Genomic DNA, 61,439 nt, shown 5'->3' with positions numbered 1-61,439 from the left:
TACACGGAACCGCCGAGATCCGGATACGTATCCAAGAACCGTTCCCAAGAAACGTTTCTCAGATACGTATCTCCGTTTACACGGGTACTTAAGACCGGCCCGAACGGATCCGAAACAGTTTGAGCTAATCAATGCTCTAGCTCTGGGTATGCAAGGTCTAGTATTGAATGTTGACTTCAGATGAACGCGTTTAGCGTACGAATTTTTTTTTAAATTATTTATAACAGTTTTAACACATGTGTTAATATAACATATTTAACCAACTATACAATACAGGGTCATTTTTGGACCGTATGCCATATTGTGCGAGGTGATTAGGTAGGTCATACTGAACAACTTTTTGTATGGGACCAACTCCGAAATCACAAAATTTTTTTTGGCCGTTTCATACATTTTGGTCGAGTGGATGTCGACGTTTTCTATGGGAAGGCCAAATTTTTTTTGGGATTTCGAGGTTGGTCCCATAGAAAAAGTTGTTCAGTATGACCTACCTAATCACCTCGCACAATATGGCTAACGGTCCAAAAATGACTCTGTAACTCTGTATATGAATGGAAGTAGGTGTCCCTATTCTATATAGTCTACTATTTTTAATTTTGAACTTACTCGTCCCTAGTTTAGAACCTTAATTAGGGTTCCGTACCCAAAGGGTAAAACGGGACCCTATTACTAAGACTCTGCTGTCCGTCCGTCAGTCCGTCCGTCCGTCTGTCACCAGGCTGTATCTCGTGATCTGTGATAGCTAGACAGCTGAAATTTTCACAGATGATGTATTTCCGTTGCCGCTATAACAACAAATACTAAAAACAGAATAAAATAAAGACTTAAGTGGGGCTCTGGGACTTAAGTACTTGGATGGGTGACCGTTTTTATAGATAATGGTACGGAACCCTTCGTGAATTCACTTTGAACTCTTAATTTGATTTTTTGAATGAAATACATGGAAATGATGATAACTGAAGATGAATGTTCTAGAGAGGTGTTAACATCAATTATTTCAAGACCAAAATAACTATTACTTTAGACAAGACCATGTAAGGCCAAGCGCGCACCACGATTTTAATTTTTGCGACACGATTTTAGAATCGCGCTGTAATATATCGCAGAAAATTCACTGCGCGCACTGCGATGAAAAAGTCGACGATTTGTTCATTCTCAACATGGATTTCGTACCAGTCGTTTGTCATGAAACGTGTCTTTAATATGCGTTCGCCGTATAACTTTGAGTATTTATACCACAAAGGTGATCTCCTTCTATTTCCATAATTAAATGGTCAACATCTAGCGTCTCATCTTGAGACTCCATCGTAGAAGCAGTTTCCGACATGATGAGGCTTGGAGAGCGAAGTGCCGACTGAGGTCCGGGGTGCGATTTTATTATCGCAGTGCGCGCAGGGCCATACAACTCCGTATGCTGCAATTCACTTTGCGACAATCGCGTCGCGAGCAGTCGCGGAAAAATGTGACAAATCACAATTTTAAAATCGCTGCGATTTTTTTGTCGCATATGCGCGCACTGCCATATAAACACATACGTTACATTTTTGCGACTAAATTATCGCGCGACAAAAAGTCGTGGTGCGCGCTTGGCCTAAGTTGGAAATCGAGACCCTGGGGGCCTACTGCGAAAACCGAAATTCGCAAATTACCTACTCTTTTACTCCAATGCCAATGAATGATGCCCGCAATTTGCGAACTTCGAGTTTCGCGGTTGTAGCCCTGTGACCTGAGGATGTGCTGTGCCAGGCGTGGCTTACTCCGCGATTTCGTCGCTTTGCAACAGGTAGCTAAACGTACATCCGTTCCACACCAATTTTGGTGGCTAGAGTCAGTCCATGAAAAGTCTGCAGCGGATTTGTGCACGTGTTATTTTAAACGTCAAACTTCTATGAAATTATGACGTATAAATGACACTTGCACTGCGTGGGCTATCAAATCCGCTGCAGACTTTTTTTGGTCCGACTCTAGTCATAAGCCGCGCGTGGCGCTGTCGCCACCTAGCGGCCATATCTGTCCTGATCGTAACAAATGCGTCTGTTAGAGAGCGACGAGTCTTCTGTACCTAGTACTATTATTTATTCTGTGGCTGTGCTGACCAAGACTTAATACAAAACGAGGGTCAACAATGGACATAATTCGCCATCTTGAATTTCTTCATACTTGTTCAGACTGCAGTACCTTTTACGTTCCTAATCTACCTACCTATACAGGGACTACAGTCAGTACAGTGGCTACAGGGACGGCCACTTGTCTGCGAATATGTCTGCGTTTTGGACTGTAGCTATGAAGTTATTTAGTAATTCTATTGCTCGGTACGTGGGTGCGTTTGAACCGTGATAGGTGCGAACATTTGGATATGCGAAAAGGTTTCTGGCTCTACGTGCGCTACGCCCTACTGCAGCTATGTAGTTGTCTGGGGTAAAAATACGCATACGCTCCAGAACGGATGGGTTCTCAATACGATTTCTTAAAAGCAGACAATAGTGTAAGGCAAGCGTTTGCTTACGCCTTAGCTCGAGAGACTCTAACCCTACCATTCCCAATACAAAGGATGACGGAAATAAGTACGAGTAGTATCCGTAATACCTTTTGTAAAGAAATTTTAAATTTTTCAATGAATATTTAATACTTTTATAATTTTAATGTTACGTACTCGATTTTTCACGCCGCGCGCGTTTTCCGAAAATGAGGCGCGTAGGGATGTGTTCAGCGTTGAATAAAAAGTATAAATAATGGAGATACGGTTCTGCAAGTATTGAATGTTTTATTGGAAATATCCTCCTCTTTTATAATATTAATTTTGGTTACTTAAATATTAATACTTTTTGAGATATTGGGGAAATAAAAAAGATCTACTTTTTCCCCCTTTTTTGTTTATAACTCGTGATATTTTTTGTGTGCCAACAATACACGCTTCGAATACATTTTTCTAGGCATCATGACGAATCTAATGAGGTATCACACGTATTTTTAGGATTAGTATCTCTATTTTTCACCGTTTTCTGCAGTTTCGCGGAAGCAGTTATAAAGTTGACCCAAAATTTTTTTATTAAGCTATGAGCTTCATCACATATGTTTTGCTTTGAGTAATTCTAAGCATTTCAAGCCTGGGAGGCAATAAGAAATGTGCGTCTACTCGGATTTGTAATGGATTCAAACTTTCAACCCCTTTTTAACCCTGTTAGGGGATGAATTTTACAAAACGCTGAAATTACTTTTCCTGTCTTTTAATAATATCCCCAAATACATAGATTCAAGTCCCGCGTTCGAAATTTTTTTTCATATCCATACAAACTTTCGACCCCTTTTTCACCACCTTAGGGGATGAATTTTCAAAAACGCTGAAATTAGTTTTCTTGTATTTTAATAATATATCTTTTTACTAAGTTTCAAATTCCTATCTTAAAATAAAACTTGACCCCATACAAACTTTCATCTCCTTTTTAACCCCCTTAGGGGTTGAATTTCTCAAAATTGCTTCTTATCTCTTGTACAATTTATAAATGTAATCTAGAGTGCAAATTTCAACTTTCTATTTTTTGTAGTTTCGGCTCTGCGTTGATGAATCAGTCAGTCAGTCAGGACACTTGCATTGTACTCCACCCTCCCCGACTAGACGCACGCTTCTTTTTGCCTCCCAGGCTAGAAAGCTTAGAATTACTCAAATATCAGATGTGATGAAGCTCATAGCTTAATAAAAATTTTTTGGGTCATGTATGGCAGCGATACATAACTGATTCCAGTAATAGGAAAACAACTCAATATGTGACGTTCCACGGGAAAAGGTACCTTATGAGGGTTTCTAGTTTCGGAGATATTAAATGTTTTGTAAAGAGGTGAAAAAATGCTCAATTTTTTTTTATTGTGTGATCTGAAACCTTAATGCGTAACGTTTGTTTACCTGTTTTTATTTTTGTTATAAGTTAGTTATAAGCCTAGTAATGTCGTCTCAGAGTTTAGTAGAAAAGGTACCTTATGGAAAAAAGATTGAAAATTCCCAAAAAAACTAGTCAATACGGGAAAAGAAGTTTGGTAGAGAACTGTATTAGCATTCTGCAAAACTAATTTGATAATTTCAGTTCTGGTTGGGACGCCTCGCAAATATTATAACCGTACATAGACCGACATCACAAATCCAAGTAGACTGCTATTATACCAAAGTTACTCTCGTCAAGTCTTTCTTAACTAGAATAATCTTCATTTGGTTTGGTCGCATGCAGTAAATCAGCCATTGGTTTGCTGAAAAATGCCAATACCCGACGCATTACCTTATGGAATATCTGAGGTCATTGAACCTCAATGCCGCTTATCTTCAATAGCAACCGAAATATATTATTGATAAGAAATAGACGATTTATACCATCTTAACCCCAAAATATTATTAGTTTATCCTAACTGTTCCATCATCATCATGCCTCATCATGTAACTTGACCACAAGGTACCTTTTCATTACATACAAATTATTGGTCTTTTTTAAGATTATTATGACGAAGAACTAATTAAATTGGGGGCAGTTTAATGTAAATTAATATTTTCTATTCATAAAAGATAAACTATAATATGATTGATATTTTGTAGTGATGTATTATTAGATTTATTTCCATAAGGTACCTTTTCGTAAATGTATGGAGCAAATACTGTTATTGTTATGTAAGTTTAAAGTGGCATAAGGGGTTAAATATAGTATTTAGTTGGGGTTTTAGGATTTATTTCATTTGAATGACAGAATTTCTTTCATATGTGCTCAGAAAAATTGATTGTGTGTCACATTAAAAGTAAAAATATTCAATTTTGTGATTTTATATGAAAAAGTCAGAAAATACATTTTCACCTCTAAATCGGTATTGTTTTTTGCTTAAACTGTCTGTCAGTGTCGTTTTCTAATAGATAAAATTTAAATCTTGAGAGCTCATTGCAATCAATCGTGAAAATGAAATAAAACTTTATTTTCAAGAGATTGGTTAGTATACACATAAATCAGTCGATATCAAAAGTTTCTATTTGCATTACAGAACAAGTCGCAATATTTTTTTAATCTCAGATATATAAGGCATTATTATTTGTAGTCAACTATGTAACTTACTTCAGGAACATAGTTTTTTAGGCGGCTAAACTTAAAACTTCTCTATCGTAAAGTTGCTCATTTCACAACATTATTTTCAAAAAATCATATCTCTGTAACTACGCAACCTAGAAGGTTGATCTTTTGTGTTATCGATAGCTTATTTATTGTAGATTACTGGGGTATGCATAACTCCATACCCGCCATAAGGTACCTTTGACCGTGGGACGTCACATATATGCATGTGATTACTTTGCCTCACATGTGAATAAAATGCAACTTTGTTATCAGTTTTTGAAGTGAAAAGTAAGCCTTTCCGAGCTGGTGTGGTGAAAATGTCATTTTAGGACTTAGGTAGCTAGTACCAAACTAGTACCTAAGTAAAATGTAGGTATCTACTTTATGAACACACGCTTTTCATGTATAACGTTTTGGTCGTAAGGTACCTAATTAAAATTTTAAGCTAAGTATTGCATATTAAATATATTAAAATTATTTATTAGGTATGTTACTGTTGCCACGACTTCGTTCACGTCGATTTTCATGTGATTTTTACGAGTAAGTCAGGGGCGTATTTTGTAATTTGGCGCCCCGGGCCAATAAGTTTCGCCGCCCCAGAAGTTAAGGAAAAAAAACAATTTAAATAAAAAAATACATACAGATTAATAAAAAAGATTAAATTATTTGTGACGTGAAACGTTAGGTAGGTACCTAATAAACGTCTTTAAAAACCCGTAGTACGTCTTTAAAAACCGTTTAAAAACCCGTGTGGTCGGACCAAAAACCAGATGTAACGAAGTGTTACTGGCGTGGTGGCATATGTAATAAATCCTAATAATAATACCTTAAAGTATAGTTTTGATACCAGTGTATAGAAAAAAGTAGCCATTACTCGGAACTGCATGTGCAGCGGACATTATACATTAGATGGCGCTGAATCTGCGCTAGAAACGGTGCATTCGGAGCTAAAATGACCCCTATTTGAAGTGTTTATTTAGTAAGTAATTACTCATCAGTCCATTAACCGATTCTGGTGAAATTTATAAAATTAAAATACGAGAGATTATAATAAGCTGTAAAGAACAAAAATAGTGGCATTTTTTACAGAAATTTTACGACCGCCGTGTGCGAAAATTAATGCACAAAACTGACGTACCTCGTATAGAAGGATGAAGCAAAAACAGTTCTTTACGATCCTTATTAACCCTAGTAGAACATGTTCATCTCCTTAAATAATGCCTTAGCCCCCATTCGCACGACAGCTTTTTCCACGCGCGTTAAAAAAGCGCTTGAATCTGTCCGCACTCTAATTTCTACTTAACGTCCAAGGCTTAAAGTCGAAAATCCAACAACGCTTGATAAAAAGCGCCACCGCTGTCGTGTGAATAAATACACACGTATCCATTTGTGTCATTCAAACGCTTTTTTAACGCGCGTTGAAAAAGCTGTCGTGTGAATGGGGGCTTAGAATTTACGGCCGCGGCGGCACTATAGCGGGTACAGGGCGCCTGAGACTAAGCTTAGAACGCTCTTGCATACATGGCGCATGCGGCGCTCTTTAGCTCTTTACACTGTAAGGTCGGGCAAACCTCTGACATACCTACAGGGCGTCTGCGGGGCCTTTTACACTGTAAAGTCAGGCTTCTTATTCTTACATTCAGGGCGCCTGCGGCGCCCTTTACACTATAAGCTTTGCTCGCTCTGATTTACAGGGCGCCTGCGGCGCACTCTACACTGTAATGTAAGGTCGCCCGAAGCGCGCTCTTTCATACAGGGCGCCTGCGGTGCCTTTTAGAAGTTTACACTGTGGGGTCCCTATAAGCGTCCCTAAGCTGCGTTTGCAATATTTTTTTCACGTAAACCACTGTGGCTGTGTCCCTGATACAGCCTATCCCTATTTTTTATGTTAATTTTAATTTGAGATTAACAAGAAAAAAAATAATAAAAAATTAAGAAGTAAAAGTTGGTTGAATGGCGCCAAAACCAACACAAAATTGCAATCGGCCAGGGGCGGCGAACGCCGCACCTGCCGCCCCTAGCAGGTTGGCGCCCCGGGCCATGGCCCGGATGGCCCTAGGGTAAATACGCCCCTGGAGTAAGTATATAGATTGTTGTAATTCTACGTGAACATTGCGAAGCTATAAAAAAGCGGTTGAAAACACGAGGCATTTGTGTCACAATGTCTTCTTTCAAAGTTCCAAAGTTTTAACATGGTTTCAACACGTTCAACTCCTTCAATGAAAAAAATAACTGATTTGCAAGACCGAAGTGATCCCATAAAAGTGTACCGCGAACAAAGTTTTGTGCGGTACACTAAAAGTTGAAATATTAGAGTTTGGCACCATTTTTGACGATCCTAATACCGGGTGTGGCCTGTAATACGAGCAAAAAATAGCAACTTTTAAAAATAACTTGTGGTTTGATTTTTAATACAAGTTTATTCTAAGACGCAATGTATTGCGAATTTTGTTACGTTTAAGGCATGACAAGCAACGGCAATCACAAATTATATGCCATGGCGATGGCGTCCATTGAAGATAATATTTATTTTGTATGAAAAATAGGAAGTCTAAATACTTCATAATTTTTAAAATTTGTTGAACAAAAGTGTCACCGTTTGAAGAGTACAATCTATGTTTTAATTATTTGCTCGTGTTACAAGCCACATCCGGTATATTTACGTAAAAATATGAAATTAAAATATTAAGAAAAGTTATATTGTGTAAATTTCAACTTTCTAGCTCTTGTAGTTTCGGCGCTGCGTTGATCACTCAGTTACTCAGAACATAGGTATACCTATACTACCTATAAGTAGTTACATACCTAAGTTTGTAAAATATGGTTACGTACTACAATTCAATAGTAGGTACTTACAAATAGGTAATCACATAAAGTGTAACTAGTCAAACCCGTTCCTTGTCGCTTCTGGTGCAAAAGTGCCCAGCATTATGCTCGCGGCACTCTGGATGGCTTTTTTATATTTATTTGTATCATTTGTGAGCTTTTGCACCAGAAACATTCGGTGTGCCCCCGCTCCTCTCCTTTGCCTAAGGCAATATGATGAGTATTTTTTTCATAAATTGAGCCAAGCCTAAAAGTGCATGTAATGTACTAATGTATAATGGGCTAATGTATGTACGTTACGTTACGTTAGCGGTATAACGTTAACAATGTTGTGTATGTGTTCAGCGCTCCAGCAGCCTGCCGTTTTCACCGAAAAAGGGACGAAAATATACCGAGAGCCCAGGGGAGCATAATTTTGGCGCTTCACCGCCGCCTGAGGCTCAGCTGCCGTCCCGGCCTCGCGTGCCGTGGGACTGATGAGAGGCGGCGAAGGTGCTGACCTGCTGACGCACGTAGCGGCCCAAACCAAGCACCGTCCTCTCTCCCATGACACTAAAGCACAGAATAAATAGTACACTAAAGTTAGGCCGCATGCCGTCCGTGTGACTTTTAAAAATTGTTGTATGGAAATTTTTTTGTGATGAAATCCACCCCTTATTGCAGGCTGGGCACGTGCGCCGGTCACGCGATTCCCGAGCGTCACGTTAACAGGGTTTCCTCACATCTTCGAGGGAGCGGATTGGCCTTAGTTTTAATTTAAAAATGCTTTATTGGGATTCCGATTCGCTTGACAGGGTTTTAAATTCTGATGGCATTTCAATTTTAAAGTAAAACGTTTACCTATAGGTAGTTACTGTTCGGTTTTTTCTTTTTAGGTTTCTCTATGGAGACAAACGGAACTAAGCCTCAGAAGGCCTACCACGCACCTCGTTCAACTTGTTGCCTCATGTCACACTTACGTACGAATTTACAACGGCTAGAGAGAGCCTGCACGTCGTACGTGGTTCGCGGTAGGCCCTTCAGCTCTCTGTCCGTTTGTTAGCGGGCTGTTTTTCAAGTACCTACCGTAATTCAGTAAGTACCTATTCATTTATTTCTTGCAATCCATGGTAGGGATATACCTACGACACCTACGTCAATGATGGTAGGTATGAGGTACCTATTATACTCAACTGTTAAACAATTCTTAAGGTACTTATCACATAGACGCTGAACAGGGTACACCTAAGCAAATACAAGTATATTGTTATAGATAAGACAATTGAATGGTTGGAATGAGGTATTTAATGTAGGTATCTATCATCTATCTACAGAGTGGATTTTCATTTTGGGTCAGTGAGGGCAGTTACCAGATACGCGATAATGATCCTGGAAGGTTCCCTAGATATCAAATTAATGAAGATTGGCGTTTACAGATTTTGGAAAAAAATACAGGGTGCGAGAAAATGGTCATATTTGACAAACTGTTTTTGATGCCAATCGATCCCATTCCTATCGTCCCTATCGAGGATCAAAAGCTTGCTTGTATGGAATCAAAAAAAAAATCCGGCTAGGAAGGCCAGAAATCGTCGTTATGTTTACATTATGTAAGCTTTAAATACCATCTATAATACCTTTGATATAAACGAGCAAGTCTTGTTTTTTTTTGTCAGACAGTGGAAACTATATAACCTTATGATTTGTCATGTACGAGTATTACTTTATATGTATTATTAAGTTTTAGTTTTAAATACACGCTACATGTCTTTTGTAACTGTTTGTATGCCATATGGCGAAGCATAGTGATACATACTTACTATATGTACCTATATTTAACATGTACAACACGTACTGTGTTATGTGTTGTGTGTGTTATGGTGTTTAAGACCTACTGTTGTACCTACCCATGTTAAACAATTTGCTTGGTTGTACTTATAATGTTAGGTGATTGATAATCTGAAACATATGTAATACAATGACCTGTGTTCAATAACAGACCCCACTCGTATGTACCTAAGTCAAGATACATAAAAAAAAAGACTGCTGTATTAATATTTATAACACTAGTATACGATTACGAATATGGTGGAGGGTAGACTTAGTTTTTCTGCCAACAAACTGTTCTGCAGTTTGGCAGATAAGTGCAATAATTAGACTGTAATTTTGTTTGGATTAAATAAAAAAAAAAATATTTGGAATTTGGAATTTATATACAGGTACATATATTTCGGGGATCTCGGAAACGGCTCTAACGATTTCGATGAAATTTGCTATATGGGGGGTTTCGGGGGCGATAAATCGATCTAGCTAGGTCTTATCACTGGGAAAAGCTTTTCACTTCAGCAGTTCGAACTTAGGCGCAGTTAGGCCTTTTGCTACCTACATAGGTAAGTACTTTGCGCAATTCGTTATTGTCTCTTACTGTACTGTTGTATACCTACCAAAAACGAAAATCTTAATTATTAACTGTATTTGTTCATAATATGAATGGATCACCTACATTTTGATTTGAAAATTCTCACAAAGCCATAATACCATACCGTCTACATAATACCTATTCGAAAACAAGAAAAAACATTTTTCGCGTATTTTTTTATCGAACGAGCGAGAGAAGTTCTTACATTCAACTTGGAACACACGCCTGGCTAGGGGCACGTCCCGGCATTTCGATGCTTTTAGCTGAGCTATCAGAGGATCAGGGGTGTGTAATGCTTAATATAATTATAAAAAGACTATCATACATTTGTTATAACGCCACTTGATATAATATTGTTTGTTATAATGTAATTTTTATTATACGTTTCCTTTATTATATTGAGATTTCATCTAAACTGTCATTGGTATAATGCCTAATGTAATATAATTTTCAAATAGTATATAGACATATTTTATAATGACATTTGTTATATTATATTTTTGTATAACGTAATACTTCATATAATTTTATCAAGTATAAATACATATATTATGTATAAATGTATAACATTTTTTGTCATATTTTATTTACTGATAACGTAAAGTTTATATACTTTTTATAATAGTACGCAGACCTACTGCTTTTGCTAGCAATTTTATTCTAGGGAGGTCGGAGTTCTAACCTAACCTAACCAATTTTTTCACGGTTTTCGTTCTACGGGGGCCGCAGTTCAAACCTAACCTAAACCATTTTTTTTCCTAGAGTATTTTATTCTACGGAGGGTCAAAGTTCTAACCTAACCTAACCCTCCTTTTGTTCGGTAGTTATTCGTTTATGCGGAGTCGCAGTTCCAACCTAACCTAACCCATTTATGTTATGCAACTATTATGCCACATAAATAATTATGTGATGTCACTTGTTATAACAAATAATATGCTTTAGAGTATGTAATAATTATGGCAATGTATATTAGACGAAGTGTAAATATACCTTATGACCATTACATAACATTATGATGTATACCGTTAATTAGGTATTACGGTAGTATGCCATTTATTACGTTATTCAAAATAACGATATATCAAACTATAATATATGAAAAGTAATTATAACAAATGTAATGCACCCGAGGATCAGTGAGGGATGGACTCACGAGAACGAGAATTTATTTACGTAGTTTATACCATAAATATTCACGATAGTTTAGGTGTAGTCCTTATAATATAATTATTTTCTGAGCTGCACTCCAGTTTACTCCAGTTATCAATTATCATCTTATCAACGGACAGTAAAATGCATGTATATTGAAGTAATTATAGTAATTGACATTGTTATATAAATACGGTACTACGACAAAGTTTAAACAATAATTTCCATGTTGCAGGAATGTTCTGAGAACATTCTCGAGAACGTTTCCGCTTTTTGGGAATGTTCTGCAATTTATACATTGCTAGGATGGACCGACCAAATCAAAGCCAGTGTGTCGGCCACGGTAAGCAGCTCTACGGGAGGAATGGCGACGTGTCGTTAAACAAGTCGCTCAAAAGTCAACATAATGGCCACGACCACTCTGTCAAGAGTGTAATGAAGAAGAAGAAGAAGATCAGAGCATAGTTTGTTCGACAATAACTTAAGTAAATTTGTTCTAATTTAAATGAAATTCGATAAACGTGTAGATGAAGGCATTATATTTTAGTCATTAAATTATGAGCAGGCTCGATCAAGGGATTATGGAAATATGGAGCTAGAAGAGCCTAGAAGGACAAGAAGCTATTTGAGAGAGGTCTTGCTATTCTGGTCATCTTATTTGCAAGAAAGTATGGTCGAGTTTGGTATCAAATGAAAGTGCTCGGTTTACACATTTATAATATTGTTTTTTAATTTACGATATTAAAATAATTGGCAAAACTTATAAAATTTACAAGAAAGATATTCTGGCTTACCACAGATACAGTGTATGGTGTTGTGACTTAAATCTATCAAAGGGCTCCATAGACCTTGCAATAAATTGCATGCGTTTTCGATCTTTTGCCGACTAAGTAGGTGCATTCAATTGATCTAACTCTTTGGCGAACCGCGAGTTCTCAGTTTGGGGCGAACTACTCGTATTAATTCCTTAACCCAGAGTGCTCCCAGTGCTCCCGCTCGCGCTATGAGCATTTGCCAGTTGCCACCCCCCGCCCGCGGCGAAAAATCCGTGATAATTACTTGAAAACTTTGTCAAGGCCAAGAGTAGCTTCCCCCCGTTTCTCACTTCTGTATTTTCGCAATTTGGAGAAATTTAGTACGCGGTTGACCGCAGGAAGCAAAGGTTGTTCCCTCTGTGTCGCGTTTAGCGTAAAGCGTAAGTAATATTTGGTTTTTTCTTTAGTTAAAATATTAATAGGTTTTATTACATTTAATGTTGTTTTTATAAACACAATAAAAGTAATAGGCACTTATTGATATTTAATTTATTCTCAATTAATCATTTTTTTTCTAGAAAATACAAAGCATATTTATGATGATATGTTATTGTGACGAACCTTATTTAAAGATATTCCTTATAGACCTTAGGTTCTATTAGGGTAAGGGACAAAATACGACTTTTAAGGAGAGCTTCACAAAGTTTTTTGAACTAAATCGCTCATAACTTTTTTTGTAATAATTTTTTTGGAGTTGAAAAATCAACTCCATACGAAAACATATAAAAATTTGTTTTCATTTATTTTGAATTATTTTATGCTCCTTCTGCTTATGTTGTATTTATTTACGTAATTTTAATATTTAAATAAGTAGATGTTCCTTACTCTTAACGTAGGTATTAGGTAGGTATGTATTTAATTAATAATGTCGATTACACTCCAAGATTATTTGTAGTCTTGTCTTATGTCTCTTAGAGTAATTTGACTTCGACTATGGATCCCATACATATAATTTATTTTTCACTACACCAGCTCGGAAAGGCTTACTTTGCTCTTCAAAAACTGATAAGAAAGTTGCATTTTATTCACATTTAATAGGAAAAGTAATCAAATCAAATTTTGAGTTGTTTTCTTATGTTTGCTGGTTGAATTGACTTTTAAATTATGATTTTGAATGATAAATATTTAATAACATTCATTTGGATTTTATTTGGTTTGATTTTGTTTGATATTTTACATTTAATAATATATAATCTCGCGCTTCGTAGAATTACCCATTCATTACTTACGATAATTTAATAGCGATTGATAGATAGTTGATGGGTAAGTACCAGCAATAGCCATCCGTGCTCTCACCGGCTTAAACTCACAACATCTGGTAATCGTTATTGGATAAATTGGGACATTCACCGAAGGATAGTCTTCATTTTAACTTAGCGCAAACTTCATACAAATATTGCGAATGTGATCACATCGGGGTCACCAAAATATATTTAAGAACATACAAGTTTCGGGTTGGTGTGGTGAAAAATGATGTGTTTCAGTCGGGGGCAAATTTTGTTTAACCCTCGTGCTTTGAAACCCTCGCAACGCTCAAGATTCCATTTATTTTGGACTCTTTCGCTTGCTGGGGTATCAATATTTAGAACGAGCGGTTAAACAACAACTTTGCCCCCTTGTAAAACAAATAACTATTTCACCACACCAACTGGTAAAGGCTTTCTTGATTATTCAAAAACCGATAGCAAAGTTGCCTTTTATTCACAAGTGATAGGCAAAGTATTCAAATCAAATTTTGAGTTGTTTTCTTATGTTTGCTGGTTGAATTGACTTTTAAATTATGATTTTGAATGATAAATAGGTATTTAATAAAATAACGTTCATTTGGTTTTTATTTGGTTTGTTTTTGTTTGATACATATCTTACAGGTAGGTAGGAGATGTTAGCCCCCCTGTCTAACCCCACATAGTAGTTTGTATTCGTCTGAATACATACCTACACCCCATCCCATCTCATTTTAACAGATTTTTAAAGTTACCTACCAAGGTTCGTGCAGAAAATATCTACGCAATTTAGACACGTATAGATAATACTATCTAACCTACTATAAGTAGGTTTTTCTAGAACTCTTTCGACTCTCATCTAGATTTTTCTTGTTGCAGATAAAACATGGAGTGGGTTCTTAAGAGTACACAGATCCATAGCGTATTCAGCAATCTTGGCTTTATGCACGCTGGTGGATATCACGTAAATGACAACTGTAACGGTGAGTTTAATTCATTGGTCGATTAATTATTAAATAAAAACCGGCCAAGTGCGAGTCGCACTCGCGTTTCTAGGGCTCCGTACATAAGTCAGACTCACGCTTGACCGCACATTTCTAATAGGTTTTCCTGTCATCTATAGGTAAAGAAGTATTTTGTGTATTTTTTTAAAAATTTTAGACCCAGTAGTTTCGGAGATAAAGGGGGGGGGGGGGGGAATGGTTATTTTTTGGCTATTTTCTTAAATAACTTCGAACCTATGTATTTTAAAATTATAAAAAAACATGTCCATCTTTGGGTCACTAATTTACATATGTGTACCAAATTTCAACTTGGTCCAGTAGTTTCCGAGAAAATTGGCTGTGACAGACGGACAGACAGACAGACGCACGAGTGATCCTATAAGGGTTCCGTTTTTTCCTTTTGAGGTACGGAACCTTAAAAAAGGAACTTTATAAATTTATTTTACGTTTTATAATAACTACTTACAGTTAGTTTAGTTTTAATGATTAGCTAGTCTATTACATTTTGTTTTAAGCTTTATTAATTAAAAAAAATACAATAATGATACAATTAGTTAGTTTATGTTACAAGATAGTATTTTTTTAAATGTATTTTTACATTCAGAATTATTTATTTACATAAAAGATATGTTACATCGTGTTTTTATTGAATTCTGTTAACTTCGGGGGTATGGATAAGTACTACCTACGTTTAAGAAAACGAAATAGTTCATTAAAAAATATTTTCTTAAATATTATATTAATATTTTTTTCTATTTTCTATAAAAAGTAATTAAATGTTGCGTTGTTGTAACACGGACATTATATTTAACTCAGCCAAACAATTGGAAACTGTGACATATCAATGTCATTTCGAACATCGATCGTCCGAGATAGTGAGATAGTAGGTAGATAGTTTAGTAGCAAATGTATGAATTCATACTAAACACTAATCAATATGTAAACAGGCCCTAAGGCAAGTGTACACGCTCGTAGGGGTTCCACGCTCCGAAATAGAGTTAATTAAAATACCTACCGGTGTCTTTGAGAAAGTTACTTGATTTAAGTTCAGGAGTCGTCAGTCGCTATTCCGATTATTCCCAAACGCCTTGAATTTGTAGGTATGTTATTTGTACCTATACTATAAAATTAATAATTGTTCAAACAATAATAAGTGACTGTTTAATGTGATTGGGGAACATACTGTAATAGATACGTGTAGTCAATGTAATTCTTAGTAAACTAATATAAACAGAGTTTGATTAGAAAGGGGTGCGATATTAGGTCCGAAATAAGATAACAAGGAATTAATACATTAAAATATTGTTTCAGCTGCCCTAGAAACTATTTTACACAATATTTTAACTGAAGACAAGTATCTACGGACATACCGCAGGAGCATCAATTTCGGGCGATTCATAAAAAACGCCATAATACCTCTTTTGATACACGCCAAGGAAGATAAAACTATAGAATTACTAGTGAGAATACTAGTCAATTTGTCAATACCCATAGAGTGCTTGCTATCAGTTGAAATAACATCACAATCAGATTTTGGTTTGCATATAGTATTTGAATTAAACCAGTTACTGACCGCCGCGAAAGCGGCTTTTACTGGTCCGCAAGCAACAAAAGTAGTTGTAGACTTTTTAAAGAAAAATGTGGGTCCTGATCAACAAAAAGTGTCACTGGAACGATGTACAAATATAAGTAACAGTCTCTTGTTATTAAGAAACATACTGCATATACCAGAGGACTTTGAAAGTCCTATTTCAGGCAACAATGGATCCGGTCACGCCGTGCAAAATCAGATTCTCTGGAACATGTTTAGCCAAAACGTTGATAAAGTACTGATTAAGCTTATGATTATACCGGAAGTGGTAAGTGATCAGCTCTCCAATGTTTAAACATCTGCTTTCGAATCTCGCAAAATGCTGATCGTATGATTCGATTTATTGCAATAACAGTAGGTACTACAGTACCAGAATACAAAGTTTAAATCGAATTCGAATCGTGCTTATGGTAGGTGCTTCCAATGACAAAAAAGCAATATCCGATCGTAAGCTTTGATTTCTAGCAATGCAACAGTTAAACAAAGTTAAAAATACAGTTGAAGAGCTAAGTATTGTCAAAAGTAGTTTAAATTGAAACGAAACTAAACACCTTATAAAACAATTTGTGTGTATGTATGTTCGCGATAAACTCAAAACCACTGAACGGATTTTCATGCGGTTTACATCTTCTTGAGTTCTTGAGGAAGGTTTAGGTGTATAATTTGTTAAAGTTTTGTGTAACCCGTGCGAAGCCGGGGCGGGTCATTAGTTATTAATTAAAATTGAATTATTATTATTCATTATTATTCATTAAACACTTAAAGAGCTCTCACATTTTTAACCGATTTCCAAATCTCAAAGGAGGAGGTTATCAATTCGTGTTTTTTTAAAAAAAGTTTATGTTTGTTACTCCATATCTCCGTCATTAATGCACCGTATTTGAATTTTTTTGTGATTGTATGTGCCCCCCCCCCCCCCTTTGTTTTGTCAAAACCCAGTTCTAATGATGGGATCCATGAGGAATCGAGGGAACTCCTCAAATCTTAAAGGCATACATATAGTGATTTTTGTGATTTTATCAACAAATCAAGCATATACATTAAAAAAAGTGACATTTGAGGAAATGGAAACTGCTGATGATGACCAGAACGGAACTCTTTAACGACGCAAAATTCGCGTTTGGCGATTTGTCCTCTTCGTTATGTTTGTTAAGCAAGTTAGGTTTTTAAGCCACATTTATGTTAAGCTCAAGTTCTGAACATGGGATCCATGAGGAATCGAGGGATCTGCTCAAATCTTAATGGCATACGTATATGCATTTTTGTATTTTCATCAGAAAATCAAGCATTTACATTAAAAACTGTCGCATTTGATGAAGTGGAACTGCTGATGATGATCAGAACAGAACTCTTCAACAACGCATCGTACGTACGTTTGGTGATTTCGAATTTCGATTTTGACTTGGACTGGGAACCGGATTCGGACCCGCACACGGCTCGGACCCGGACCCGGCGCCAGCGGACCTGGACTCGGACCCGGAGCTGGCCCTGGACCCAGACCTGGACCTGGATCCGGGCTCTTATCCGGACCTGAACTCGGACCTGAACCTGAACTTGGACCTGGACCCGGACCTTGACCCGGAAACCCCCACTATGATACCTAAACTAAATAAACCACTATGATTACCCACTATTAAATGAACAGTATAAAGTATAATGATGCCAAACTTAACAGCCCCTCCCGCTCAAACCCCCGTACACCGCACCGCACGCACCGTTGGGTTAGGTTAGGGTTTAACAGTGATCCTCACAGAACCGAACAAAAATGGGTTAGGTTAGGTTATAACTGCGAGCCTTACAGAAACGAAATGATACTAGAAAAGTGGGTGGTTTTACCTCCTTTTCTACATAGTCACCAACTACAATAATCTTTCACCGGCCCCCATAGAAGTCGGTTTTTTTTCTTAAAAAATATGTACAATATGAACTACATATACATACTTATGTCTCAGTAGAGCTGTGATTTTTTTTCCTGTTGGTTGCTTTAAATTCTTAAAAATAAACGATTTTAAAAAACACAAAGCTAATATACAGTGTGTAAGTCTAATACGGGCGAATCTCTTAACGGTGGTTAGTATAGGACAAAGTAAAGGTAATTAGATAACATTTACTTAAAGTTGCAACAATAATTTTGTCCATACAAAATAATTCAGCCCGCAATGTAATGCAAACACGCTCACGTTAAACGCTCGTTGACAGTTACTTTCAAAAACTCCTATTGCGTATGTAATGTCATTAACTGTCATGAGTGGGTAAATAATAAATAAGTATGATGTTTTTTATCTGACGAAATGACTACCTAGTTTAAAATCAAATTACATCAAAAAATCTTATTAAAGCAATCATTTATTTTAATAACGACCCATTGAAATTACAACTGAAATGTACTGAAGTTGCTGAAATACTTCTAAAGAAAACCAACTAAAAAACACAATTTACAACAATACAAATTCTGAGAAACCTGAGTTTAGTTTTGCCGGTTTCGCCGCAAATACCTATTCTCGATGTGCCTTCCTTGTATTTCAGAACAGGTTTCGCAACGACGTTTGATTGACTCCATAAAATAACAACTCGTATTAAATCGTCTTCCTGCATCCCTTGTACTACTTTCAGGATTAAGTGCAAAATGGCGAAGGATTCGGTCTTGCAATGGAACTGGAAGCTCATCGTGAATAGCTGCTCCCTCCATACCCTTCCAGTTACGGGCAATCCTTCGCGAGCTCGCTGTATCGCGTTTACAATTACTCGAGCGGTTCTTGGTACAACCCGATGAGGGAATCGCTCTCTGTACACAGCTAGCGCTCGATGACCATTTTGTAGTGTTTCACCGTAAATTAAAATCATGTCCATTAATTCAGGAGCAGTAAAAGTTGTTAAACGAGGCATTTTTATAACATACGATTACTTTTGAATCGAAAGACTGACATTGTCAAATCAGAGTTGAAATAAAATAAGAAACTTGCAATTCCACCAAAGAGTTTGCCACGTTTTCACACAATGTACCAAGTTTGGTGGTGTTTAGACGGTTTAGTTAATTCTCGTAATAATTTTGGTAATAACTGTACAACTATTAGGCGGGCCGTATGCTTATTTTCCGCCATCCTGGTATAAAAAATCAGGCAAATTAAATACGAAATGAATACACAATAATCACTTATGAGATACTGATATTAAATTAATTTTCAAAAAAGGTGTGCTATCAAAGGTGCTTGTCTATTGCTCAGATTAGAAATAATCACGTCAAGTGCTGTTATCGTGACTGATTAAAATGAAGTCAGTTTCTTGTTGGTAAACATGATAAATAAATAAGATTTAATATCTTTTAACACGCCTAGTAGTACTTTAATCTACCAAAATAACTACAAAACATTAAACGCAGTGTAATGCTAACATGTATTGTGAATGTTCCTCCAGATAGGTAAGTTTGTAAATGCTATTGTTGTATTGCTAATGAACATTTGACATTTCGGTACCGCAACCATGTTTACAGTACATTGCTGCTGAGAAATTTAAAAAAAATTAATTATGGGCTCGTAATGAACTGCAACTTAAAAAAAACCTTTTACTTCATGATTACACTAATGAATACTATGTCCGATTTAATTTATCGCCCGTATTAGACTTACACACTGTATAATACAGTTTAACTCATGTGTTTTTCAGTCACTAGCGCGACGCGTTTCGGAAAATACAAGCCGTATTATTATTAGCTTAGTGTTGATATGACTCACGAAAGGTTAAATTCGATTTAAAAATAATCGCATCACATGTTAATAATAATAATGCGATGTTGAATGAGATCAAGGGTCAGATGCAGAAGGCGGTAATTTTGGACACTGCGCGTTTAGTACGTCGGTTCCTCACTCTGCGGCCCTGACCACCGGCAGCTTGGGCCCTGCCCTGCTGCCGGCGGCTCCCTAGGTTAGGTTTTTTATAATGTGTTTATTTATTTTTGTAATGTTTTGTAAGTGTTTTTATATTTTACTTTTATACTCACATTGTAAAACCCTAACCTAAGACCCTAATTGAATAAAGGAATAATGCGATGTTGAATGAGATTAGGTGTCTGGTTTGTACTTATTTTATATTCCAGACTAATTGGGGAGTGACAATGGTACAACTTGTAGCACTGATGTATAAAAATCAGCGTGTTGTTACATTGCACAAACTTCTCAATATGTGGCTGGAGTCTTGTAATTCTGAAAGTTCAGAAGACAATGAAAGTAACACTTCCCCACTGGATAGAGGTACTTAATAAATACCTATAGTCAAATTATATAGACCTTTTATGAGACATAATATATTAAATATAAGGTACGAACATTAAAAACATATCACGTGTTTTAGGCAGTGAAGATTCGTCACCTATGCTGACATCAGATTCGTCAGATCCGGTTGGTTTCGAAAAAAGTAACGATGGACCAAATTCGGAGACCAACGGGTGGGGAATTTCCGAAAACAATACAATGAAAGATCAGAATCAACAGTTTCAACATCCGTTACCTAATGACAATGACATTCACATGAGGGATCAAGACATTCGAGACGCATCGACTGGCGATGAAAATATGAAATCTGTTAATGTATGATACGTTCTTATTTTTATTTTTTTATTATTGAAATTAGGTGTTTATTACCTATTTATAAATGAAATCATGATTGGTGATATACCTAACTTAAATATTACAGGAAGAAAAAGTGGTGTCAGAATATGCACCAGCCGAAACAAGTAATAATCAACAACCAACAAAAGCTGAGAAGAAGGGAAAAGGGAAATTACATGAAATCGAAAATCAAGGGTCAATTTCTACTTCAAGCAACGATGACGAGATATCTTTAAAAAAACCAGTTCATCAAAAACCTCACAATCCTAAACAAAGAGTGAACACCAAGGCCCGGACTTCTAATGTAACAACATTAGAAGAGAGAAAGCGTAAAAAGATAACTAAAAGGAGTAAAGCGAACATGTAAGTAAATTATTGCATTTTTCTATTTTGGTACATTAAATAATAAAATAAATTCTTAATTCATTGCATTTCAGTGAAAATCAAATTCGTTATTTCAGCATAAACGTACAAGGGCTCACTCATAAGGCTCCAACAGATGATGACTTATCCTATGTACTTAAAGAATTTACTGTTGACTTTTTACTCAAAGGTTACAACTCTTTGGTACAAACACTACATAGTCAAATCCTCACAAACGTATTGTTAGAAATCGAGACGTCCCATTTTTTCTGGTTAGTGACTTATTTTCTGAAGTTTGCTATCCAAATCGAGGTGGACTTAGAAGCAATTTCCGGTGTATTATCATTTGATATAGTATCGTATTTGACCGCTGAGGGTGTCAATTTATGTGAACAATTTGAACTGGATGTTAAGCTAGACAGAAATGACTTGAAGCTAAGTAGCCGGCGTCTTCATCTGGTAAGTGTTAAGATGTATTGTATATAATATAATACTGCTTTTATAGTAGTCTTCTTGTATGATAAACCTTTGAATAACCTTGGCTTTTCAGGTTGTTACAGCCATCAGAGAGTTGGTACAAGCTATTGAAATGTACAAAAAGTTTCCGCATATTAGTACCGGTGATAAAGATGCCCTTATAACATTACAAAACAAAATGTGTGAAACCGATGAATTGAGGTCACTTTTATTGCTTCTGTTACGTCACAATAATCCGAAATACAACTCCAAGCAGTATTTACAGGTAAACATTAAGTGATTTTTATGTGAATAATATTTCTGCTTTAAACCAATTTTCCACCCACCGACAGTTCCGTACAAATTTATAACATTTTTTATTGTGCATTTTTTAATTATTTATTTTGACTACGGAACCCAGCACTGAGCATGGCCCGACATGCTCTTGGCTGATGTTTGACAATGGACAAGGACACAATATGTAAAACCTAATGATTTCCGGCATTTTATGTTCTTAAGGGTAACATTCCATTTCTGACCGCAGCTGCACTACTAGTACTAAACGCGTCGGCGTTATTGTCAATTTCCATAGTAAAATTAATGGTAGTGCTGCTGTCGTTGGAAATGGACTGTCACCTTAATTCTGTTTTATATGTTTTACAGGACCTCGTTGTAACAAACCACATACTGCTGACGTTTTTGGATGGCGCCATGAAAAACCCAAACTACACCGGTTCTACCGACATCGTAGAACACATTAGACAGTATGTACAGTCACCTGCAGTAATATGTTACTCTTCGAAGGCCGCAAAAATATGTGACACGCTCTTAAGGCTCTACAAATAAGATCGTGTCAGATATTTTTGCGGCCTTCGTAGTGTAATATTTTATTGCAGGTGACTGTACACGTAGTCCCTATCTCGTGCAGTAGGCACTTAATTATATCGATAGGTATCAGACACATTATGTACTTGTAGTGATACCTATATTATATTGATCATGTAGCATAATTTCTAAAATCAAATTTCCTAAGTAGGTACGCAATTCCTAAAGACAGAAAATCGAAAGTCAAAATGTCTAATTTACGAAATTCCTAAAGACTTTTAATCGAACGATCTCGTTTTTGAAAATCAATATTCCTTTGTACAAAATGCCTAAGGACAATACTTTGAAAGTCAATATGTCTAGTGCTCAAAATAGCTACGTTCAAAAAGCCTAATAACAATTGAAAATGGTCGTTAAAGCTGGACTAAGCTAAGTTGGCAGCGATTTTAATAGCCCAGGCTGTGCAAGTGTTATTAAAACGTCATAATTTCATAGAAGTTTGTATAATAATATATACTTACCGTCTAATAACTAGTGGCTCTGGGAGCTGTAGACCTCGCGAGCATATCTTATTGGGCACGACGACAGCGCCACACAGCGGTTGCAACTTGCAACTACCTATAGGCCCGTATTTTGTCACAACTATTAAGCGAGAAGTGAGTAAATCGTAATATTTAATTTCTGTTTTTATTGAAATTGAACCTGAACGGATTTTAATGCGATTTTTATCTAAAAAAAAGGGATTCTTGCGAAAGTTTATGAAATATTCTGGCTAAGAGCTTTAATCGATAACGCTGTCCAATCCACATACAACAAATATTAAAAACACTAAAATTAAAACATAATCTAAAAAACTACAAGTGAAAAAATTGCCCCAAACGCTGTCAGCCAATAACCCTTACTTCATCAAAAAAAAAATACCCTAACCTACCTATCTCTGGGAGCAGATTCGTTTTTAGGGTCACCAAAAAAAAAATAACCGTAACCGACCTATCTCTGGGAGCACTTTCGTATTTAGGGTCATCAAAAAAAAAATACCTTAACCTACCTATTTGAAAAAAAAAACCTGGTTATTTTTACCACTAGCATTAAAAAAAGACAAAATATGGAGATAGAGAATATTTAGTTAGTGAAAAAAAACCTACTGGTTATTTTAACTACTGGGATTAAAAGAAAAGGGAATAAATTGAGAAAGGGAAAATTTATTGTATGAAAAAAATATCCACAAAAATAAAATAAAGCGAAGAAATTCCACTGGGAAAAATTTGGAACGGTGTAATTGCCTCGAAGAAAAAATAATTTTCGGGAATTATGGGCCACACTCCAAGATTTTGAGAAACGGGCCCCAGATCATTAAAAAACAGACAGTATCATACAGTCTGTTATAGCGGCCAAACAAATTTTTTTTTGCATAATCGTAATATTTAATTTCCGTTTTCATTGAAATTGAACCTGAACGGATTTTAATGCGATTTTTATCTAAAAAAAGTGATTCTTGCGAAAGGTTACGAAATATTCTGGCTAAGAGCTTTAATCGATAACGCTGTCCAATCCACATACAACAAATATCAAAAACACTAAAATTAAAACATAATCTAAAAAACTACAAGTGAAAAAATTGCCCCAAACGCTGTCAGCCAATAACCCTTACTTCATCAAAAAAAAAACCCTAACCTACCTATCTCTGGGAGCAGATTCGTTTTTAGGGTCACCAAAAAAAAAAATAACCCTAACCGACCTATCTCTGGGAGCACTTTCGTATTTAGGGTCATCAAAAAAAAATACCTTAACCTACCTATTTGAAAAAAAAACCTGGTTATTTTTACCACTAGCATTAAAAAAAGACAAAATATGGAGATAGAGAATATTTAGTTAGTGAAAAAAAACCTACTGGTTATTTTAACTACTGGGATTAAAAGAAAAGGGAATAAATTGAGAAAGGGAAAATTTATTGTATGAAAAAAATATCCACAAAAATAAAATAAAGCGAAGAAATTCCACTGGGAAAAATTTGGAACGGTGTAATTGCCTCGAAGAAAAAATAATTTTCGGGAATTATGGGCCACACTCCAAGATTTTGAGAAACGGGCCCCAGATCATTAAAAAACAGACAGTATCATACAGTCTATTATAGCGGCCAAACAAATTTTTTTTTGCATAAAGGATGCCTCACGATAGACCGGGCCGGGGCCGGGCCGAAGCGTCCGGCGCTTCGTTTTCTAAGATACGCACCACGTGATCACCGATCAGCCATAATCCAAAATGATGTGTCGGACGCCACGGCCCGGGCACGGCTCGGTCTAGCGTGAGTCATCCTTAAGTTTTCTTGTATCACCGTAGTCTGGTAATGCGCGGATAGAATCCAGGGCGCTTGTAAATTCGTAGTTTGAATTACCCGATAAATTAATGTTTTATGGGGGCATGCAAGCAAAGCCGGGCGCAAAAGCTAACAATATGTATATATTTGAAGTGTATTAAAATCCCTTTCGATTGATATACAACACGTCATCATCACTTATTTGTATTTTTTTTTGGTTCGCGGCTTTATGACCGTGTTTGTTCTTATATAGTCATATCCAGCGGACGATTTGAATGACACATCGTTTGACAAATTATAATGAGTACTTTAGAAGTTATTAGGAAACAAATGAACATAATATATACATACATACACAAGTACATACCGGTCAAAATCATAACCCTCCTTTTGCGTTGCCGTAGTCGAGTATTATTTATTTTTATTTATTTAAATTATTTATTTAAAAAAAAACTAAAAATTAAACTTGCCCGCGCTTGATCAATCAACAATATGAAATTGTCAACTTATTCAAAATAAAAAATATAGTAAATTAAAAAAAAACAATACGAAATTTAAGTGTAAAAAAGTACAAAAAGTATACCAGCATATAATTCCTGAGGATCGAACCCAGACCCTCCGTGCCAACAAAAAAACCAAATGTTTACAAAATGCGCCATGATAGTTCTTAGATAAGCTGACGAAATTCAGCTACTCATTCTCAAATTAAAAATAAATATCTCAATACCTACGAAACCAGTGAAATAAATTTTCTGAATTTTTGGCCATATAATCTGTAAACATATCTCAAAAAGAAAACACTCGTATGATACCGATACGACTATTTGTTTAGGCGCGAGCTATCACAACTTTTCCATTTTGAAAAAATTCCATAAACTGGTTCGACAGAAATTTTTTATCGAATCATAGAATTCGGTTACAAAATTTCACGAGAATCGGTTAAGAGTTGCGACCTGTAGAGGAGAACATCCGGACATACAAACTAAATATCTTAATACCTCCAAAACCAACGAAATAAATTTTCTGAATTTTTGGCCATTTAATCTGTAAACATATGTCTCAAAAAGAATACACTCTTATGATACCGATACGACTATTTGTTTAAGCGCGAGCTATCACAACTTTTCCATTTTGAAAAATTTTCAAAAACCAGCTCGATAAAATTTTTATATCGAATCATAGAATTCGGTTACATAATTTCACGAGAATCGGTTAAGAATTGCGACCTGTAGAGGAGAACATCCGGACATACAAAAGCAAAACGCCCGAGTCAAAACGTAGACCTTCGCTTCGCTTCGGTCAACGTAGACCTCGCTTCGCTTCGGTTAATTACTTAATAATTAACAAAACAAAAAGCTAATTTTTAAGAGAAACATGTCCCTTTATGAAACTCGAGTCAACACCGACGTGCTATCGCGAAAATAAGTTTAAAGTGTTTAAACAATCAACTTTCGTTATCCAACACTATTGCTATGTGTTTAGTGTCTTGATTGATTCGCGCACTCAAAGGAGTTTTGAATGTTTTGACACAGGTTCGCGGCTCCTGAAATAATGTACCAATACGCGCTATTGCTAGAAGACTACGCGGTGAACGGGGAGTACGTGAACGACTGCGTGTTCACGATCATGCACCACGTGGGAGGGGAGTTGGACTGTTTGACCAGTTTATATCTACCCAAGATATTGAAGACGTTCACTTCTATTTGTCAGTCTGAATTTGAAGTTTGCGACGTAAGTGAAAGATATTAATTGATTTCGTCTAAACTTAATAGCCATCGCTTTATCATAGCGATTTTTTACACTTGGGCTAGGTTCACACGGCGTATTTTTTTCCCGTATAACGCCGTGTGAACCTAGCCTTAGGCATTAGGCACACCTGTTTTAATAACTGCATGTTCAAGTTAAACGAACAAAGCTTAATATTATTGACATTTATTAATTAATTTGATTGATTTTACAGGATTGGTCTGATTTAATACAATACGTGATAAACACATTCACAAGGAATTCGCTGTCAACGATAGTCAATTTTAGAATGGATACAAAGAAAGATCCCCAGCCTGCGGCCAAAGGGGGGAAGAAAAGGTCTCTACACAGCAGTGCGAGTCAGTCAACTAAAACAAGGTATCACATAACGTTAAAATTCGAGGTGTGATTCTATAGTTTATTTTATATTTTTTTTTAAATACCTAGGTACTCTCACATCTTGAAATAACAAGTAGGAAATTTAATCAACAATTATTTTATCTCCTTTCATTCTAAAATTCTATGTAAGTATTATGGATTTAAACTTTTTTGTCATCCGACGATGAGAACGATGGTTCCTGGGTCATTCATTGAAAAACCGGCCAAGTGCGAGTCGGACTCGCATTCCATCCATTTATGGGACACTGGTGCATGCAATGACAACCAGTGTCCCATAACTGGGCGAAATGACGTACCTAGTTAGATTATACATACTTACTGTATAATTTATTTGTTGACATTTTATATTCATTATTTGATATTGTTCTGTACCTATATAGTTTGCTATTGTGTCGTATAAGTACTTGTATTATGTATTGTGTGATTTGTCTCATCTCAGTGTTTTATGGGCTAAAAGACTGAAATAAATTATATTTTATTTTATTTTTATTTTTATTCCAAGGGTTCCGTACATTAAGTCCGACACACGCTTGACTGACTTATTTTTTAACTTTCTCATTTACCCCCCAAAAGTGGCCCCCATGTTTTAAATTTCAACTTAATTGGTCCAGTATAGTTTCCGAGAAAATAGGCTGTAATAGACGGACAGACAGACAGACGCACGAGTGATCCTATAAGGGTTCCGTTTTTTCCTTTTGAGGTACGGAACCCTAAAAATTATTCAATCACCAATTAAACTTGGTTTTATGGGATTTGTCAATCGGTGTGAAATTTACCAATTAAGTACGCATTTTCGAGGTAGTTACATTATAAGCTAACTCTACCTACATATGTAGGTATAGTGACTATACCTACAATGGGTCATCTACTGAGTAGGGATTGCAAACCGGATTGATTTTCAATCCGGCCGGATCCGGCCGGATTTTGGCCTCAATCCGGCCGGATCCGGCCGGACCGGACCCGGTTAGGTATAAGGATATTAAAGTTAATTAAATGACATATTTTTCAAGTTTTATGCGTTATATGAGAAACAAAGGGTATTTTTACAAATGTATTCATAAAACAACAATTTGAAGTTAATAAGAAATAACTTTTTAACAATAAAATAAAACTAAGTATGTATTAAAAAGTGTCACATAGTCAATATCAATTTAAAAATAAAATTTGAAATCTAAGTCATTTATTAATTTACAATAAAATACGTTACGTTACATACGTTTACAATAAAAATATAAATTTGATTTGATGGGATAATTATGGGATGGGAAATGGAACTCCTTGAAAGGACAAGTTTTCGTAACTGTTCTTTGATGGAATTATTTGTAACGCTGACATCCATTCTAGTAACAAGATATTTTACTTTTAACCAAAATTGTATGAAATGCGCTCCAATATTATCTTGCTTTAATTTTTTATCCGTGAAATAGTTATTTGTTTTACAAGGGGGCAAAGTTGTTGTTTAACCACTCGTGCTAATATTGATACCCGAGCAAGCGAAAGATTCCAAAATTGAACCACGAGCGTAGCGAGTGGTTCGAAAAATGGAATCTTGAGCGTTGCGAGGGTTTCAAAGCACGAGGGTTAAACAAAATTTGCCCCCTAGTGAAACACAAAATTTTTCACCACACCAACCCGAAGCAAATATTAAATGTAAAATATCAAACAAAATCAAACCAAATCTAATCCAAATGAATGTTATTTAATATTTATCATCCAAAATCGTCAATTCTACCAGCAAACATAAGAAAACAACTCAAAATTTGCATTTCATTACTTTGCCTCACATGTGAATAAGATGCAACTTTGCTATCAGTTTTTGAAGTGCAAAGTAAGCCTTTCCGAGCTGGTGTGGTGAAAATAGTTTTATAGCCTAAATCACAAATAAATAAATAATTCATGAATAAATATTTGAGGACAATTTTATACAGATCGACCTACTCGTAGCCCCAAACCAAGCAAAGCTTGTAATATGGGTACTAGCTAGCTCTAGGTAGTACTACTAGGCGACGATATATATACGTATAGTATATTGATAAATACATGCTTATATACGTACAAAACACCCATAACTCAGGAACAAATATCTGTGTTCATCACACAAATAAATGCCCTTACCGGTATTCAAACCCAGGACCATCGGCTTCATAGGCAGGGTCACTGAATGAATGGTCACTAAGTACTCACTAGGCCAGACCGGTCGTTATAAATGCCTTCCATGGCATCTCCATCCTTTAATTTTTACTTCTAATTATTTAAGTAATCGTCGTATCGTGCCGATTCGTGTCACCAACATGAAAGAAGAGGAAATCCTCTTCTGTTCTCAATCATAGTCATATTAAATATCATCTTATTTTACTAAATTTGGAATTTTTCATTCGTTCTTTATTCTGTTTAACTTCTTTCTTCTATCCGTCGCCTTTATCTCACCTAAAACGCGCAGTGGGTGCTGCGTGTGGTCTTATTTTCTATTTTCCCGGATCCGGTCCAGATCCGGTGATTTCAACCGGATCCGGTAGCTCCTAAAATGTGCCGGATCCGGCCGGATTACCGGATCCGCCGGACCGGATTGCAATCCCTACTACTGAGCCTGTTAGTACTAGGTAGGTATTAGTGGCATGTGCCGCATGTGTTATAATTACAGCATAATAGACTGATCATTAAATTAAATTCATAGTACTAGGGTTCCCATTTAACCTACTTTATTTAAACAAGCAATCCTCTATATATTATACTAGACGGGCCCGCAGCTCCGCTCGCGTAAATGAAATAAAGAGTTTGTCTTATGTTTAGTTAAATAAATAAATAAATAAATAAATAAATATTAGGGGACATCTTACACAGATCAAACCTAGCCCCAAACTAAGCAAAGCTTGTACTATGGGTACTAGGCGACGATATACATACTTGTATAGATAAATACATACTTATATACATAGAAAACAACCATGACTCAGGAACAAATATTAGTGTTCATCACACAAATAAATGCCCTTACTGGGATTCGAACCCAGGACCATCGGCTTAGCAGACAGGGTCACTATCCACTAGACCAGACCGGTCGTCAAACATTACCGACAACACAATACCGACATTATTATGTATTCAACCCTGCCAGGGATTATAACAATTATAACTATGATAGGGATTTCTTATTTGTAGCCGTTATTTGGATAACTGATTTCGCAAATTTCTCAAAAATTATGTGATTTGATAAAAGGCAATATTGTATTTTTTCAACTACGTAGGTTGTATGTTAAGTGTTAGTGTGTAAGTTCTCGGGGGAGCCTCACCCCTAGAGAACGCGTCCCCAGGTGGCGGATAGGGGAACGCTCGGTAGATATGCCGGGCAGGAGGGAAATAAAATACCTCCCGCGGACCAACAGGCCGGAGAAGGACACTCCGTATCAAACCCCTGTCACGAGCTGCTTCGAAATATTTGAAGAGAAGGTCATGATAGTGCTGTGGGCTTGGCCTGGCTTACAGAAGGGATGGCGGCGGATGAACTCAAACTGAGCGAACGGCGGCTCCCACGCTTTGTGAAGGCGATGGTCTTGGCGTCAGGTGGTAACCGGCCGTAAAACTTATAACCAAAAATTTCTTCTTGTGCAATGATAAAGACAACAAAAGGGAAAACGATAGAGGCTAGGGCGTCCCCCGCAAGCGACGTGAATGCAACGAATGCGAACATAAAATGTAAACATACTAGGGCGTCCGCCCGAAGCGACGGATATGACAAGAACAAATGTTCGCCTGACACTACCAAGAACTGCACTCGTTTAAGGCTAGGGACATGGAACCTAGGTTCTATGACCGGACGTAGTGCAGAACTAAGTCGAATACTTTATTTATTTATTTATTTATTTAAAATTTAAATCAGGCAACAAGGCCCATATTACAAATACCTTACAGACTAACATACATATATATATATATTATAAACTTAAAAACTAAACACTATTTATGCGACAAAACGGCGTGGCATGTGTGTGTGCGGTGTGGCGTGGTATGACAGAGACATAAACATATGTTGCATTCAGGAAACAAAGTGGCAGGGTTCCAAGTCCCGCGACATTGGACATGGATATCAACTTATTTACCATGGAACTGAAACAAAACGCAACGGAGTGGCAATAGCGCTCGATAAAAACCTCAAGCAAAGAATAATCAGTGTAGAGCGAAAAAGCGATCGCCTTATTGCAGTAAAATTAGCGATGGATAATCAGCCGGCCCTAAATGTAGTCTCGGCATATGCTCCACAGACCGGATGCACATCTAAGGAAAAGGAGGCCTTCTGGGAAGAGTTTGACGAGATTGTGCTCAATGTGCCAGTGGAAGAGCCTATTCATATCGGAGGAGATTTAAATGGGCATGTGGGAGCCAGAAGTGATGCACATCGGGACGCACATGGCGGGTACGGGTACGGAAAACAGAACCAAGAAGGAATAGATATTCTGAATTTTGCTACTAAATTTAACTATAAAATCATTAACACATGTTTTAAGAAAAAGGAGGAACATCTTATTACTTATAAGAGCGGAAGGGCAGCAACACAAATTGATTACATGATTTCCCCAAAATCGATGCTAAAATGGTACCGCGATTGCAAAGTCATTCCAGGGGAAGCTCTAACAGCGCAGCACAGACTATTAGTAGCAGTCATGCAACTTCCGAAACCGGTTAGGACCCACGTAGACAAAACGGAGCGAATAAAATGGAAGAACATACACAGTGCCAAGGGTAACCATTTCATCGACCGCATAAAAACCTATTTAAACCAAGATATTGATGACAAAGAAAAGCCGGCGCACGAAAAGTGGACAGATTTCGAAACGTATTGCCAGGAAAACGCAAGAAAGATACTGGGGGTATCTAAAGGCCGCCTTGCTATGGCAAAAGACACTACATGGTGGAATAGCGATATCAAAGAATTAATCAATGCTAAGCGCGACGCGTTTAAACTATGGCAAAAATCTGGACTAGAGGAAGACCGAGAGGGTTACAAAACGTTGAAAACCATAACAAAAGCTGCAGTCGCGCAAACAAGAGCAATGTCTAACCAAAAGTTCTATGAGAAATTGGAAAGCGCCCCGGATGAAACTACCATATTCAAAATTGCTAAACAACGTCACAAATCATCACTGGATATCAAGTGCAATAAATATATAAAAGACGATCAAGGTAGATTACTGACAGAAAACGCATCAATAAACCGTAGATGGAAACAATATTATGAAACACTCCTTAATGAAGAGTATGCTAGTGAGCCACTACCAGAGCTACCACCTTCTGAGGGACCTATAGACTGTATATCACCAACAGAAATAAAACTCGCGTTACGCCAAATGAAGTACCACAAATCCGTTGGACCTGATAACGTGCCGGCTGACATCTGGAAAATATTGGGAGAGGATTCACTACCCTGGCTCACAGATCTCTTCAATAGGATTTTAATACAGCGACAAATACCACACTCTTGGCGCAGGAGCTATCTTTGTCCCATATACAAAAATAAAGGCGACGTCGCTAATTGTAACAACTACAGGGGTATAAAGTTAACATCGCACACCCTAAAGCTGTGGGAACGAGTAATTGGAGCACGGATAACAGCGATTGCTAAAACCACAGAAAACCAGTTCGGCTTTACTGCAGGAAGATCTACCATAGAGGCTATACAGACTTTAAGAATACTTATGGACAAATATAAAATAAATAAGGAAAATCTGTATATGGTCTTCATAGACCTCGAAAAGGCATTCGATAGGGTACCGAGAAAGCTGGTATGGCAGTCGCTCCGATCGCAGAAAGTGCCTGAAGTTTACATTGACTTGATCCGAAACATGTATCAGGATGTCACCACCCAGATCCGTAGCACCGCTAGTATAACCCACCCGTTTAAAGTCGAAGTAGGAGTTCATCAGGGATCAGCTCTGAGCCCATTATTATTTAACCTGTGTATGGATTACATCACAAGAAACATCCAAAAAGAGATCTCATGGAGTTTATTGTATGCAGACGACATAGTGCTGGTGGAGAACAACGCATCAGAGCTCCAAAAAGTTTTAGACGGTTGGGTAGCTGAAATCGAAAAACACGGTCTATGAGTGAGCCGCACCAAAACGGAGTTTATGGAATGCGACTTCGGAGGAACTGAGGAGGTTGGCTGCAATCTTGTAGTGGACGGCAATAAAATCCCAAAGGTTTCGCGTTTTAAATACCTCGGCTCTATGCTAACAGATGACTCAAAAATCGATCGAGATGTGGACCATCGAGTTAATACGGCTTGGCTTAAATGGAGAACGCTGTCCGGCGTTCTGTGTGATAGAAAAGTGCCAATAAAAACTAAGGGAAAAGTATATAAGGCGGCCGTCAGACCTACCATGACATACGGTTCCGAATGCTGGGCAACTTTGAAGAAGCACGAACAAAAGCTACACACAGCAGAGATGAAAATTCTCCGTTGGGCAGGAGACGTGACGCGCTTGGATAAAGTACGTAACGAATATGTAAGAGGTTCCTTCAAAGTTGCACCAATAGCCGAGAAGGTCAAGGAGGGGCGACTAAGATGGTACGGGCACGTCATGAGGCGAGACGATAGCTACTCCGTAAAAACAGTGCTGAACATTAGCACGCAGCGATCAAGAGGCAGAGGCAGACCGCCCGCCACTTGGTGGTACACTGTCGAAAGGGACCTAAAAACTCAGAATATCCCATTGTTGACAACCCAGAACAGACCGGCCTGGCGCAAACGCACAAGAAGGCCCGACCCCAAATGAAGTTGGGATTAAGGGCAGGAAGAAGAGACGTAGGTTGTATATTTATTGTTTCAACATAAAAATATTATTTATTTTTATAAGCCTAGTTGCAAAAATGTTCAATAGATTAATTCCCGCCTTAAGACGAATATGGACGACCACCGCCCATAAATCGCCTTTTCATACAAACGTAGTGAGTCCCCATTTCCCTTTCTGGATATTAACACTACTTACTACGGCTACGGTGACGCAACGACCCAAAGGGAGTCCTGGCCTCCGACACCAGATCACGCCATGTTTCTCGGTCTTGCGGTAGCTCTCGCCAGTCGCCATGGCCGATGTTGAGCAGGTCTAGAGCAACTACGTCGTTTCAGCGGTACCTAGGACGTCCACTCGGGCGTCTCCCATTTTGTTGTCCCAAGTACGCTCTCTTCACGGCACGATCCTCTCCCATTCTCTCTAAAGAAGTGTCCGAGCCACATGAAGCTTAGCTGCTTTGGTCTCTCAGTATTTCGCCACTATTCCGGAACAGCTCCTTATTTCTATGGCAACAATGTTATATTACGATATTTGGCTGACTGCTGACTGTACATTTGCTTATTTTCATCAGGTTGCTCAAAAATATCTGAGCATGCACTTTATCTACCTACATTATAACTTACTATCAACTTACTCAAAAAGAAATTTAAAACAACAAAGTACAAATTATTAATAATATGATAATATGAATTGATAAGTCATATATGGCATAAGCAGGCATTTTAAGTCACTCGTATGGGCTATAGACTGAGGTCACAGTATAATAAAGAGTGTGCTGTGGTTGAGGTTGACAGCACTTTTTATTTTACTTCGTGTAAAAAAACGCCGAAATAACTGTATACCAACATGACAAACATAATTTAGGTTACTTTAACTTACGAATAATTTGGTCTAGTGTGCAACACAACCGAAACGAAATCAACCGAGAGTTGCCGAGAAATGGTCGATCGTCGTAAAATAAAGATTGATATGAAAATTTCTTTTGCTTATTGTTAATTAAATACGCATCGAAAGCAATAGTTTTTATGCTCTAGTTCTATTCCCATATTTAGATAATAGATTGGAACAGTTTTTTCTTATCATACGTGCGTCGTATTTGAGAAACGTGTCAAAAACTTTTTTAGAAATTTGTAAAGCGCCATCTCGCTTCTTCCCTCGTTTTTTATCCCGTTCTGGTTTTTCAATTTTATATATATGATGATGATATCGGGATCTCGGAAACGGCTCTAACGATTTCGATGAAATTTGCTACATGAGGATTTTCGGGGGCGAAAAATCGATCTAGCTAGGTCTCACCTCTGGGAAAACGCGTATTATTGAATTTTTATATGTTTTCTGAGCAAAGCTCTGTCTTCCAGATATTTTCTTATAATAGATTATGTTATGTTATCTAACTAACTGAAACAGACGATTCACCTCCTTTTACCATTACTGTTTTCTTATCTTTTTTTTATTAAAGTAAAATTTTTAATATGATTTTATTCTGCAGGTGGTCTGAACATGAACAGTCCGCTTTAAATTGGTATTATCTGCAATGCAACAATCATCCAGATGTCATCGGCAAAATATTAAGATGCCTTAAAGAACACGGCACAGTTAAGTCTAGATATTCTGTGATCAGAGAATTATACAAGCGAAATATAATAAACAAAGAGGAATACGAAAAACTGTCTAAGTCTGAAGTTAAGGCCGATAGGGGCGCTAAAATGAATAAAGAAATAAGGTATGTCGAGATTGGAAAGCTTTGTGAGCAACTGCGACAAGACGGGAAAACGAAATGTTTGGACTGGGTTCAACAAGTTTTACTTGAAACTTGTTACGCAAAATTGCAAATTGAGAAGAAGTACCGTAGCGAATGCGGCACGACCGCGGGTCACACGGGTATCGACCAGTTCAAGTTGTTTAATCAAGGGTACAATTCGCCAGTGATGTCTCCTGTGTCCTATCACGCTCTACGTAAGTATTTGTCACTCGTTTTTTTAGTTCTATCCTAAGGGGCTTTTACATTATAGACCGCGAGCCACGAACAGATTTCCATGACCAATCGCCTCCCAGGCGATAACCCGTATACCTAGTGGTTAACGGCTATGTATTATGAACCCTCGTGGACGTCAGCTGCCGCTCCATTGGTGGGTTGAGGAATGGCAGCCACCGAAACACGTAAAAAAATAAAAAAATATTTAGTCATCGCCTCCCGTTTATACTTTGTCATATGATAGTTTAGATGATATTAAATAAATAAAATAAATAAATAAATATTATAGGACATTTCTTACACAAATTGACTAAGCCCCACGGTAAGCTCAAGAAGGCTTGTGTTGTGGGTACTCAGACAACGATATATATAATATATAAATACTTAAATACATAGAAAACAACCATGACTCAGGAACAAATATCTTTATCATCATACAAATAAATGCCCTTACCAGGATTCGAACCCGGGACCATCGGCTTCATAGACAGGGTCACTACCCACTAGGCCAGACCGGTCGTCGGTCGTTATTATAAATACCTTTACCTTTTACCTTTTTATTTAGTAATAGCTAAATTATGAAACTTTGCATGTAGCATTTCATCAGGTGTTTTAATATATGCCTTACGGATTTGCGGGCATAAATGGCAGGCGCGTATTTTTTACATGTTTATGCAAGTAGCTGACGGTCTTTCCACCGCTATACAACCGGCTGACGATTTTTTTTTTATAATAACAACTAAACTATCATCTGACAAAGTATCAAACGGGAAGCGATGACTGAATTAAATTTTTTTGACGTGTTAACGTCTTAGAAATCGACGAACACCGGTAGCATGCACGAAAAAGTGTCACGTTGTGGACGGATCTCCATGGCAACGTTGTGGACAGATCTCCATGGTAACGTTACGGCCAAAGTATGCAATTTTTCATCAATGTTTTCTTATAACGTTATCACGCAAAATTATCATCCGTAAACCGACTTTACAGACAACCATTTTTTTTTTACATATTAATGTGATCAACTGACGGTCTTTCCACCGCGATACAACCGGCTGACTATTTTTTTATTTATAATAGCATCTAAACTATCATCTGACGAAGTATCAAGCGGGAGGCGATGACTGACGATATTTGCTCCTGGCCGGCGGTCTATTATTATATTTATTATGTATACAAATAAGCGAAATTATAAGTACTTATTACTTAAATTTCGTCAATAAGTAATTGACTATTTACCCTACATATGTACATAATTATGACTTACTTTTTTATACCTATCACTCGATGTTACATTCTTTAATGTTCTATTACCTACTAGTTCAATGTCCATGATCATTCTTATATATCCATTTCAGTTCTTAATCAGTCTGTGCCGCTGGTACCATGGAATTGTGAAAAAGCTACCATGTGCAAGGATTTAAAGTTTTTGCAACTGCTACATAAATTGGGGTTTCAAATGCCGGTTGACACCGGCAAAGTATTCATTAGGATACCGCACGTCTGGACAGCTGATATCTTGTACGAAATAGCTGGCAAAGTCGCTGTTATTGACGCAAGTAAGTTTACTTGTATTGTTACACTTGAGGTTGACCTACATCCCCAATAAAAATTTTAGAGATTTTACTTTTAGACATTTACAGGAATTGCCTACAAGCTGAAACGAAACCTTCGCTAACGCTCGGTCAATTATCCCCCAAACGTATATTCGAATATTAACGATAGTTTTCTCAATTGTTTTTTTACGCTAATTAGATATTTTGTACTTGTTTCAAGCAAAACTAAAATTCTCCATCACCGATATAACTAGTAGCGGATCTAAGAACGCTAAGCAGCGGTGCAACTCGCCGCTGTCGACGCCCACCAACGACGTCACATCGACGATCACCGCACCAGACAACTTCTATCAGATCCACAAACAGAAACACCTCGCTGCTATTATGAATTTTACGCCTAGGTAAGAGACTCTAGTATTCTTATCATCACTTTACTGCACTCGTATTTGCTAGCTATTGTGTAAAGGCCTCCACAGACCGATCGATCGATCAGATGCCGCAATGTGACACAAATTGGATGCAATTATCAGAGGGCTCTTACGAAGCTCAAGATAATTGTAAATATTTTTGAAAAATTGCATTAAATATAATGTCCCAAATTATTAAGTATCTTTAAAGTCAGCAAGGAAATAAGAGTTAGATTTAGATTGCATATAAATGACAATAATTATGATGGAATTAACTTACTTATTCTGCTTATTTAAGACGAAACAGGAGCTGAGTTTTAAATATTTTAGGTAAATATACCCGTCTCGCTAACGGAAGCGGCACCTAAAAGTAGTGCGATAAGGACAAGGCGAAAATTCCTGCGTAAAAATCTCAAAAATCGAGGTTTCGTACTCCTCTGTTTCCTCCTCCAAAACTTAACCAATCGTAACCAAATTTGGAAATCTAAATGATTATGAAATTATCTGTGTCGGACCGTTTTGCTTTATTGGCTAATTGATATCAGTTTTGAATGCCACGCCTCTCATTGCGGCATAGTCAATTAGGCCATTTTGGCCATTTTTGAAGGGCTCTAGCGCCTTAAAAAACAAAAATATCAAAAAAAGCAAAACGGTCCGACACAGATATTGACAATATTAATCTGTGTTGAAAAAATCATTGCTCTAGCTTCAAAAACCACGGAGGAAAACGAGGAGTACGTTTGTATGGAGAAATGACCACTCCCGTTGGCTCTTAAGGCGACGGTAGCGGTGGGTAAAATATCAGATTCTGTCAATTTACCCCATTTCACACACAAGCGCACTTCACGCACACTACCTCACTTTACTGGGACAGGTCAGTGACCCACCATGTTTTTTTAAGATTGGACTTTTAGTTTAGTATTGACCACTAGCCTCCTTTGAGGGTAAAAGCATTCCATTTAAAGATGAAAGAGAAACAATGCATTTAATCTTGCTTTCCTTGTCTGTTCATGTCACACGTGACGTACCTATTTAATTCATTTGATTGTTGACTGTTTTACTACCTACTATTGCTTTGTCAAGATACGCGTTTTGTACAATTAAAGCGAATAAAACAAGATGTCATTAAGTCAGATGTAAAATGTTATTTACTACTCTATACGGTTTTTCATAAGGTGCAAAATCCATTCAATAGGAATTTAAATAAATAAAGTTTCAGCAGGGTGGCAATTCCATTTTGGCGGATAAAGCGAAACAGAATAGTTCTATCGAACCTGCTTACAAATTTTCACGAGAATCAGTTGAGAAATGTGATCTGCAAAGGAGAACATACAAAAGCATTTTTGCCCAAGCTGAAACGGAGACCTTTGCTAACGCTCGGCCAATGATGGTTTAGGTACACCTATAAAAAATGATTGTCCCTGCTGTAATTTTAATATCTTTATATTTCAACCGGTATAGTTTTACCTTCAAAAATAATCGGTATCGCTAAACAATAGCGGTACCTTACTACTTATACGTTCACGAAATCGGTATCTGCATAACTTGATTGTTAGTAAACTAACCTGGAAAATAATCTCAAAATCACCGAAACATTTATGTACAGTCACCTGCAATAATATGTTACGTCATTAGCGCCAACTTTGCCTCCAGGGAAACTTTGCCCAAAACGACAATTTTAAACAAATTCGTTAATGTAGAAAAATTGATAATAGTTATGGCCACCCTGCTGTTTTTAGTAGAAAATTGGTTATATTTCTGACAAAGTATATGCCAAACTTGTGCATAACTTGACTTGGGAATTTTGAGTTTGAGCGAGTTGTCTAATATAGGGTATATTTCGGCGGGCAAAAAATTGATAAATAATGAATGCAAGTAGAAAAAATTGAGAACCCTTTGACAAATATTTCCGGGTTTCAGTTATAACATATGAAGCATAGATTATGTCTATTGAGATTTAAACTAATAAGGCCTAAATACACAAAAGTTTTAGCGGTGGGCAAAGTAATCCGGTAATTTGGCAGCTATACCAACATTGCCCACCACCAAAAACGGATTAGGGTTGTCACTTTCATCTAATTTACCCAACTACGCAAGTAAAAGAAGGTTATGTTTGTACACTAAAATAAGTTTATAAATATATACTGTATTAAATTTGTCTTATTATCCTTTATTTAGATGTTTTATCCCGTTAACGAATGAAAACACAACAAAAATCATATTTTTGGTCATTAAACTATTGTAACAGATTTTCTCAAAAGTGACAACCCTAGCCTTTGTAAAATGCTTAGGCGAGCCTTATTTGGAAATGGGCAAAAACGGGTAGGCAACATTGCCCAGCAAATTTATTTAAAAGTTTTTACACTTATCGCTAAGTTATTAACAGGGAATGGTAGGATTGCCCAAAACCTTTAAGTGATCCTTAGACATCATCATCATATATACGAGCTGTATTTGAATACCAAATTGACGTGGGCAATGTTGGCGAAAACCCCGGATATTTTTTTATTTGCCCGCCCTCTAAAACGCAAAAAAATGGGTAAAAACACGATAAAAAAAATGTTTTCTTCACATAAACTGATGCGTTTGATCACAATGGACGTGCTGAGCAAAAAAAAGTCATATGATGTGATTTTTTTTGAGAAATTCGTGTTTAAAAAAAAAAGCGGGCAAAGTTGATGATAATGAGTAATGACGGTACCTACTCTTCGAAGGTCGCAAAAATATGTGACATGCTCTTATGGTTCTACAAATAAGATCGTGTCAGATATTTTTGCGGCCTTCGTTGTGTAACATAAATTGCAGGTGACCAGGGTTGGGCAAAATACTGGCTTCCACGTATTTCAAATACAAATTACAAAATACATTTTTAAAAGTATTTGAAATACCAAATACAAATTACTTTGGTGACGGGTATTTGAAATACAAAATACAAATTACAGTGTTTAAAATAATGTATTTCAAATACAAAATACAAAATACCTTTCAATTTTTTTGTTTAATCATTTAGTTTTTTTTAACGAATATCCTTTCCTAAAAACTTATAGGGTCATTGCGCTAGTTTTCGTCCACTTGACGAAATTTGAATATAAACCTACATTGCTGCACAAATTTGGACTGATTTCAATCCTTAATGTCGAAACAAAATATATATCTGTCTACATATCAAAATTATGGACCAGACCAGGACTGGTCCATAAATTCAAAGTCGCTCAGCGAGCTATGGAAAGGGCTATGCTCGGAGTCTCTCTGAGGGATCGTATTCGAAATGAAGTTATCCGTCAGAGAACTAAAGTCGTCGACATAGCCCACCGGATTAGCAAGCTGAAGTGGCAGTGGGCCGGTCATATTAGCCGTAGAACCGATAACCGTTGGGGTAGACGAGTTCTCGAGTGGAGACCGCGCATCGGCAAACGTAGCGTAGGACGCCCTAAGACTAGATGGAGCGATGACCTTCGCAAGGCGGCTGGCAAGAGCTGGTTCAGAGTTGCCGCAAATCGTGCTCAATGGCGTGCAATAGGAGAGGCCTATGTCCAGCAGTGGACGAGACCAGGCTGATGATGATGATATCAAAATTATATTTCGCAAGTAGTAAATTAAAAATGAAATATATTATTTGCTAATCCGTCAAGTAGTCTAAAACTAGAGCATGGACGGAAACTAACTGCAATGACCCTGGCTGTGGGGTCATCCATTAATTACGTCACACGTTTAGGGGGAGGGAGGGGGTCAAGAAAATGTGACATATTCTGACATGGGGGAGGGGGGAGACACAATAAACTGTGTAACGTCACTTTAACTTCATCAGTAACCGAAATTTTTTACATTTAAATAACAAGTTTTTAAAACGATAATCGTTTTTATTCTTTTAATTTTCTTTCCTAAGCAGTTTTGGGTTATAAAATTACTAATATTTATATCGTCAAAAATATTTTGATAAAATATTAATAATACTTAGGTACTTAGTTAATTCGATTTGGCGATTTCGTAGAAAAAATGTGACGTCACACTAGGGGGGAGGGGTTTGCCAAATGTGACCAAATGTGACAAGTGGGGGGGAGGGGTCAAAAAACCTAGAAATTCGTGTGACGTAATTAATGGATGACCCCTGTTGACGAAAAGTTCCGCGCAGAATAGCTCGCGCATTGTATTTGCCCTTCTACAAGTCGTACATTATATTTAAATAAACGTTACATTTTAGGATTATAGAATTTAATTAAATGTATTTTGTAGAAATGTATTTTGATGCTTGAAGTATTTGAAATACAAAATACAAAATACATGTGAGTGCAGTATTTGAAATACCAAATACTAAATACTTTTCCAGGTAGTATTTGAAATACAAATACAAAATACAAAAATGTATTTCAAATACGTATTTCAAATACATGTAATTGAAATACTGCCCAACCCTGCAGGTGACTGTACATTTGGAATAATTATTTTATTTAGTTTCAACGAAAGTTTCAAGTTTAGTACGAAAATACTTCAGATATGCAATATGCACAAAATGTAGACCTAATCGAAATAAAACATTGCTTTTTATAGTAAATTTATAAAACATTCGATACATAGGTATACATAACAATAACCAGGCCACAACGCTATTGGCCTGTAAGCTTCATCTCGGTCTCCAAAGCCGCAAAAAATTGCTAGTACTTAGTGCTGGTCTAGCCTTTATTTTTTCTTGAAGATTTTCAAAGAACAGCACGTACACGCATTATACATATAGACGGAACGAACGGCATAATCATAATAATTTATTCGTCGCAATCCATGGTATTACAGATTTAGTTACAAGACTTTCAGGTATTACTTATACGAATTACATAACTCTTCCTGTTAATAGGCAATATTTTAATATAAAAGTTCTATAATATAATACAAGATTACAGTTGTCATCAAAATTCATTGACATACAGAAGTCAAATACGTTTTTAAAATGACGCAAAATGATACCAGCATAATAAAAATTGATCCCAATCAGTAAAGATGAGTCTTTAAACTTTTTTCATTTTAAGCGAGTTTTGAAGGAAGATAATACTTAAATTCGGCTGTAATCGTATTATTTTAAGATAGTTTACTGCGGTTTTCAACAATAATGACCCGTAAATAACAGCAAATGAAATTTAAATGAGACGCGAGCTGATATTTATGTACCCTATTTTTTGAAATACATTTTATCTACTGGTATGCTTTCTCGTGTGCGTATATGATTTAATGTCAATATAATTGTCAAAAGCAAGAAAATCAAGCTGTCATTTTCATTTGAAGAAGTACACGTGTGCTCCGGTGTAGCCCCAACGGGCATCTGACTTGAAGAAGAATTTTGAGTGATGTCGTCAATGTATGGAAATTGTTCGAAAGTTTACATTTGAGATTGAATTTCTGTGTTGTCTTTGTGAGTAAAAATATAAATCGATAATAAATTGGTAGCTGAATTATCTAGCTTCCAAAATCATACAATAATTCAATTACTGTCAAAGACAAAATTGTTTTGCTTCTGTCTCAAACGGAACTCCATATTTTGATTTTTTGATACTTTTAGTGTCGGTTTGTAGAGAATAACAGCAAATTAAAAATATAATGGCATAAAGAGTCGGTACACGGTTTCTTCGTGAATAAATTTACGTGTAATTTAATGCAATTATCAAACATTTATTGAACAAATTATGGTTACAAAGTGAGGTCTAAATCGAAAACGTCATATACCGGCCCCTTAATAGTTAATACGAAGATTTAAAAACATGACGCATTTTTTATGTTTTCATCAAAAATAGGGCCAATTTTATGTGACCATGCTATAGTGACATGATATCTATTGATATAAGTACCTACATATATGTAGATGCAATCTATAAAAATAATTACGGACAGAAGTCTACAATACATGGCTGCTTAACTCAAAAAATTGGTAGACTTTATTTTTATTTACCAAAGTATATAGTAGGTGCTATTGCTAATAAAATAATAAAGCACATAACATATAGATGGCGTCAAACAAGTCACGTTATTAACTAAACTCATTGAATTACAGGCCAGGGTCGTCGTTCAACACGGATGTTCAAAATGAAAGCAAACTTAGTTGGCTGGCAGTAGTGCAACAGGCTCAAGAGCTTAAATTGATTTGTAACGTGGGAAGGTAAGCGAGCTATAAAGTATACGGTGTTATTAAGTCCATAAACGTAAGGTAAATCGTCAATTACTGGCCACCGGCTGATAACTTGCCACGCTAAACTAAAAATGATTTCTATTCAATTATAAACAGAATTAATTTTTCGGTGGCTATAGTTATTGAGACCTGTTTATAGGTGAATAGAATTAATTTTTAGTTTAGGGTAGCCAGTTACTAACAGGTGGCCGTGAATTGACGAATTATCCTAATTCGGCTTTTTATTAGCATTCTGTAACTACTTTGTAAGTATTTTTATCTTGTATAGTACAGTCACCTGCAATAATTAGGTTACACAACGAAGATCGCAAACATATCTGACACGATATGTGTAAAGCCATAAGAGCCTGTCAAATATCTTATCGGCCTTAGAAGCGCGAAGCGAAGCAAGCTTACATATAACTTGGAACACACGGCTGACGAGGGGCACGTCCCGGTATTTCGGTGTTTTTAAGGATGACTCACGTTAGAACGGTCCGGGTCCGGGCTGAGGTATCCGACACTTCGTTTTCTATAGAAAGCATCACTTGATCATCGGTCACTCGTCATAGAAAATTAAGTGTCGGTTGCCACGGCCCGGACCCGGGCCGTTCTAACGTGAGTTATTCTTTAAGGTGAACTATCAGAGGATAGCAAGAGGATAGTTTGTTACGCAATAATTTAAGTAAATTTGTCCGTATTTAAATAATATTAGGCAATCGTGTAGTTGAGGACATTATATTTTATTCATTAAATTATGAGCGGGCTCGATCAAGGGGTTATGGAGCTAGAAGGGCCTCGACGGCCCAAAAGCTATTTGTAAGGGGTTCTACAATTCCGGGCGACTCCTTCGATAGAAGCACGATTTCAGCGGAAGGTTAACTTAAGGGGCCCACAGATTACCAGTTCGCCGGACGATACCAGCCTGTCAGTTGTTCGGAGCTCTAAAATTTTGCGTTTAAGGGTGGAATCACATCTATCAGCATCGAGCCGCATTTTATATATGAGCAATCGCTCGTTAGTATGAAGATGCGTACGCATCGAAAAGCTGAAAGCATGCGTACGCATCTTCATACTAACGAGCAATTTCTCATATATAAAATGCGGCTCGATGCTGATAGATGTGATTCCACCCTAACTGACAGGCCGATATCGTCCGGTGGACTGGTCCTCTCAGTGGGCCCCTTTAGATTATTCAATTTCAAATCTCGCCGCACCACGCCGCTTTTAATTTGTTTGTTTGTTTTCATTTTATTTTTATCACTAACATATAGGTAATTATAAGTTTTGTTGACCCTTGTACTAACGAATTTTTTTACTGGATATAAAAATATTGAACTGAATTGAATTGAAGAACTCTGTAGAGGACGCACCACTGTGTATCAAAACGAAAAGAGCTTTGTGTAATTTGTACAAACTTTTCCAAAGGGAAACATTTAAAACATCCAATAAATAAATATGTATAGCCGAAAATCACGCATTACAGCGCAGAATAACTAATAGTACTACCGTACAGAAAATTCACTCCTTCACAAAAGTCAGATTTAGGTATAAAATTATACCTATACTCGCCGCCTGCAACAAAATTGAAACTTATAACCGCGCACGAACGGTGAATCTTCTTTGCGCGAGCGCCACGTGACACGACTATCGTGCGCCCACTGCCATACACCTGCCGGCCCGGGCGGCGCTCCGGCCAAATGTACCTAAACTGCGTAGACTAGTGACACGCCCCTGATTACAGTTGACAAGTTTAAAAAAGTTCTTCTACCTACTTAATACATGCAAACATTGCAAGTTAAATAAAAGCTTGTAAAAATAAACGTCATACTATGTAAATTTTTAAGAGTTTTGGAAGACGTGGAGGAGCTAACGCAGGCGAAGGTGCCGCCGGCGGTGCAGCGCGCGGCGTCCGCGCCCGTCCTGCCAGTGGCGTCCGCGCCCGTCCTGCAAGAGGAGCGCTCGGAGTTGGAGAATAACAACAGGTAACGTGAACTAGTTCTGCCCGCTCCAACATAGAAAAGTACTCATCTATACATACAAACTTTGCAAGTTCAATAAAAGCGTTTAAAAAAACGTTATACTAGGTCAAATTTGTTAAGTGTCCTGGAAGGAAAAGCTAACGCAGTCGAAGGTGCCGGTGGCGGTGCAGCGAGCAGCGTCCGCACCCGTTCTGCCAGCGGCATCATAATTCATAATTCATAATTCGTTTATTGTCTGTAGAACATGGGTATATACAATGATGGAACATGATTTAATATGGAATCACCATGGTCTTGCCAAAAGGCGTACAAACAGTCACACTTATAACTACTTACTACTACTTAAAACATAAGTCATGCAAATGCAAATTACAATATTATTTACAAATTTATGATTTAACAGAAGCGGTCTCATATCTAATATTAATTACGGCGATAACGTTAAGATTTGTCACAGAGGTACTCTTGAATGGAGTAGTAGGCTTTTTTTGATAAAAAGTCATGCAAAATTTTCTTAAAATGTTGTAGATTATTACAGTTTAAGATGGGTTTTGGGAGGTTATTATATAATTTAGGTGCCATTCCGAATACACTTTTGGAAAGTAAGGCCGTTTTGAATGGTTTTGCGTATATTTCTCCTTGATGTCTAATGCTATTAAGTTTTGTAAATTGACCTATGTTTAGCCGCGCCCGTCCTCCAACTCCGAGAGCTGAGCGATGAAGTCTTGCCTCCCCGAGGACTTCATCGCTCAGCTCTCTGAGTTACAGGATAACAACAGGCAACATGAACTAGTTCTGCCCACTCCAACATAGAATCTGAAACAGTCCCGTTAACGGCTTTAGAAAAGTTTTTTTAAGTACCCATACATACACACTTTGCAAGTTCAATAAAAGCTTGTAAGGATAAACGTTATACTAGGTATGTAAATTTTTAAGTGTCCTGGAAGACGTAGAGGAGCTAACACAGGCGAAGGTGCCGGCGGCGGTGCAGCGCGCGGCGTCCGCGCCCGTCCTGCCAGCGGCGTCCGCGCCCGTCCTGCAAGAGGAGCGCTCGGAGTTGGAGGACAACAACAGGTAATATATGAACTGGTTCTGCCCACTTCAACATAGAATCGGAAACTTTTTTTATCTCGGAAGTTTTTTTACCTATACATTGCCTATATATACAAACATTGCAAGTTCAATAAAAGCTTTTAAAAATAAACATTGTACATATACTAGGTATGTAAATTTTTAAATGTCCTGGAAAACGTAGAGGAGCTTGGTAACGCTGTCGAAGGTGCCGGCGGCGGTGCAGCGAGCGGCGTCCGCGCCCTTCCTACCCGTGAACATGCCTATGTTCACGGGTAGGAAGGGCGCGGACACTGCTCGCTGCTGCGGCGGCCCCAAGGGCTACATCGCTCACAAGGATAACAACAGGTATATAAAATGAACTGGTTCTGTGACCACATACAATAGATAATATCCCACTTCACGATATAACCAGGCAACAGTCCTGTTGATGATCACTTGATTTATTTTTATATGCAGACTATGCAGACATGTCAAACTAAGAATTTACAAAATGATTTTTTTAAATAATTTTTACATCCTTTATATCTTTTTACCTGTGCCTAATTAGTGAAAGGAAACCGAACCGTACAAATAGAAAATGGAGGTCGGGGTGGGAGAGCAGACGACAACATATTATACCTATAATGTGATTTTTTTACTGAAATAAACAGTTTAAATTTTTTTTTTTTTACATCCCCCTTTTATGACCCATCACATAAGCAATTATTCGTCCCGTCAGTTGCTATATTTATAAGTTCCTACGCCATTAATGTGAGAACTACTCTTCGACCTCGCCCTACACCTCTTTTTATAATTCCCAGCACCAACACGGTAACTTTAGTCACTAGCCCCCTGTATGTAGCACTGAATCACATAAATAATATTCTTCTATTCGACCCCCTGACAGACATATTCTCACAGAAGGAACCGAGACTCTTAGCCACCGCAACTCGGTATTTGGAGTCGATCTCCACAACCACGACTATACCGTCATAATTTAGTATTATTAGTCATGTAACTCATGTATTATAGCAGGGGTCACCAAATGGCGGACCGCGGTCCGGATGCGGACCGCCGACCTATATAATGTTAATACATATTTAATAAACTCAAGTAGAAACGGACCGCGATGGTCACATTATTTTAAAAAATCGGACCCCTGAAGAAACTAATTGGTGACCCCTGTATTATAGTATAGTACGTAGTAATACAATAATTTATGCTTATAACTTACATGTTCGGTATACCTGTTAATGTAAGTTAGTCAATAAATAAATGATGATGATGATGATGATGATGAAAAACATGCATATTTCTTTACTGTTATAGCGACAGCGAAGCTGCATCGATTGCATCAGACCTAACCCGCATGTACGTTTCGGACGAAGAGGAAAAATTGGAGACTGCGCTTCGGCCTAGCGTCACAGCGAACACCGTCGGCGATGGCGAGACCGGCCGCGCAGACCGCCCGCTCCACCGGCGAGTGATCCGGGGTCGACGCTCCAACATTCTGAAAAAAGCCTAACTCAATTCTCACATTATATTCTTGCGTGGAACGTGGAATGCCACATCAGGTTTTATTGAGTCTCATTATTAATGTTAGCCATACCTTCATTATTGCACAATGTACTATAGGTAAGTACATATACATTGAATAGGTACTATAAAGTAGAGATGCCACGAATATTCGGCAACTATTCGGTATTCGGCCTATTCGGCCACTTGACAATGAAAATGAAAAATTACACAAAAAAAAACCAAAAGCTAGGTATATTTAATGTGTAAAATGTGTATTCTTGGAAAGTAGTTAAATACGAAGGCACGTTTTTGAGCATTAGTTGATTACAAAATATTTTATTTTTATCATGAGTCTGATTTGATTGACTAACTAAATTCATTAATTCTGTTCAACATAAAAATATGTCTTAGCAAACGATGTGCTTTGTTGGCGAGCAGTTTTTATAATAATTGTGACTCAAAATGTTCGCATGTCATGCCGAATATTCGGTCGCCGAATATTCGGTATTCGGCCGAGAGGGAAGCCGAATATTTGGTATTCGGTATTCGGCCAAATTCACTATTCGGGGCATCTCTACTATAAAGTAACTGAATCCTATTATAAAAGTTTAGACTGAACAAGGATACATCATTATATAGAATTAATGATGGGTACACAGTACACACACATAAAAGGGTGAACTCCCGTTTATCTATTTTGTTGTGTGAATACATAATTGGTTATAAGTACTATAATACATTTATAATTCGGTATGAAAAAAGATATATTTATAAATTTGATTTGCCCACCTAATATAAGAATCACTCTGAAAATCCGTTCAGTAGTTTTTGAGTTTATCGCGAACCTTCAAACACACAAACAGACAGACGCGGCGGGGGACTTTGGTTTATAAGGTGTAGTGATATGACATAGCCTATAAGCATGATAATTTTAAAGTAGCAAGTAAGATTGATAATGTCATTCGATATTTGGGTAGGTATTGTTAAAAATATCTTGTAGCCTTACCTACTCGTGGTACGGCTGCCTTAGCAGTGTCAAACTGACATTTATAGAGAGTACGAGCGAGAGGCATAGAGAGTAAGTTATTACGCACACGCGAGCGTAGGTATACGTCAGTGTGAAACTAGTCATAGCCGTACAGAGATACATATAATATGCCGTCATTCTCAATTAGTACCTACCGGGACCGATATCGCCACGTGCTAAAAAAGTACCTATGCGTGTTATAAGGGGCCCACTGACCAGTCCGCTCGCATGTCTCTGACCTACAGGGGCCCACAAATTACTAGTTCCCCAGACGATATCAGCCTGTCAGTTGTTCAGAACTGTCACCTTTTGCGTTTAACTGACAGGCCGATATCGTCCGGCGAACTGGTAATCTGTGGGCCCCTATATGGGCGGCCTGCCGTCCTAAGTTAGGCCAATAACGAATAGGTAATGGTTAATTTTAATAAATTTGATGTATCATAATAATTGCAGTTTTTTTTCTTCTCTATTCCAATCTCAATGAAGTCAATACTCAATAATCACAATGCGTAATCATAATCAATCAATAACTCGTAATTTAAAATGTTAACTTGGTCAAAAAATACCAACATAGATTTAGATAAAAGGTCAAAGGAGATTACCGTTCCATGTCTGGAAGCCATGCCTCCTTTGTACACGCATTAACCTTTTCGACGCCGTGTCAAACACAAACGCAGTCACCCGGACGCCACGTCACCGAAGTGTCAAAACTGAAATTGAATTTTATGCATATGCACGTAGGTCTATGTTGGTCTGTAGTCTGTGACCGATTAATCAGTCTTTGGCGTTGAAACTGCGGTGCGGATATATCGGTCATTGGCGTCCAAAAGGTTAAACTGTCTACGTATGATATGACGGTATAACTTACAAATTATTCTCCGTTTGTATCGTAGGTAAGTGTTATGATTTCGCTTAACATTTCTTTTGTTTTGCTAGTAGTAGTTGAACATTCAACTAGACGTGTGCGCCGATTAAAAAATGATCGGCGGCGGCGTTTGCCAAAAAATCGGCGGCGGCGGCGTGTTTTCGGCGTGAAATCGGTGTGACCTTGATTTTCACGTCTCTTAAGAAAAGTCATTAATTTGTTGTTTTTCTTGAAAATTTGATCAATGCAGGTTGCTGGTCAGTGAACTACGTATAGTTTGAATATGAAATGAATATAGGATAGATATAATAACTTGATTTCCCTAGGCTTGCATTAAGAGGTTACCTGGTTCCAATGACCTTCGATCCGATCTGTAACTCTCCGTTTTCTCAAGCTTTCCATGGCTTATTATCCTATTAAAAATGACGTACTTTAACAAAACAGAACTCCAAATATCCTTGACATTTGCTAGACATAGTGGACTGCTATGGCTTCTTTTTGATGGTTTTCTTGTCATACAAGCACCAGGCTCACTGAGACGTATCTTCTTTCTCGATTTCTCATTGCTGAGGCTCGCGACCACATGTAATTTGTCTCCATTTCGTGCGGTCATAAGCCGTATGGACTGCACTGTGCAGACTGCCGCAAGCCGACCTCTTCATAGCGTTTGACCATCTCACACATGCTCCAACTCGAGCACGTTTGCCATTCATTCGGCTTAAATTCACGTGTTTCTTCACATCATGCGTTGGATAATATGTCCGAAGAATCTACACTCGCGATCAAAAAAATCGACTCAAGCAACATTTTTTACTTTTGGTCGTTTTTCCGGAAAGCGGGAAATATTTTAGTAAAACTTTGAATGCAATTTTATTACGAATTTATTCAGCTACAAAAAACAGTAAAAGACAACGATCTCGCTTCCGTAGTTTTTAGGTTATTGTAGTTTTTGTACAAAATGGCATTTTACATGGTTATGATATGCACGAGCTGTGCCCCCTTGAGACCAATAAAAACCGGTGTAACCGGTTATTTCTTATCAGTCGCTTATCAGAAGTTGACCAGTGCACATCTCCTCGCAATCTTTCACCGGAATCACCCTGGAAAAATGGATACCACCGAAGCTGAAGCCGCCGAAGTCGTCGCCTTGGTGAATCGAGGATTCTCGCAGCGTTCTGTTGCTGAGCAGGTGAATTTAAGCCAGTCTGCTGTCTCCAGAGTTTACCGTCGATTTGGAACCTTGAAACGCAAACAAGGATCTGGCCGTCAGCGGTGCACAACGGAGAGGGAAGACCGCTTCATCGTCACCTCCAGTCTTCGTAATAGCCACCGTACCGCTGTTGCCATCCAGCGAGACCTGATGCGGAACCGGGTTGTGCCTGTTAGCACTCCAACAGTTCGGCGAAGACTCAAGAAAGCCAACCTTACCCCAAGAAGACCTGCTACTGGGCCCAAACTGTCTCAGAGACATCGGGACACTCGGAACCGTCGCCTCTATAGAAATCCCCGCCCACATCATGACGGAACCTCCACCGTAGGCGACTGTTTCAGCGAAGCAACACTGGGCGAACCTCTCTCCAGGTCTTTGGTACACCCGTCCTCTTCTGTCGCTGCCATGGAGACACACTCTGCACTCATCGCTGAAGAGTACGCGGCTCCATTGGTCGTAGGTCGCCACGAATTCCTTCCGAGCGTCCCGATGTCTCTGAGTCAGTTTGGGCCCAGTAGCAGGTCTTCTTGGGGTAAGGATGGCTTCCTTGAGTCTTCGCCGAACTGTTGGAGTACTAACAGGCACAACCCGGTTCCGCATCAGGTCTCGCTAGATGGCAACAGCGGTACGGTGGCGATTACGAAGACTGGAGGTGACGATGAAGCGGTCTTCCCTCTCCGTTATGCACCGCTGACGGCCAGATCCTTGTTTCCGTTTCAAGGTTCCAAATCGACGAAACCGACGGTAAACTCTGGAGACAGCAGACTGGCTTAAATTTACCTGCTCAGCAACAGAACGCTGCGAGAATCCTCGATTCACCAAGGCGACGACTTCGGCGGCTTCAGCTTCGGTGGTATCCATTTTTCCAAGGTGATTCCGGTGAAAGATTGCGAGGAGATGTACATTGGTCAACTTCTGATAAGCGACTGATAAGGAATAACCGGTTACACCGGTTTTTATTGGTCTCAAGGGGGCACAACTCGTGCATATCATAACCATGCAAAATGCCATTTTGTACAAAAACTGCAATAACCTAAAAACTACGCAAGCGAGATCGTTGTCTTTTACTGTTTTTTGTAGCTGAATAAATTCGTAATAAAATTGCATTCAAAGTTTTACTATAGTTATTTGTACAATAAGAGATCAAAGTTTGATATTTCTTCGAGTGCTTATTTTGAGTCCCGTGCAAGCGAAAGATTCTATAATAGATTCACGAGCGTAGCGAGTGAATCTAATTTAGAATCTTGAGCGTAGTAAGAGATTCAAAAGCGCACGAGATGTAAATAACTTTGATCTCGTGTAGTACACAAAATTTTTCACCCTAAGCAGTGAGAACCTACCTAGAGGGACAGAGATAATAGAACCCAAGTATATCGAACTTGTATTAGACCCCGCATGTTGAAATGACATTTGACTATAAAGGTCACTTGAATGTCATTTTGTCTCACTCAGTGAGCAAAATCGCATTTTGCTCACTGAGTGAGACAAAATGACTCAGTGAGCAAAATCGCATTTTGCTCACTGTTTTTAAGAAGCAAAGTACCCTTGTTCGAGCTGCTGAGGTGAAAAAATATTTCCCGCGTTCCGGAAAAACGACCAAAAGTAAAAAATGTTGCTTGAGTCGATTTTTTTGATCGCGAGTGTAAGGGCTCACCCATGGCATGTTGGGAAGAGATGAGTGGTTATATAGAGCTCTATGAGAATGGAGGGGTTTGTTCTTCTAGCTGTCCAAGGTATAAGCAATTAAGCAGCACTAGCAGCAATCTTCGTTTGTTCGTTAACAGTTGACGGTGAATACTTAGGTTTACTCAGTTACTTTAAATGTCAAATAGTTTCTGCAAACTGGCTATCCAGTTTCATTTAATTAATAATTGATGTATATTTGACAACTATAACATAAATAATACAAAAAAATCCATATTGTAATCCAAAAACCAACTTGGAATAGCTAATTAACAACACTCAAGGTCACGCCGATTTCACGCCGATCATTTATCGGCGGCGGCGGCGTGGTCAAAAAGCCCGGCGGCGGCGGCGCGCCGGCGCGGCGCACACGTCTACATTCAACCTACTACTTCTTTATTTTGCTAGTACCAGTTGAACATTTCAACCTACTAATGATTTAATTTGCTAGTACCAGTTGAAAGTTCCAACCTACTAATTATTTGTTTTGCTAGTAACAGTTGAACGTTTCAACCTACTAATGATTTGTTTTGCTAGTACCAGTTGAACATTCAACCTACTAAATATTTGTTTTGCTAGTACCAGTTGAACGGGACTCCCTCTGGTCGCATAACAACTTTTGTCATATTTTTAATTGTCATAACACTTTATGTATAAATTTGTAAGTGATAAAAATCTTTAGTCAGAATTATTCCTGAGCATAACTGGGTTTTTGTCATAATTTTTGTAGTCATTAATTTAATTAGCATAAAATTTTAAGTCATCTGCTTGATATCCATAATTGTTTTTCGTTCTAAGAAGTATTGCAGTGCATAGTATTAATATAGACATAAAAAATTAAGTCATATATTTAGTGGTCATAAAAGAAACTAATCATAATAGGTAGGTTAGGTTCGTTAGGTTGCTTTAGATGCCCGAAGGGCAAACTACGCAGACATAGGAGCCCCGCGTGAGCGGGGCTCCGTCGAATTAAGTGTTTGGACGGAGATTAGGGAAAAAGTTTTTTTCGAGGAGTTGTTGAGAGGCTAAAATTAGTTTCTTAAATTATTTATGTAAACCATTATGGTTGAAAATTATTATGCTACAAAACGTTATACGTAAAAACCTTATAAATATCGATAAATATGCTTTTAGCTGGTATGACATTTGATTCATTATAATCAAAATCTATATCCACAATAAAATTATGACAACTGCTGAGTATGTCATCAAATCAATCGTATGACAACGGTATCATAATCAATATAAAAAAACGAAGTGCCTACATATACACTCTCCGAATAACAGCATAGCAAAAAAAGTGGATTATACACAAATTGGCATTGTAGGACATACTTATGACTGTTTGCATAGGAACAAATTAGACTGTGAGTGTTCATTTTTAGAATATGTTGACCGATGTAAACACTTGGGACTGCTGGTGGACTATAACTTCAATTTTAAATTTCACATAGAGGAACTTTGTAAGAAACTACGAATAGTCTTGGGAAAAATTTATCAACTGAAAAAAGTGGTGAGTAAAAATGTGTTATTAGTTGTTTACTATGCGTTAGCGGATTCCATAATTAATTACGGTTTAAGTGTGTACGGCCGCACCTTTAGTACTTATATAAACGATGTAGAAAATTTGCAAATCAGATTAGTTAAATATTTAGTTGACAGTAAAATAAAAAATAGGTGTAATGATTATAGCGAGTTATTCCCACTTTGTAAAATTTTATCTGTACAAAAAAAAAATTAAATACCTGATTGCTTTAGAAAACTATTACTTAGATGATTATAAACGGCCAGCATTTAATAAATACAACACCAGGAGGGTACGCGAAGGGAAGTTAATACAGCCTGCGGCGGTTAATTATTATGGGAAAAGGTTAACGAAATAGTGTGGTTAAGAGGTAAATCTAGGTTAAGTAAGCCGATCCTTAAAAAGAGATTAAAAACATACCTTTTAGAAAATTAATCTTTGAGACAATGTGAAGACTTGTGAGGCATCTATGCATGTTAGTTTTTTATATTATAATAAGGATTACCTATTGTTTAAGTTACTAATTGTTTTGTTTAGGTGCATGATTCGATTAGTTAAGTGAGCGCTTCATTCGCCAACAAACTGGTTACAGTTTGGCGATATTGTAAATTTTGTTTATAAGCATGTACCTTTTGTGTAAATAAATAAAAAAAAAAAAATATTATGGCTAAAAATGTATGACAATATAATATGACTTTCCATTTGTATGCGCAATGATGATTATGACACAAGTTGTTATGCGCATCAAAGATATGACCTAAACTTGTATGCAACCCAATATGGACCCCAGTTGAACATTTCAACCTACTACTTATTAGTTTTGTTAGTACCAGTTGAAAGTTTCAACCTACTAATTATTTGTTTTGCTAGTACCAGTTGAACGTTTCAACTTACTAATTATTTGTTTTGCTAGTACCAGTTGAACATTTAACCTACTAATTATTTGTTTTGCTAGTACCAGTTGAACATTTCAACCTACTAATTATTTATTTTGCTAGTACCAGTTGAAAGTTTCAACCTACTTATTATTTGTTTTGCTAGTACCAGTTGAACGTTTCAACCTACTAATTATTTGTTTTGCTAGTACCAGTTGAACATTTCAACCTACTAATTATTTGTTTTGCTAGTACCAGCTGAACATTTCAACCTACTAATTATTTGTTTTGCAAGTACCAGTTGAAAGTTTCAACCCAGTAATTATTTTTTTTGCTAGTACCAGTTGAACGTTTCAACCTACTAATTATTTGTTTTGCTAGTACCAGTTGAACATTCAACCTACTAATTATTTATTTTGCTAGTACCAGTTGAACATTTCAACCTACTAATTATTTGTTTTGCAAGTACCAGTTGAAAGTTTCAACCCACTAATTATTTGTTTTGCTAGTACCAGTTGAACGTTTCAACCTACTAATTATTTCTTATGCCAACTGCAGCATAGATGTGATGTACAGTTTACTTCTTGCAATTTATTTTTCTTGTTAGTCCGACTCCGACTTACTACTCAATTCATTTGATGCTGAGTTTACGTGTCTACTCCTACAGAAAACAATAACAAAGCCCTCAGCATTCATCAGTCTAAGTACGGTATCTATAGTTCTTGACTCACTTGACATCGTAACGGTCCTTGATAATTTAACTGGTCCGTTACCTGCTAGCATTGTTTATTATCAAACAGCACATACCTATGTATATATAAATACATGTTAAGTCGACACCAAGTTAACATCGATTCATACCCATATCGTGCTATAAATAGCATTTCAATTGATTATAACTGGTTATTTTAATCGAACGATATTTCTTTTAGGACATAAGGTCCATAAAATGTATACAACTATACCGACTTAATATGCAGGTTTCTCTATCTTAGTACTTAATTACACGACTAAGTAGGTAGGTATATTTTAAGTATGAACGGTAAATACACAACTCATAATAATCGTGATTTCCGCGAAGGTAGTTTGATTATTTACCCTTTATATCATATGAATTCTAATATACGATCTTGAGTCAGAAAATAAACCATGTACCATCTGTATTTGTAACACGCAAACCATCAGCATATTCGTTTCAGTCATTTCATGGAAAAATTTATAGCTAATACATCGGTGCCACATCATAGGAATAATGTAACATGAGTACATTATTTTTTGTTGTGACCCCAATTATTGATCTATCTTGCATTGATTACACTTTTGGATTTACATTTGGTAACCAGGCTCACGCACAGTAGCCATTGTCAAAGAGTTAGTGTAATAAGCACGCGTATATTTCTTCTTTGCTTAGTAGGTAAACATTCCTCCCGAACTACGTACCATCAATTATTTACTGAATAATATTATCAATCAAGGACGGCGTTGTCCCCGTGGTCTCGGAGAAGACACCAACGTCTCCGAGACCACAGGGACAACGCCGTCCTCGAAACGTCGGAGGTAAATCTTAAAACTTAAATACGCGATTAAGTCCCGTTGTGTAGTTTGATAATGTTTAATAATCGTGAAAGTTTAAATCAGTGTACTGAATAATAGTTGTAAACTTAACCACTGTTCTTATGTAAACAGTCGACAAAATCAACTGTGCATATACATATGTCGTGCCATCTATACCCATCTAAGTATAATACACTTGCCTGAATCCAATCGGGTATAGATTCGCTTGGGCGACAAAATATCATATGATGAGTACACATAACACCATGCTACATGAGAGTAGGAGAAGGGGTCACCTACGACCACACTGTTACATGTACAAGTACATTTACTTCCGAGTTGGCATCGCATGTTTCGTATCAATATGAGAGTGCAGTCTACTGGCCTTATCCAGAGTGACTCTCCCGTCCTGTACGATCGGTCGCCTCCAGACTAGGTACTACCATCTAGTACCCTGGTGTCCTACACACCACCTGGACGAGGGGGCGGTGCCCCCTCGGGATCCTCCATATGCCTGCCCCTAGATCCGGCCCTTATACTCCAACTCATAACCGACCGTACTACATGCGTTATTGCCTGTGTGCTTCCGATACACACTCCGGAAAGCCCCGCCCGGGCTTCCCAGTCCAATATCGAGATTGGACTATGTCTTAGTGAAACTACGTTAACCAAGGACCGTTGGTTAACCCCTTGTTCCACTCCCATGTAGCTAGGATGACGATTATACAAGCATAAATATGTGTGTAAACACTCACCGGGGCAGGCTCCCGTTACCGCGTGGAGGCGCACCATGCACCGACCCAGTACACCTAGCGCCGTCCTACGCTTCCTGCACGTACGTTCATTTCTTCTCTAATGGCGCCATCGTGCTTTTTCCCGCCATCGGAACTGTCAGCTGTCAGTGTGGCAGTGTTGCCACATGACAAAGTAGTCCTGGTTGATACCACTTACCAACTTACATCGCGCTTGGCGCGACACTCCAGACAACAATGAAGGTTAATGCAGCAGGGCGAGCAGGTGTCGCGTCCACTCCAGGATTTTATCCCTGGCACGAATGGCTGCGATCCGCTTGCTTCTGCCAACGCCTCTTTCCTCTGGCTGTTCCTCTGGTGGTGGGACTTCATTGTGACTGGTCATGTCACACTCTGCCAGATCATCCGCGTCGACCTTCGGTTGTTCAACGAGCACAGGTACGTGATGATCATTCACTCTGTTTGGAACTTCCAACTCCCCGCTGTCCTCTCCAATCTCAGCCGAGCCTCCCGCTACAGGTTCTACCTCAGGCGTCTCGTCATCTACCTCCAGAGGGTAGAGATGGCCAATGGAACGTGTTAAAGTAGAATCGTCAACCTTGACCTTCGCTACTCTACATTCACCATCACTTCCCTTGATTAGCTCGTGGATCTTCCCCACTTTCCAAAGGTTTCTGTTCTTGAGATCCGATTTAACCTGTACAAGGTCGCCTACTTGTGGTGATCGATGAGATTTAACTCTAGGCTGCTTGGGTGAGTTGTTGTACCTCACTCTCAGACTAGCAAGATACTGCATGACGAACATTCTCTTAAATTCTGCTAGAATATTGTATCCTCTCTTCCAGCTCTCAAACAGGTCACTCTTTGTAACAGTGTTACAAGTCGGAATATCAGCAGCAGATGGTCTCATAGTCAAACATTGTCCTTGGCTTAAGAAATCTGCCGGGCAGAGAACATGTTCCACATCTGTACCGACTCTGGTCAGTGGTCTTGAATTCAGCACTGTTTCCACTTCCTTTATCACCGTCAGTAACCTGGTATCATTGAGAAGGTGTTTTTCTAGGGTTCTTTTAAGACAATGCTTCACCAAGGCCACAAGCCGCTCGTAAAACCCTCCATGCCACGGTGCTAGTTGACATATGAATTTCCACTGTATGTCATTCTTAACGCAGTATGGCTGTTGTACCATTGCAGCGACCAACTTAAAACAAGTCGCATTATCTGAGTACATCCGATGTGGTTTGTTTCTACCAGATATAAACCGTCGCAAGGCTAGGAGACATTCTTCAGCCGAGAGGTCCTTCACGATCTCGAGATGTATCGCTCTTACTGTCAAACAAGTGAATAAGCCCATATAACCATTCCAGTCGCAGAATCACAAAGTGGTAACTAAATGTCAGATGTGTCGTAACAGAGTCCACACAATGTGTCTAGAATTGTTTCGAAACAAAGTGTCGTCGCCGTGTCTACACTTTTCCGTAACAAGGTGTCGACACATTTGTGTGCACTTTGCGTGCGGTTTGCGACTAAATCTGACAGCAAATTTGTGACAGCAAATGTCAATATAAAATACCTCTTGAAAACCAAGGTTTGTCAAACTACTATTAGTGTCTCGTGTGCTCGTAATTCTAGTAAGTCATCATGGGCAATGCAAATGATAATAATCGACCGAAACCATATAAACACCCAACACCCGTCAACCTTTTACAGAAAAGTTTTTAAAGAAATTCAATAAGCTACTTAGGTCAGGCAACGAATGCTCCAAAAGTTGTAGAGGGAAATGCTCGGAACACAATTTTTGACTCCGTAACTCGGTTTGACAAGTTAGGAGGTGAACATATCAAAAGTCCCCGGCCGTAGCCCTTGAGCGGGGGGAGAGAGGGGGCTTTGAAGGTCCCATTTTCCCGTTTTTCGATTATATCTCGGAAACTATGCATCTCAGCGACATGGTCACTTATACAAAATGAAAGTTAATTTAATTTGTTACAAGTTTATTCAGTCAATTTTTTCGATATGTTGAATAGTTTTTGAGATATCCGCTCTTGAAAGTTTATTTAGGGCTCTCAATTTTATCTTGATATATCTATATCAGTGAAGGTGCTAGGCCGTGTTTGGTATCGTTTTCGTATAAAGCTGGGGTGCTGAATCCATTTAAGATATCACATTGACACCATTCCACAAAATAAAAATAAATCTTTTTAGGGTTCCGTACCTCAAAAGGAAAAAACGGAACCCTTATAGGATCACTCGTGCGTCTGTATGTATGTCCGTCTGAATACACAAAATAGTTCTTTACCTATAGATGACAGGAAAACCTATTAGAAATGTGCAGTCAAGCGCGAGTCGGACTTAATGTACGGAACCCTTAATACGCGAGTCCGACTCGCACTTGGCCGGTTTTTTTGAAACTCTTCTTGACGCTTAACCGCTGAACCGATTTCGTTGAAATTTGGTATAGAAATAGTTTGCGTCCCGGAACAGGACATAGGATAGATCTTATAACCAAAATCATCTTTTGAAGGTGTGAAAAGTGGCGTGGAAATTTGTACGGGAAATCAATAACCGCTGAACCGATTTATATGAAATTTGGGATGGTCTACATCTTTGATTTAGTTAAAAATGATGAAAAAACATGACTTCAAACCTAAACTTAAACAGTATTAACTTCAAGAAGTCAATTCTGAATTCCCCCCTACACCTCATTTCACACCTTTAAAGGATGATTTTTGAGATAACTTATTATATCCTGTCTCGGGACTCAAAATATATGTGTACCAAATTTAAATTAAAACTGTTCAGCAGTTTAAGCGTGAAGAGGAGTTTAAAAGAAAGTATTTTAATAAGTTTATATGTTTTTACTTCGGAATGGTGTCAATGTGATACCTTAACTAAATTTGGTACTGCGAATTTATACGAAAACGATACCAAACATGGCCTCGTAGCTTTACTGTTGTAGAAGTCAAAATAAAATTGAGAGCCCTAAATTCTTATTACTTGGCCAAACATGTGTAGAAGGAAAAGGTAAAATAAAAGTCTTCGGCAGGAATATAAGACACAAATATATATATTTTTTGCGTTACTATTTCATTCATCAAATATAAACATACCTTGATTATACTATTCTAGTGAGATCCTCATAGATAAACAAAAACATTTACTTAAAAAATTACAAGGTCGAAATGTCACGGAACTTGTGAGAGTAATATGTGAAAAATATAAACTTTTATGACAAAAAAAATCTGGACACAATTTAAGAATCACCCAATTGCGTCGAGGAATCATCTGTATTTTTGCTTGTTTCATTACCTCCTCGCTTCTTTTTTGTCCTTTGTATTCTGTAGCAATTTGTTAGATCTGAAAATAAAGATAACTTGCGTTTTCACGGATGTCGATTTATAGGTTTTAGGGAGTGCAGAATTCGAAAACGATGATCATTTTATAATCCAAGATGGCGGCTACGTATTTTGTCATAAAAGTGGAATCCAAAATAGTCATCATTTTCGAAATCTGCGCCCCCTAAAATCTATAAAACGACATCCATGACGACTTTTATGACATAGTGCATGGCCGCCATCTTGGAATCCAAAATAGTCATCATTTTCGAAATCTGCGCCCCCTAAAACCTACAAAACGATATCCATGACGACTTTTATGACATAGTGCATTGCCGCCATTTTTAAATTGAAAATGGTCATCATTTTCGAAATCTGCGCCCCCTAAA

General features: G+C 37.7%; 1 protein-coding gene across 1 annotated transcript; it reads left to right on the top strand.

Annotated features, from left to right (window-relative positions):
* The first annotated feature begins 14,372 nt into the window (after positions 1-14,372).
* On the top strand, positions 14,373-48,234 carry LOC134806741 (protein timeless-like). The gene is made up of 16 exons (XM_063780061.1): positions 14,373-14,472; positions 15,805-16,352; positions 20,178-20,331; positions 20,432-20,667; positions 20,774-21,051; positions 21,150-21,510; positions 21,602-21,793; positions 22,171-22,271; positions 26,182-26,380; positions 26,610-26,773; positions 35,075-35,541; positions 36,919-37,119; positions 37,337-37,517; positions 43,561-43,665; positions 46,593-46,730; positions 48,039-48,234. The coding sequence occupies exons 1-16, from the start codon at positions 14,376-14,378 to the stop codon at positions 48,232-48,234; spliced, it is 3,618 nt and encodes a 1,205-aa protein (XP_063636131.1). The 5' UTR covers positions 14,373-14,375.
* The last annotated feature ends 13,205 nt before the right edge of the window (positions 48,235-61,439 follow it).

This window comes from Cydia splendana, chromosome 3 (assembly GCF_910591565.1).
Source record: "Cydia splendana chromosome 3, ilCydSple1.2, whole genome shotgun sequence".
Lineage (NCBI taxonomy): Eukaryota > Metazoa > Arthropoda > Insecta > Lepidoptera > Tortricidae > Cydia > Cydia splendana.
This window is presented reverse-complemented; position numbering and strand designations above follow the sequence as displayed.

Bases quoted from the DNA above. Each gene is read 5' to 3' on its own strand.
- LOC134806741 (XM_063780061.1), top strand. From the start codon at position 14,376: ATGGAGTGGGTTCTTAAGAGTACACAGATCCATAGCGTATTCAGCAAT. The intron at 16,353-20,177 runs GTAAGTGATCAG...TTTATATTCCAG, and splicing joins TTATGATTATACCGGAAGTG to ACTAATTGGGGAGTGACAAT. The intron at 35,542-36,918 runs GTAAGTATTTGT...TATCCATTTCAG, and splicing joins TGTGTCCTATCACGCTCTAC to TTCTTAATCAGTCTGTGCCG.